Here is a 72,089-nt window from a genome sequence, read left to right on the forward strand (position 1 = left end):
ACTTCCTCTCTAGCAGATACCATGAAGGTTGGGCGGTTGCCTACGTTAAGTAATCCAAAATCTGTACTACTTAAGTATTCCATCAAACTGGAGCCCTCAAATTAATGTCTTAGCTGCCCCAGATGATATGGCCGGGGTTCTGCTAAACCGAACTAAGCGCCAAAAACTTTATTCCGAGATAATTAAGTTTAAAGTTCAACCACTCACAAATAAACAACAGCTAAGATTATTTGAAACTTTTCCACACACATGTAACTTACAAGCCTTTATTAATCATCAGAGACGAAGAATACATGTAAATTATTTGAAATCATTGCTATAATTAAGGTACCGCGGGGCAAGTGAGAATCCGGGGCAAGTGAGACCTACAGCTATAATTTTTTTAATTTTTTATTTTTAAGGCAAACATTCTTCATAGAAAACATAGGTATCACACCAACGGATACTTTGAATTCAAAAATTGTTATTGTTCTCACCATAAAGAGACCATATATGTTATTGTTGTTCATATGCAATTTTCAATTCACTAAGTGAGATTAACGTACTCTACTACATTCGTCGTTTAAAAATAGAATAACAAATAAAGTAAAACTTTTTCAGTTTCAGGATAATATTTGGAGTGCTTGCAAATTATTTTAAGCGAAAAAGCTGTAATTTATTTTCATTTATTACCTTTTGTTAACTGCTCTCACTTACCCCAGTGCATTTGAGCATCTGGGGCAAGTGAGACCTATGAGAGTAAACAAACACAATTTCATAGTTTGATCTCGCTTTCTTCAGCATAAGTCGAAATTCACACAAAAGTGAAGTAAAAATCGGCGCCTTATGTAATCAATCGTTGAATTATACTTAATTACTTCTATTCTGATGATGAAGCTATTGTTTAAAATGGTGAAGTCTTTGATAGAACATTTTTTTCGAAATTATCTATTTTTCATATTTTAGTTCAAGCAAATTCTATTAATTTTTCGTTTTTCGCTGCATAATGAGTTTTTCTGAATGATAAGGAACCGGCCATAAAGTATCAAAAAATTGGAAAACGACTTATTCGGAGTTTACGATTTAAAAATCTTTATTTAATGATCGTAATATTATGTAAGGGAAAACATAACATCTGTAAATGTTGAAAAACCTTTTGGCGAGACTCATCAACTACGTAATATGAAAAGTAAGTTTGGAAATCTTTTGGCATTTAACCTTAGGGCGCTTTTTGTATAAATAAAATCAATTTGTTTTGCACGAGCTGCTAGAGTTAAATAATTTTTTTTAGTAATTCGTTATTATATGTGTTACGTAATTCATGCACGATACCATAAAACTTTTCCAACATAAATCGCTAAACATAGTTATTCGCATAACATATTTAAAATTTATGCTACCTTACATATATGCAGCAACTATATTAAAGCATTACTACAAGAAATCCATATAGGTCCCACTTGCCCCGTGATACGGTGTAAATAAAGATCTGTTCCACTTTTTAGAATATGCATAATATACAGAATTTAAAATTTTGAAACAGTTTTAATGCCCTTTACTATGAAGAAATATACCAACAATGTCTTTTAGAACCATTGGAATTATAAAATTATTTATGTTTAGAATTTTTTGGCTTGACAAAACCAAACTAGCATTTTTTTAGGTCCCACTTGCCCCGGGGTACCTTACAATTAATTTTTCAGTACTTCACACTCAGTTCACTCTGGCTGAACAAAAACATTGGAATATGGTTTATAGTTCAGTGTGGCTGACTGTGTTTCTTTGTTTCATAGAAAACCATTCGGATTGTGAAAAAAAAACTCGATTTTTCATCGTCCATGAAATTGAAATCGATATCACTCACAATTGTTTGCATGAATCAGAGAGGACGCGTTTATTATGGTAGCATGAAGGTCTTAAAATAGTTTGAAATATGAACAGCGGAAGCCCTCCCAGCTCAGCCCTTCCCACCTATGTATTTTTTTATAGGCGGTGCATGTGCAGGCACAGAGCAAGAGTGATTTTGTAAAATGATGTCTTTGCATGCCCTGAGGTCCTGAGATGTGAAAATGGAGCAATTTGTGTACATCAAATTTATACTGGTCGAAGAAAACCATGAAAATGATCTGCCAAAGTGCACTAAGTGCAAAAAAGTTTTCAAAAATATGAAAGAGATTCGAACTTGGATCATCTGAGTGATAAGTGGCAGCATTTTGAAACAAGTGTTTATTTTTATGTAAGTTTATGTCATACTGATCAACTTTGCCGAAGACACCATCTTTCTAAGTTATCAGGATTCTGAGCTATGAGATTTCTAAAATTTGCATGTTCACTAGCGCCGCCTAGTGGCAGAATTGCGAAACAAGTGTTTATTTTTATGTAAGTTTATGTCATACTGATCAACTTTGCCGAAGACACCATCTTCCTAAGTTATCGGGATTCTGAGATATGAGGTTTTGAAAATTTACTTGCTCATTAGCGCCGCCCAGTGGAGGAATTTCGAACTTCGCCACTCATCGTCAGTAAGTTATTGGCGTACCCAACAACTTTGCCGAAGACACTATCCTTCCAAATTATCAGGGTCTTGAGCTGTCGCATATCGTAACGTTTGCTTGACAACCTTATATGGTTCCTGTAGTGCAATTTAATGCAATCAAATTGTTGATGGTCCCTCTAGCGGCCAAATTGCCAACTAATCATATGAACCAAAGTTCTAAATGGTAGATCTTATCAAGCCCTAAAACTTTGCCAAAGAAAGTATTGCGTTAACTCTTAACACACCCGAGATAATAGGCCACACCCCCAAAATGCCGAAATCCCATAAGCTCTTAGTCTCCTATAACGCTCACCCCTGTCTAGTAGGAGTTCGTTTAACCGTTATGTGTCCGACAAACTTTTTGCTTTTTTCTACACCGTGCTTTTTAAATGGGCGCTGGGTACCCGGGTACCCTGTCGGCCACATAAGGGTTAATAGGAGTCCGTTTAATAGGAATTCGTTTAGTAAGAGACTCGACTGTATCTTTATTTAGTGATTTGGTTTGTACCACTATTCGGAGGATTGCCGAGAGATCAAGAACCTGTATTGCAGGGAACCACTCTTGATGATCGGGCTATGTTAGCAGGCGAGAAAAAATTGACGCATGCTGGTATCCCCAAGCTGGACTGCGATCGGGGTTTGAGTTTCGGGAAGACAGGATTGCCCAAAGTTGATAACTCGCTAACTCATGATTTAATGGAAATAATGTATGTATTCCGAGAGAAAATCACAAAGCGTTTCTTGTTTTTCTAATGTATCCGTTATTTTGTGTTCAATATAAGCAGATTCAGTGGCACACCTCTTCTGCCTCTTCTCAAAAATGGGTAGGAAATGACATGCAAATATTGTTTTCATTTTTTTTATGTAAAACTGATTGGCCTAATAACGGCTTTTGTGATGACAAAAGACATTTATGGAATACTAGCTGAACCCGGCAAACTTTGTCTTGCCTACTGCGTTTTTTTGACGTTTCAATTCTCTATCCAAGCCCAAGTCTCCGTTCAAAATGTATGAAAACCCGATTTTCAAAAACTCTCATTTTTTTCATGTTTTTTGGCTCATAAACCTTCCTTGAGTGAAAACTAACAGAACAAAACTTAGACGACCTAAATCGAACCATCCGTTCGCAAGTTATGCGTGGTCCCACGTATGCCACTACATTTTTATATATATAGATAGATTTTGTCTAAGCAGTTATAAACCAACAGTAAGTAGCATCAACAGGCTAGTTTTATAAGGGTATAGATTGCATTGTGCGATTAATATTTAAAGCTATTCGATATTTAGCTTTATTTTTCTACTTGACAAGGTTTTGAAATTGTCATTGCGTAGTAAAACGGAGAACAACTGTTTTGCATTGATAAATGTGTTCTGTAAACAAATCAGCACATCAATTGTAATTATAAAACCATTATAAATTGCAGCGAAAGCTAAAGGGCTGTTGAATTGTTACTTGGGAAGCTTTACGAGAGTTTCACAGAAGTTTCAGAGGCGATTCAAGGTGTTAAAATGCATTTCGGGGCGTTTCAGATGTGTTACAACGCGTTTCGAAGCGTTTCAGGGGGTTTCAGAGGCGTTCGAGAGGTTTCGCAGGCTCTCAGGTAAGCTTAATGGATTTTCAGGGAGTTTCAGAGGCGAGTCAAGGCGTTAGAATGCGTCAAATATTATCCGGCAGCATTGAAAAGTTGAGATTATAAAACTTCAGAGCTAAATAATCAAGCACTACTTTCCATTTTGAATTTGAAGTAATCAGAATTTAGGATAAATTCACAGCTGTAAAGGTGTGGGTATCCAGCATGCTGAGGGTGACAGGGCAGTTCGGTTTCTGGTGGGTTCAGAGACTCTTCTTTAGAGATTTTATCTATACTTCCTTGGACATAGAGTATCTTCATGTTTGCCACACGATAAACACTTGCAAAATGTTGATTCGCAGAAGAAGCTCTCAGTTAATAACTATGAAAGTGCTCATAAAAGGTAAGTAGTAGTAGTAGAAGAAGAAGACAATCTCCGCTGATGATGAGCTGAAACACGTCTAGAAGTTAAATCAATTCACTTTTATACACGATGCTCCTGTGTTCCTGCACTTAAGCCTGCTTATGTACCGCTGCACTACTCAAACCCCTTGAATGGGTGAGCTTAGCTTCAAAATTTCAGAAGTAGGATCTTAAACCTTACTGCCTCCAGAGAATTTAATGATAATCAGAGCCTTTTTGAAGATGGCAGCTTGAATGCTGCTCCAGAAGTATCTCGCTTAGGCAGGCACCTTCTTTCACTACAGTATCCCGCATCGTTGCACTTGCCATCTCTTTAGCAGATGACATCATGAAAACTAAGCACATTCTGACTGATGGAACAAGCTTCTCCAACATTATTAACATCAGGGTCTGGGGCTCTTACATAGACTTTAACTACTGGGTACTTGGCGATGACCTACCAAAAACTTATTTTTCATCAACAGTAATGTACGACGCCGTTGGCCGCCGTTATACGACTTTGAGTAACTGAACCAGCTAGATTTCATCGTTGCATACGCGCAGCTTGCATACGGCAGTATTTCCCGAAAATAGTGCAGGTCGATGAAGCTTCTTTTGTGTACTGGTGGAGTACAGTCAAAGCAATCATCAACGGAATCAAAAGAGCGATTGAATCGACGAGGACAATATGTAGAGGTATTTTAGAAGAGAAGCACGCTGTACGGGCGGTCATGCTGTAGCATAGGACCCGACAGAACGTGGATCGTAGGCCCGCCTGCGTTAAAACGCCGCCTAGAAAAAGCGGATGACGAGGATACGAAACTTCTGCGCTGTTTTCAAGAAAAATTGATTTTCTAGCAGAACCTTAACGCTTTCGCAACAGCTTCGTGTCAAAAGCCTGAATATGCAGTGATAATGTCGGGCAATGTCATGAAATACAGATGTAGTCAATAACTTGTATTTAACAGAAGTTGGAGTTGTGCACTGTTTATATTTTTACGTAGCAATCGAAGAAATAGCTACATGAACTTTCATGACTTTGCTATTTCCCCCACAGTATCTACAAAGTATCTACAGTATCTACAAAATGATCGGGACAGGCAAAATTTTCCCTTCTTAAACAAAATTCAAACAACTGTAACTTTTCGAAAAGTTCATTCAATATTCTTAAATTTCCACTGTAAGTTGATCAACTAGTTGTGTATCAGTGGACAAATTTTGGAAAATATCGGACTATTCAACACGAGGTTATAAAGATTCTAGAAAAAGGTATAATTATCCGATGGCCAACTTTGAGCTGTTATATCTCCGGATTCAATGAACCGAATGAATTTTAGACAATTTATGACTTATATAATGATCTTTGAAAAACTTTTGACTTAACTTAAAATTCTCAATACGGAAGAAAATTATAACGATTACATTATTTAAAAAAAAACAAATTTTCTTAAATTTCAGCATCGTTTAAAATTCAAGATGCTAGTTATAGTTCATTTAAATTCCCTCTAATTGTCTTGAATACAGATATGTTTTGAAAGAAATTTACCCCGTCGGCGGAAATTCATTGAAAAAGTAATGGGATGCATAATAAAAATAGATAAAAATAGACCAATTAACTAAAAAATCATAAAATTAATAAAATCGCTATAACTTTTTCTATTGTTAATAATTTCAAGTTGAGTCAATCGTTTTTTAGAGCTTATAATATAAGTCATAAAAATGGACAAACTTTCATTGCATTCGGTCCATTGAATCCGGAGATATAACAGCTCTAAGTTGGCTGTCGGATAACTCTACCTTTTTCTAAAATGCTTATAACTTCTTGCAGAATAGCCCGATATTTTCCAAATTTTGTCCACTAATACAAACCTAGTTGATCAACTTACAGTGAAAATTTGAGAATATTTGATGCACTTTTCGAAAAGTAACAGCTAATTGGACATTTTTTGAAAAGCGAAAATTTTGCCTGTCCCGATCATTTTGTCTATCCCCTGTATGTCCCACAATGTTTTACGATATCCTAATACATCCAAACGGTGACTTCGTCCACATCAATTCTACATCGCATTTAAGGATGAGAGTCTTTTGCAAACATGAGGTGATTGAAAGGTGGGAGCAACATTTCAATGTATGTATACCTAAATGGCACGGAGAACGTAGAAATGCTGTGAATAACAGGTCCCATCGTTCATCGACTTCAAAACATACGACGTAGGTAAACAGAATCGAGAAAGCAGAGCTATGGAAGTCACAGAAGAGAACAGCTTTCCTTACAAGCTTACTATTCTGTTCAAATCAAACTGCAGGATAAATTATCCAGTCTATTCGAATCCTGGCAAATGAGAAAGATAGGTGGATCAGGTAGAACGTGATCTTTCGAGCAGAAGTCGTGTACGAAGATGGAGAGTACCTGCCACAAACAGAGTTTTGTAGCGAGATATTGTTGATTATGTGTTGTCATAAATATGTTGTAAGATACAGTAAAATACAGAATTTCAGATAAACAAGATATCATGCTTCTCTAACATTTCGGATTGAGGAACTTATACGTCAAATCGTCTTGAAAAATTTATTGTTTGATAGGGCTAATATCCTATACACATTTCTACATTGTATTGAAAATATACAACGACTAACTTCTTAGGACTAATTGAAAAATCTAAAGTCTATACTTTTAAGGAAAATATTTTTACCACTACACATAAAACTTAATCTTGACTAATAGAACTTTCATCTATTAAATGAAAAAAAAATGGGAAACCTATTAACATAAATTACTACTGGCTATTGAGCTAACAAAATTGTACACCTTAGATTACACCGTCATGAACATGTAAAAACTTATCAACTAGTTCAATATTTGGATGATCATCATTTCAGCTGATTTTATTTACTTCCGCTCCGCTGCCTCCCCTAACTAAAACACTAAATAACAAATTTCGATCACGAACAAAGATCCCGAAAAGAGGTGGTGGCCGTTCCAAACGAACGAAATTGGAATTGTGGACAGAAAAATAGTACGACTTAATAAGCAGCCAGACACGGATTGGCGGGTACGTTAAAGTGAGAAAAAAAACATAGTACAGTCTTACAGAAAATAAAAAAAAGCAAGCATTTGACACAGTGTACAAGATTACAAAAGTGCTTTCGATTGTCGTCGGTTGTCGCGTTTACAAAATATAGCGTCTTTGGTTCGGTAGCTGTTAAATGAATAGGAAAAAGTGTGCGAACTTCTCCATCCATTGACTAAGTGCACGCCCCGGAAGGTTCTTCCGAACTGATATGATACTTCTTAGGATAGGAATGTTAGTTTAGTGCGGTTCGTTTCTACAGTGCGCGTGTGTGTGTTTTAGAGGGGTGAAGAACCTTCCAGTGCAGTCTTCTACATTCTCGGTAACAAAAGCGCCTCTCGTTTCCCCATCAGGGGAACACTCCTTCGGAAGGTGTTCCCGGATTAATTTTTTCTCGTATTTCTATCATACAAACAAGACTAGACATTATGTAAATATGTACGCGAAATTCGGGACCAGAAACTAGGATTTCCAATAAATTAAAAATATTTACAAACGTTTGTGGAATTTGGTGTTTGAAGCTTCGCTTTTTTTTCGGAGTCGAGCCAAAATTGATTTTCTTTCCAGGGCTGGGAAGAAATCGATTAGCTTTGGTTTGTCTAGATCAGAATAATTAACTAACTAAACCTAAGGATGCGTGATTAACTTAACCAGTACGTCTACAACTCGGTTGACCAGTACGACTACAATGTACAAATTAGCTTAGGTAGATGCGAATTTCTTTTAATACGATGTGATGCGTTTTTTATTGTTTGGATTGGAGTGCCCTTCGGTCTCGCTTCGGCGTTGCGAACAAGGTTAGTTGAGAGAAGAAAGAACAAAGCGAAGGCCGAATAAAGCCGAAACGTCATCTGACGCGTGTTCCCGAAAAGCGAGACACGCAGTAGGCGAGTGCGAAGAAGAAGCGCCCAAATAGAGCAACATCTGTTGTTGTCAGAATTTATATCTCTTTTTGTCTGCTTGTTCCAAACAAAAAATCGTCATTAGGACCAGGGTTTGTGGATCGGACTGAGTGTGTTTCGTAAAAGGTAGGTTTAGGTGTATGAAAGTAAACTAAATCGGCGTCATCGGCGGGAGCTGAGCCCAGCCGGGGCTGAATCAAGAGCAACTGCTGCTAACTTCCATTTTAATGTCCGCGTGGTGATTGTGATTGCGATGATGAGCACCGGCAGCAGCGTGGTGGTGGTGGTTTTGATTGTGGTGGAAGCCTGCTGCGGCAGCCGCCGCTACAGCCGCTGCGGCAACGGCTGCCATAGCCGCCGATTGATGGCTCGGAGGCGTACTGCGATGCAGATCGGGACTGGAGGGGCTACCACCACCAGCACCCAGCATGGAAATATTCGGCGATTTGTAGTCGTCGCTTGTCGGAAGGGTGCTGCCATTCGGAGATGGTCCGCTTCCAACTATTTCGCCGTGCTGACCCTCACGATGACGACGCAGATCCACTTTCCGCTGGAAGGCCTTATCGCACAGCCCGCATGAAAAAGGTTTGTAACCGGAGTGCTTGCGCATGTGTGTGATGAGATTGGAACTTTGGCTGAACGCTTTGAGGCAGACGACACATTTGTGCGGTTTTTCACCTGGAATGAGGGCAAATATGGAAGAAATTCAGTTAGTGAAATGTGAAAACGTGTTGGCGCTGAACTGTCAATCTGTCATTCTGTCAATCTGTCACCTGTCAACTGTGGTGAGAATCTGAACTAGTTTTTGAAAAAGTTCTAGAATTCCAAATTTCATCAGAAATTACTACACAACCCACCGTAGATAAACTTCGTGTGCGGTAAACCTCAGCCGCACCGAAGACAAGCGCCAGTTCGAGTTTACAACAAACCATTCGGGTTCAGTTAATCCACTGCGGCACGCCGCACTGGTGGAACAATTCCAACTCAGAAACCAGTGGTAGTCCCGTTGTTTGCTGTTGTTACCGCTAACCATTTAACAGCCGATATCCTTATTTGGCACAATCGAATCCCTTTGTATCACCGACGGAGCCGCGGTCCCAGCACAACGCAACGACTACAACGATCCGATCCTGCTGACACAGATATAAATTTCAAACACCGGAGCTTAGTGCGCCACTGCGAAGGCAGCCACCACAACGACAGAGCTCTTGGGGGAGTTTTGTTCCTCATGGTGAGACACCTGAGAATTGTTTTTCATGGGGGAAATTTTGTTTGGGGTTCACAGAGGGGAAGGGTTCGCAGGTAAATTTATTAATCTGAGATAAGCTCTGCCGCTCTCCTCGAATGGGCATGAGCAATGAAAGTGAAACCAACGGGCGGTTCTTGGATTCAGCGGTTTTGGGAACGTTGCTTTTCTAAGTGAATACATAATATAAACAGAAACCTTTTTTTTCTGGCGTAACGACTCAACAGGGACAGAGCCCACTTCTCAGCTTACTGTTCGATTAGCACTACCACAGTTATCAACTGTGAGCTTTTGCCGATAGAGCATGTTTGCATCGTAAATATTCAAAGCAAGAACAAGGGCGTAAATAATCAAGCAAGAACAAGGGCGTGAAGCACAAGGACTGGGCTGACTACCCAACTAACAATTGCAAGTCACAAACAAGCAAGCTTGCTGAATTGTTGCTTGATAATGGTAATGATAGCTGAACTTATGCTCTACACATTACTGTTTAAACGATTTTTCAATTGAAAAAGTAGTCAATGTTCGACTTTCCTCATCGTTATTGACAATGATATATTAAAACACTTTTCAAAAGTTTAAAAAGAAATTTATTCGACCAGCATTGATTACTTTACAAAAAAGTTTAACAAAACATTTGTCTGCATCTTATTAAACTGATGTATCGATAAGCATATTTTACTGTATAATGTACTTTTCACTTGTCGAATAAACGCCTTCAACCCTTCATAGTTTGACTCGGAACTTTGTTCGGATAATGGGATAAATCATGGCTAAAACTGTTTGGACAGTCAAGATATTGAAGGAACAATATTTTAAACTAATCGCATAACATAAAATAGAATAGAATTACGTAGCGCAACATTGAGTGCCAAAAGACGTAATCAACGTGAAAATGAGGCATTTATTTATTATTATTAGTCTGTAACAAGATATCTTGTACCTTGAGTATTATATTTTTATATTCCGCAGCAGATCGATGATGTAAAATGCGCTTGGATCGATGCATTTGACATTTCAGTGCTGGCGTGTTTACTGAGTATTGTTCCCACAGTCATCTAGATAACCAAACAGCATTCAGAAGTGGACACATTTTAAGTATCCCTAAACATTCTTATGCACTACTTGTTGAACATAATATCAAAATTCCATGACAGAAACATAAATAAAAATAATTGCTTAACGGATCTTCGGCTGAGTATAAGTAGATAACCTGAACAGATTTTGTGAATGCACCATTTCGAAGACCACTGCACTCCATATTGCCATACATTTATAAAGATTGATATTTGATAATAAATAAAAACATATTCATTTCGCAATTAGTACGTCTAGAAACAATATCTTCAATAAGAACCAACACTTTTTGGCCGGATTCGATACAAGTTTTCTCACCGTGCGATAAAAAAACTGACAGCAAAATCAGAATGGAAAACACGTGTTTTCGGCTGAACAACTGTTAAAGTATAAGTCGTTGTTCAGTTGATTACCACGTGCTGTGCTAATTCACCACTGCTAAACACAAGTTCAGGAGTGATCATTATTGAGTCATGGGAAGATTATATTTTGCTTTGGGTGCTGCATCTTACCATCTCTAGGATGGCGCAGAGAGGAAGGCATGCGGCTGGCAATCGCCAGGTCTCGAGTTCTATTCCGGATTTAGATAATTTTATATGTAATTCTTATTTCATAATAGGTGTTCTTAACATGAGAGCGAATAATTACTCTCGTGAGAGTTCAACATTTTTGAATTTGATTTATTTTCAGTCATGTTTGCCAAAGCTGAATAAAAGCTTTCCTGTATACTTGTAAAATGTTTTTAAAAACAAACAATTAAGTTGGTGCACAACATGATGCTTTATAACTTCTCCAAATTTGTGTGAACAAGACCCGAACATAGGTTGTACGTGAAAATAATTCAAATGTTATTCAACATTATGCTGAATTAATTCGTCATAATGGTGCCTGTTAAATGAGTGATTGTTAGTTGGGATCAGAGATGCCAGATGATTTTCTGTATCACTGGTTCAAAAATCTGTATCCCATACAGATTTTGGATGAAAAATCTGTATCCCATACAAATGGAAAATCTGTATTTCATATAAACACTATCTGTACCGATGTTCAAAAATCTGTATAATACAGATAAATCAAACCCAATCCGCAAGTTGCAATGCATCAAGTATAATTAGTTATCTCTTTCTGAGAATCAGTAATCTGAGTGGAAAATCACAATGTCATAATTCTTTATCACGCAACGGATCACTCAACCCCTGAGATAACGCATTTATCAAAGGACTTCAGCAGACACGCAACAACAGCAAACGACGAACCCAGTATCTTTAATCATTGTACAGCATCCAGCAAATCTCGCTTTAGGGTAATCCTTTGGGGTCGAACGACTCCTAGCAATCTCTCCCTAATAATTGGAATTCGGTTGAAATTTTTTGACACTACTCGATAATGTTTTGTATTCTGTTGCGAATTTGACCCAAAACAAATAAAAAGAACTGTATTACCCATATTAAAAAAACGGCTTTTTTGCACAACGATACTAAGCGCATTTGTGCTTTTCAGTTAATAGAAGAATATAATGAACTTTTGTGTTCCGGATACTAGAATACACATGTCTAAAGTCATTCCTTGGGGGGTGCATATTGCCCCGAACTCCCCTAAATTACGCACATATCATGCGAGTGCAACTTCGCACCACCAAAGGCGTTTACTGCTTCCGGACAATTACAAATCCATAAAAATTCCTGGACGTCGTCGTCCTTCTGGACTGGAAGCACAATCACTGCTTAATGGTCCCCGATGCCAGACACCTCCCAGGAAAAGAAATTATAATCGTATTAAAAATATGCTATCACTCTGATTTGCCACGGTGTCGGTGCTGGCTTGCCTGCGTGCGGGATTCAACACGTGAAGCACGGTAGTCAGGCAACACTTTACCTGGTGCGTCACATTCATGACGCTTGGGGGACCGATGCAACAACCTCTTGCGCTGAGACTGCATCAAGAGTGCGTCAGCCAGTGCGATTAACGTAGGAATTTTCGCCAATGAAGTTTTCATCTCACGTACCAAGCTCATATCCCGGCCCGGCATCATCATCATCATCATTGCGTCAATATTTGCGCGCAACGCTCCATCCAGCAGCGCGAAGCGAGGATGGCTTAAGCAAGACGACGTGGGACCTCAGCTAGTCGAACCAGAGCGTCTATTGACTCAAGTGTACGATTGAACCAATTGCTGCTACTGAGATGTACTAAGTACGGTTCATCAGTTTACCCGTAAACAATCGGTTCCTTTGTAGTCCCTCGGGTCGGGTCGCAGTAGGCTGATCAAATCCAGACAAATATTTTACCTCATCGAGAGCGGTGCAAACGTGGGTGCAAAGCAATCCAAGACGTCGTCGTCGACTTCGTTGATGACGTGACGGTCTGTTCAAATCTTCGTATGTATTTCCAAAAAATGGAAATGGATCACTTTGATCGATCCGACTACTTCGACCTTGTTGTATTATTGCCTGCTTCCCCCCTCGACAAGCGTGAATGAAGCAAAATGCTATCATCATAAATAATTAAGTGCTTAATTGAATCGCTCGATTACAGTACTAGCTTGGGAAGTAAATCAGCCCTTTTCCAACAACGACAACGTTTTGGTTTGTGATTGTTATTGTCACTTGACGTGCACGGTACATCAGCGGTCGCAATCTTCTGCGGGGTTGAACGAACAACGACACAAAACTGTAGAAATTGACCGAAGCAGAGGGGGAGAAACGATGCGACACTATCCGCGATTAGGGTGGTTGAAGGAATCCTTGACACGCAAATCTAGAATAAACATCAAATCAACGGTGATGGTGCTGGTCTAATTGTCTCTTTTTTTGGCCATTAAGAAATGAGGTAATAAATTTCACCGTATTTTTGACGGCCAACTCTTTCAATTTTGAAATAATTGGTTTGTCATAGGATTAAAGCAATGCGATTTTTTCGAGTCTACTCGAAAGAGCACTTTTTTCTGAGCATACCTCCATCAGAGATCAGAACTCAGAAAGTTCTTCAGGGGTTCATTCAAGAGTTTGTTCAAACGTTTCTTTAGAGGCTCTGAGAAACCTCTATATTCTCGCGATATTTCAAGGATTCCTCACGTTCATTGATTCCTCCAGGAATTTCTTCCTGAATTCCCCCAGGAATTCCGTTAGCAATTCATCCAGGATTTTCTTCATGGTTTCCTGCAGGAATTTCTTTAGGGATTCCACTAAGATTTTTTCCTGGTATTCTTCCAGAAATTTCTTCAGAGATTTCTCCACAAGTTCCTTCAGGGATTCGTCCATTAGTTTATTAAAGAATTCATTAAGAGACTTCTTCTATATTTTTTGAGGCATTTCTCTTGAAGTTTCTTGAGGAATTACTCTTGGAATTCCTTCAGCAATTCCTCCAGGAACTGCTTGTTGGATTCCTGCAGGTATTTCTTCAAGGATTTTTCCATGAATTCTTTGATTTTTTTTCTGAAATAATCCCCCTGAATAATCCAGGAACTCTTTCAGGAATTTATACAGAAACTCTTCAGAGGTTCCTGCAGAAGTTTTGCTTAGAATTCTTTGTGGGATTTTCCCCGGAATTCATTGAGGAATTTGCGGAATTTTAATGGAAATATTAAAGAATTTCTCTTGGAATTGCAAGAGACTCCTTCAGAAAATTGTCCAGAAACTCCTTAAGGAAATTCTCCAAGAACTTTTTCACGGATTTCTAAAGGAATTATTCATGGATTTTTCCAGGACTTGCTCCAGAGATATTTCCAGGAACTTTTCAGCGCTTCCTCCAGGGATTCCTGCATGGGTTTCTTCTTGATTTTTGCGGGATTTTTTTTTTCTGGTATTCTTTGAAGGATTTCTTCCATAACTCTAAAGGCACTCCTTCAGTGATTTATCAAGAATTTTTTCGGGAATTCTTCTGGGATTCCTCTTCGAATTTCTTTTTGAATTCGTCTTGATATTTCTTCAAGATTTTTTTCCCAAATTACCTCAAGGATTTCTCCAGAAACTCCTTCAGAAATTTCTACAGGAACTCCTTTCGGGACGCCTCCTTCAACTGTTCTTGGGATTCCTCCAGGAATTTCTTGATGGATTTTACCAGGAATTCTTTCAAGAATTTCTCTTGGAATTCTAAGGAGTTTTTCGCTTGTAGTTCTTTGAAGGATTTGTTTTAATTTTTCAGGGATTCTTCCAGGAACCCCTTCAGGGATTTCTCCAAGAGTTTATTCAAGGATTCTAACAGGAAGTGATACAGGAATTTCTTTTTGAAATCTTTCACGGATCGTTTTCCATAAGATTCCTTCCGACTTTCCTTTACTGATTCCTCCAAGAATTGCTTTAGATATTACTCTAGGAACTTTTTCACGGGTTTCTCCAAAAACTGCTACAGAGATTTCTTCAGCAACTCCTTCAGGATCTCCTTCAGAGATTTCCCCAGGAATTTATTCAGAGATTTCTCTAAGAACTCCTTCAGAGATTTCTCCAGGAATTTATTTTGAGATTCCTTCAACATTTTTCAGGAATAAACAGAGAAATTTCTTCAGGGATTCACCCAACAAGTTCCTCCGGGATTTCTTTATGGGTTCATTCACAAATTCCTTCAGGGATTCCTTAGAAAGCTCCGACTGGGGTTCTCTTCTACAGTCCCTTCAGAAACTCCTCCAGAAAATAAGGAAATCAGGGATTTATTCAGAAAGTTTTTCAGAAATATTGGCGGTTCAGTATTTCTCGAGATATTTCTCCAATGATTTCACCTTGAATTCCTCGATTTATTTCTTCTGGAGTTTCTTGGGTGTTTCTTCAGAAACTTCTCCAAGGACTGCTCCAAAAACTCCTTCAAGGATTTCTTCAAGGATTCTTTCTGAAATTCATCGGAGATTCCTTCTGGAAATTCTCAGGGTTTTCTCTTAAATTAACTAGAAACATTTCTCAAGGCATTCCTTCAAAGAATCCCCCAGGAACTCCTTTAGGGATTTCACTTGGAATTTCTTAAGGAATTTTCTTCCCCAGAAACTAATCCAGGGAAACTGCTCCAGGACAGCCCTCGGGATTTTTTCCAGAAACTACTTAAGGAATTGTTTTTCTCAAATTCTTTTTGTTTGTGGATTTTAACTTATTGTTAATGATGCGATTCGCTTTCGACAACGAATACGTTTTTAGCCTACTTCGCTTTATCAAACCAACCTCCCGTACGAATAGCACACGAACTGACTCGACGCTGATCAGCATTGTTGTCTGCTCCTTTTCGCCGTTAAGCTGTTGCGCTCCAGCCAAGCCTGTCTTTTCATCGCTTTCGATGCTTTTCGATCAGCTTATCGCGAAGCACCGTAGGCTGGAAACGTTATTAGTGTGGTGTCGGTACATGCGAATGTTGCATCTGTGTGCGTGTCGAGCGTTCGTGCCGTAGCTTCCAAAACTAACCCATTCGGTGTTGTTAGGCTCTTCGGGTGAGCATGTGGTGGTACTGACAGATGTGTGCAAAATCGTTTGTGAGTTATATCATGTCCGTTTTGCCACCTCTTTGCCTCTTTTCATCGCTGAGCAGTGTACAGTTCAATCGCAAGCGATAAAAATACAATTGATAAGTTGAGGTGAAAAGTGAGTGATAATCAAAACAATAGATGCGCGGGTGTTCAGTGTTCAGCATTGTGTTGTTTTTTGCTGAGTATTGTGTTGTTCTTTACAGAGAAGAACATTAATCAAGACAACTAGATGATCGGCATTGAAACACAAAAACCCCACAACAATTGGTGAGATCTTTCCAATATTATTTATTGATAAATAATTCTACTTCAGTATATTTGCTTTATAACTGCATATAAGTTGAAAATTCGCTATTTTCAACATCCTTTCATCTATTGGAAGATGCTTCAGTTCTGGGCTCTTTCTAAGTTGATGAAGGGATTTATAAATGCTTGCAAGGACTTGGCCAGGTGTGTGGAGCTGAGTGAATCTATGACATTGTAGGTAGTAGCGACATCAGCAATGTCAATGGAAATATTCAACTTTGCAACTCCATCCAAGATTTGTGCAAGTATTCATGCTATGCTATGCTATGCTAATTGATAAGTTGAGGTGAAAAGTTACATCATTGCTTACATTAATGAACCCTTCTAGGAATTTCTTCTGGAATTACTGGAGAGATGTTTCCAGGAGCTTCTTCATGAACTTCTTCAGGGACTCAGTCAGAATTGCCATCTCGGGTTCCTATAGGCACCTTTTTAAGGATTCCTCCAGGAATTACTTCTTGAAAATCATCAGCAATTTCCTTAGATATTCAATCAGTAGTTCCTTTATGTAGGTATTCCTGTAGTCAAAGATTTCTCCTGTAGTTCATTCAAGGTTTCCTCTATATGTTTCTTCAGGGATTCATACGGGATTACCTTCAGGGAAGTTTCTCTTGAAATGGCTGGAGAGATTACTCTCATAATTAGAGATTTTTACTGAAACTTTTTAAAAGACTCCTCCGGGAACTCGCTCAGAAATTCTTCAAGAAACTCATTCCAGGAACTCTTTCAGGGATTTCTTCAGGAATTCTTTCGGTGGTTGCTCAGGAAGTTCATCCGGCGATTTCACCTGCATTTTTCCGTGATTTTTCTAGAAGTTTCATCCGGGATTCCCCCTTGAGTTCCTCCTAAAGTTCCTTAAGTGATTCCTCTAGGGGTTTTCCCAGGCTTTTTATGAATAATGCTGGGTTGGAAACGATTTCAAGTGATTAGGGAGCGTCTATAAATTACGGTGCTTTTAAGAGGGGGAGAGCCTGGGATTGTTTGACGAGCCATGTATGAGGTATGGGAAAATATGGTACGAGGAGGGAGGGGGAGTTAAAGCTGGCCAAAAATGCTACGTCAGTTATGGACGCTTCCTTAAAGGTTAGTCCCAACCAGTTATATGAACTTTGCTGAAGACAATAACATTCTGACAAACTAGAGTCATGAAATCATGATCAGATCAGAAATCTATTTGAGAGTCATTAGTCTTAGGAACGACTTTGCTGAAAGCATAAACTTTCTAGCGGTCTAAAGCATGAGACAATCAATAAATAAAACATGTTAGAATACTCAATTCTAACATGACATTTCAGAAACTATAAAACTTGGTATTTTTCGGCTTTCATTCACAGAAAAGCGTTGATTATTTTAGATCATTGCCAAAGTTTCGATCCTGTGGTTGGGATCATCCAATGAAACAAGTGCGGTGCAGAGCAGAAAACGACATTCCACCGTGTGATCAACACGAATCGAAAACAAGTTGATTCACATCGAGCCCTGATGAAGATCCCAACCACAGGATCGAAACGTTGGCAATGATCTAAAATAATCAACGCTTTTCTGTGACTGAAAGCCGAAAAATACCAAGTTTTACGTAAACCCAGTCATACCCAGTAGAAACTATAAACCTTCCTAAAAACTTTGCTGAAAACAAAAATATTCTAGGTGATATGGATAAAACATGTGAAACTGATATATTTTATAAGCAGTGTCAGTCTTTAGACCCAGTGGTCAATGACCCACTGTGGTCATACATGTGATAATAAAAAAATGCGTCAAATTTAAAAACAATGTTTATGCGAAGAGTCGGGAAATTTCAATGATGGTATTAAACTCAAACCTCCATTTAGGTAGAATCCACTTAGGTAAGATCTCTATTAGGGTAACGTTACCTAAATGGGATACGATTATGTTCAGAGCAATTGATCGGCGTTAAGTCAGAGAGGACCATGTGTCTTTTACTTAATTTCTAGAAAAACGACTTTAAAGTTTGCAACTGTATTATATTTTGAGTTTTTCGACAAATGTTCTTGAATTTTTGCCATAAATCTCAATAATTATTCATCACAGCATCGCTCTGTATTGATCGCGAAAAAACGTAAAATGAAGCATGAAACCGAGAAAGTTCTAAGTAATTGATTGTACTTAGTCCACTCTGACTGAACGGTTTTTGGAAAATCTTCAACCAACTACAGTTCACACTCAAGTTTTTACATAGGGTGACGATGGGTATTATCGGCCGGTTTGTTCTCTTCGTCATGGGGGGTTTTTGTGGACCGAATTGCCTGAAATTTGGGCATATAACTCAGCTTGGTTGGGAAGGATTTGAGGCCAACTCTGAGCCCTACAGGGTTCAAAAAACCCCCCATGACGAAGAGAACAAAACTGCCGAGAATACGTAAGTTCCCCTATTTGATGAAAAAATAATGCACAAGTAGGACAACAGTTAATAGGAGTAGTGTATAATATGAGCAGGAAATTTGTAATTTTATATTTCTGTTATTACACTGTTGATTACCATTTTCAATTGTTATGTTAAGTCAGAGTGGACCAAGTACAAAAGTCCAATATCACATGAAGGGTAGTCAATTATTGAGCTATTTAAGAATTCTTAACTTGAACATTTAATAGCTAACAACTTTTGAATTGATTTTCATAGTTCTGTACGTTTTTGAAATATTGTAGTTACACAGTTCATAATAATTTATTCAGAGGATTGGCATTTATCAAAAATTCGTTCAGACAGAGTGAACCAAGTACACAATTCTTAAATAATAGGTAAAATCAATTTCTTCATGAAACGGGTATTGGTACATTTCAATATGATGCCCAACAGCTACTAAACAAACACATTTTGATTTAGAAAGGATTACGAAGAATAAGGTAATTTCAACTATTTAGGGACACATGGTCCACTCTGTCTGCACGCATGCCACAATATGCTTCAACACGATGACCTGTAAAATACGATATTGACCATAATAAAATAGAATTTCACGTGCTTTCTTGATCAATAATCATCAGAAAATGCGTTAGGGAGTCATACGATTTGGAAACGTATCACATTTTAATGATAAACTATTTTATTTATTGGATTTTAACCAATACACATTTTTTCAACTCTCTTGACATCAAGCATATGGTCCACTCTGACTGCACACTATTATCATTTTTTGCAGTTCAATCAAAAGAAAATTGTGCTATAACTCCCGTTAATTGCAACATTAAGAAAATTGGATGAATGTTCCTAGTAGCTTAAGTAATTCTTAATCAAATGCCCTAACAATCTAATTTTCGTCGATTTTGTTACTTGGTCCCCTCTGACTTAACGCCGACCAATTGGAGTACTAAAGATAAGGGATAAAGTTGACTTACAGGCAAAAAAGCAGAGTTAAAAGTGATTACGGCGTGTTTAAGGATCATAAGTTTATGAGTATCCAATAACTCCATCTGATCTACTAGCGTAATCAATGATCTATTGAAGTTTTATGATTATTAAAGACACTTTACCACTTATGTTGCATTCGTGTCTGGGATGCCAAGTGGATAGCTTATTTTTTGTTTGAGGACCTCCAAAACTCCCTTGAGTATAGGTCATCGAATCTACCAACGTATTTGGTTGTCTCTAATAAAGCTTCATGACTAAGGTACATACTGAAACAGCCTCAACTATGATCTATCAAGTGGTTAGTTCAATGATTCATCAAGGGTCCCCTTGATTAAAGATCATCGACTCCACGAGAGTTACTAGTTGTATCTATTAGGATTATGAATAAGGTCATACTCACACAGCCTCTGACATCCATGTTCTATCAAATATTAAGTTCTAGGATTGTGTAGTAGTATCCGATAACTCCCTGGAATGTAGGTTATCCGATCAATACGTGTAATTAGTGATATATTGAAGCATTATGAATGAAATTTATGCCTACAAAACCTAATGCAGCTATATGCTGCCAAGTGGTGAGTTCGTTGTCTGTTGAAAGATTTCCAAAAGCTTCCTTAAATGTAGGTCATCGGTCGACTAAGGTGTTGCAATTCATCTACGAGCCTCTAAAGCCCCTGACACCCTCTGAAACGTCCTGATCTCCATGAAACGATTTGAAACGCTCCATGAAACCTCCGTTAAATTCACCTGTGAGTCACTGAATCCCTCTTCAGATCAGAAACCCCTTCCCTACGTCCTGTCCTGTGTCGAACCGAGAAGGGTATCTCTCCTTGGAATTCAGGACCTTTGCTCTGCCCGAGACTATGGTCCTCCTTAGCATTAAAGCGCCGGAAGCCTGAGGCACAATGGCGGTTTTTTGGCAGTTCATTATTTTCCATAATAAAATACCAATATTTCTCACGTTTCGTTATCATATTAAAATGTTTCGTAGTTTGAAAGGCATACTTTTTTGTAAGATTACATTTAAAACTACGACCTCAAATCTACAGTATTGACAGCAGTAGTTTTCCTGTAGATTGACACAAATGTTAGATAAACCGATCAAACATAATCTTTGCGTTTTGTTAAAGAGTGATAAATATATATATTTTTTTTTTGATGAGACATTTTGTAGATCAGTGATTAGTGATTACTTAGAAATCAACCTCGCTGACCGTATTCGGAGACACTAGCAAGAAAACTAGCAAACAAACTGTTCGATGGCTAAGTATGCGGTGTGCAAGAGTAAGTATCGATCTAATAAAACAATTCGCTCCCACTTGTAGCTAGTGGGCACAACCGCGAGTGTGTTGTGGATTGACATCTAAGCCGAAAGAGAGACGGGTTTGTTGAAAAGGAGTGTTCACGGACGGTGTGGCTTCGGAGTCAGTTTGGCTTTCTATTCCGCAGAATTGTTACTTGTTCTATGGCTTAGCTGGTTCAAGCGCCGGTCTAGCGAATACGGAGTCGTAGGTTCGAATCCCACCAGAAGGCGATTTTTTCTTTCACATATTTTATCTTTCAATTTGTCGTTTAGCAACATTTCGTGCCTTACAAGTATGTATTATTTGAAAGTATGTATTGTTTGGCGCAGAAATGAAAAGAAATCAAGGCGTGGGTACGATCAAACGGCAAGATATAAAATGGTGAGATCTTTCCAATTTATTCAATGTAATCTGTAATGAAGATTTGACTTTTATCTATCGGATGCTGGTTCAGGTAATCATGTATGGCATTGATGATAAGACTTATACAATAAAAAAAGAGATGGATATGCTTCCATACGCTGCGATGGAATGAACAAACTGGATATGTTTCTTCATACTACTATCACATACAAACAGACGTATCATTTGACGCAAATTTCGACTAAAATCATCTGTTTGACAACGCTATTATGATTTTTACTATGATATTCACCCCCAGAATGAGTAGAAGGAGAAGAAAAGGAAGCATAAGAAGAAGAAACTGCATTTGTTGTTGTAGAGTAGTTTTCCAAATTTCAAAATAATGAAAGAATGGCAAACGCTACACATTTATGCTGTGTAGCAAACACCGAGAATTCAAACCCAACACTCTCCTATCCACTCGATACAAATTGACCACGCGTCGTGCTTATCGTTGAAACAATATTGAACTCATTTAGCAACCACCCACCATCTACCCCATCCATTCAAATGTGGTCCCACTGCTAGTGGTGCCACGCTCCACGCCTCATGTATGCAAACACATAAAGATAGCGAACGACTCGCTCTCTCTCGTTGGCGCGTGCAATATGTGATACATAAACAGACATCAATTAAGTTAATTAAATCAAGATACAAACCACGGCTGTGACTGTAACGCGGCGGCGACCGCGACGACTGTGGCGGCTTAAGCCCACCTCGTCGTCTTTGTCGCTAAAGGCTTCAACCCATTAGTTAGAGGTATTGGAGCAGTGCAACAGAAGAGCGGGTCTGCAGCGCAGCGACCAGCATGTATGCAAACGAACACCAGCAATGAATGTGGAAAAAAATGCGATTATGAATGAGAGTGTTGGTTTCGGAGGAGAGGGAGGTAAAAGGTTGAAAAAACAAACAATTGAAACAAAAATAAGTAAAAAAAAAAGTTGCGATCCGATGAGATCCGAACCAACGACTAAGTTTTCGCTGGACTGGCGCTTCAACCCACTAAGCTACAGAATTATCCGAGATGTTTGGGAATAGAAAGTCCAAATTAATACGAATCCAAACCGTGATCATTCCTTATTTTGCAAAATGTTCTGGTCACAAGCACGAGTCCGTTGGGTGAGTACATAATGAATATTGCTATGAGTAGTTCTGTTCCGGTGGTGCATTTCGTATAATATCCCTTGGTAGTGCTGTAACTATCACAACCCGCTTATTGATAGAGCCACGTGCGTTATATTGTAGCAGACAACGGCGTCAACAGCGGTACCATTTTCAGATTTTCTCCGATTCCGGTGAAAACCAGTGTCGTCTCCCAACAACCAACAACATGTCACATACAGTTTTTACATAATACTGATTAGCACGTCATGCCCCAGCCAATCATCCATCCAACAACAACAGATGGGTAATTTACCGGTATGGTTGAACACATCCTTGCTTCTTCGGTTTGCGGTTCATAACCAGCAGCAGTAGCAGAAGTAGGTAGCTGGCAGCGAGAATGGTAATTCGATTTTAATTGTTTTGGTGAAATCATAAATTTATGAAGGTTTCTGGCTCCGGGGTTTTACTGTTGATGTCAACGAAGTCTAATGGAATTGGATTTTACGCCGCCCGATGAAGTGGGTTGAAGTTTTGATTGATTTTTTTTCCAGGTGATGAGCTGTTGCTGTCATATGTCACAAGATAGTGATGGCAACTTGACAGAATTATTGAAAACATGTTTGTACATTTTTCCAAATTTCTGACAATAATTCTGAAGTTCCAATTCAAGTAAGTCCCACAAAAAATAATCATAGAAAGCGATGTCAAATGGAAGACAATTTCTTTCGGGTTTTCATATAAGAAAACAGTGATGGCAGTTTTATTGGATAAAAGTAATTATTTGTCATTTATCTTAAAAATGTAAACCGCTTCCGTGGATGGGCCCAGAATTCATCGACATTGTCATACTTGGTTAACCCTCTAATACCCAATCCCGCCTTTAGACGGGGTATAGTTTGAGCATTTTTGTAATTTTTGTTTCGTGGAAAATCTTTTTTTTTTTTTATTTTTTTGGCTGATATTTAGGACTGTTCTGTATATCTCAAAATGGTTTTTGGTGTATTTTAAAATGTATTTACATTTTTTAAAAATCATTGAAAAATTGATGTTTTAGTCACCTTTTAGAAGTCATTGTTTATTTTGTATTGAATAGCTACAATTAACATATTTTAAATTTTTCCCAAATCATTCTATCCTTGTTTAATTGTTTAAGGGAATCGAATACACTCTAAAATTATTTTCCTTAAAATTACACGGAAAATAAAATTTTCTGTGAAAAACTTTTTAGATAATAATATTTCAACAATAATCATAAAATCTTAAAATGTTTTCATCTAAAAAAATCCGTTCCCCAAATTGGCTTCCAGGAAAAATATAAAAGTGTGGGGATGTTCAAAAATAAAAATTAGAAAAATCAAAAACTGAAATACACGAAATCGAGAATTAAAAAGAATCATCTTCCAAAACATGTTTCAATCGATTTTAGATGACGAAAAATGATATTTAGATCAAAATCAAAAATTTGGGTATTAGAGGGTTAAATAGTCAAAAACATACTAAAAAATTTATTTTTGTTCCACGATATGTTCTATGTTTAAATAATTGGAAAAATTAACCAACAAAAAGAAGCGCCCTCTTGGTCCAATTTGTTCGACAACAACGAAAAGCAAATGCCATTCCTGTTTGCGGTTTGCATGTCATCATGTTGTTCGTATTCATTACGACCGGAGAAGGCATTAATTTGGACGCCCGGATCATTCGTTACCGAGCTCAAGCGGGTGTTAAAATCGTTTTAGCTTTTTTGTTTCCTCTCTTTCGAAAAATTACTGCACACTTTGTCTTTGCTCTTCCCTAGCTACCGACTGGGACAACTAAAACTAATAAAGCAATTTTAAGCCAGAAAGCTCGGAAATCTGACTCACTAAAAACCGCAGCAGCCGTGTTTAGAGAGAGAATCTGGCCCCGCAGATTAATGGGTTGCTAGCTAGGACCCAAACAGCAGGGGCGCCATCTGTTCACCCTCTCTCTCGCTCTTCGCTCCGAGTCGTCTCGTTTCGCTTTACCTCATCCTCGCTTCGCCTTGCCTCGAGTCAAGGATCTCCACCTCCTGTCCCCCTCAAAATCCGTACCCGAGGGCCACACTTCAGCAGATTTCAGTGTTTATCCTCCCCGCGTCTGTCCGAGCAGAACTGTTGTGCTGCTGCAGCTGAAAATCCCTGCCCAACAGCAGCAGAGGCACACGATCGGCAGCCGCAAAAAATGACGTTGGCTCGTGCTTTTCATTATTCATTCTTGGGTGCGCAAAAAAAGGGTAGACTGCAAAAATGAGGGCTCGCTGTAGGACGATGACGACGAGGACGACGACGACACCACACGGGGATCGTTGCGCGTTTTGCGGTTCTTAGCGAAACCAGCCAGCCAGTCAGCCAGCAAAAGTTCAAGAATCTGCTTGGAGCAGTGGACTGCAGGGCAAGGATGAGAGCTACAAGCGTTCAGCAGCAGCAGCGTGGCAGATGCTGCTCATCTGGCTGCCGCAAACGGTGAGTCACGGAAGGGTCGGTAGGGGATTATTGTTCTGGTGGGTTGTGGATGAGTATTGGACTCGTATAGTTGGATCTGAACTTCAGGATTTAATATAGACTTCGGTTCAGGAATTGGACTTAGATTTCAATTTGTACTTGTAGTTGGACTTGGATTTGGACTTAAATTTGGCCTTGGATTTTAACTTGGATTTGGACCTTAATTTGGACTTGGATTGGTACTTGGATTTGGGTTTGGTCTTTCATTTGACTTGAATTTGTACTTGACACTTGGTGTTGGACTTGGATTTGGAAATGCATTTTGACTTGCATTTGGACTTGAATTCCGACTTGGAATTGGACTTGGATTTTGATTAGAATTTAAACCTTAATTTGGAAATGGATTTGCACTTGGATTTAGACTTGGATTTGGACTTGGATTTGAACTTGAATTTGGACTTGGGTTTGGACTTGGATTCGGACTTGGATTCGAATTTGGATTTGGACTTGGACTTGGATTTGGACTTGGATTTGGACTTGGATTTGGACTTGGATTTGGACTTGAATTTGGACTTGGATTTGGACTTGGATTTGGACTTGGATTTGGATTTGAACTTGGATTTGGACTTGGATTTGGACTTGGACTTGGATTTTGACTTGGATTTGGATTTTTAATTGGACTTGGATTTGAATTTGGATTTGGACTTGGATTTGGACTTGAATTTGGACTTGGGTTTGGACTTTAATTCGGACTTGGATTTGGACTTTTAATTGGACTTGGATTTGAATTTGGATTTGGACTTGGATTTCGACTTGTAATTGGCCTTGGATTTGGACTTGGATTCGAATTTGGATTTGAACTTGGATTTGGACTTGAATTTGGACTTGGATTCAAACTTGGCTTTGGACTTTAATTTGGACTTCAATTTGGACTTTAATTTGGACTTGGATTTGGTCTTGTATTTGGTCTTGGATTTGGACTTGGATTTGGACTTGGATTTGGATTTGGATTTGGACTTGGATTTGGATTTGGATTTGAATTTGGATTTGAATTTGGATTTGGACTTGTAATTGGCCGTGGATTTGGGCTTGGACTCGAATTTGGATTTCGACTTGGGTTTGGACTTGGATTTGGACTTGGATTTGGACTTAGATTTGGACTTGTATTTGGACTTGGATTTGGACTTGGATTCAAACTTGGCTTTGGACTTTAATTTGGACTTGGATTTGGTCTTGTATTTGGTCTTGGAATTGGACTTGGATTTGGACTTGGATTTAGACTTGGATTTGGACTTGGTTTGGACTTGGATTTGTACTGGAAACTTGATGCTGGTTTTGAATTTGGCCTTTTATTCGGACATGAATTTGGAGTTCAACTTGGGCGTGGATTTCGATATGAATTTACACTTGAAATTAAAGTTTGATGTAGACTTAGATTAGATTTGGACGATTTGGACGTAGATTTTGACTTGGATTTGGACTTGGATGTGGACATTAATTTTGACTTGGATTTTCATTTAGACTTGGATTTGGACTTGAATTTTGACTTGGATTTGGATTTGGACTTGAATTTGGACAGGGATTTGAACTTTGATTTGATCATGGTTTGGAACATGAATTTGGACTTGAAATTGGACTTGAATTTGAACTTCGATTTAGACTTTCATTTGGACTTGAATTTGAACTTGGATCTGGTCATGGATTTGGACATGAATTTGGAGTTTGTATTTCCAATTACTTGGATTTGAACTTGTATTTGGACTTGGATTTTGACATAACTTTGGACTTGGATTTGAACTTGAATTTGGTCCACCAGCAACCATATTGCCTTATACAAAAATCTCAGAATTCTCTGAGAAAAACTTGCATGCAATGTATCAGAAATTCCTCATTAGATTTCATCAAAAAATCTTCCAAAGCATCCTTCAGACACTCCTCAAATGATTACTTTTCATAACCTTCCAAGGATTTTTGCAGAAATTCTTTCTTGGACTTATTTAGAAAATTCTCCAGGGAATTCCTTAGAAACACCTCTACAGTGGCGTGCAGGTAGTTGTCTCAAAGATTTGTCACATAAATTGATCTAAGGATTCCTCCTGAAATTTATGCAAGGTGTCCAATAGAAAATCTTTTATGGAATATTTCAGAAATTTATCCATGGATTTCTTCACAAGTTCCTTTTTACGGTTTCTATCGGGAATTCCTCTAGAGATTCCTTGAGCAATATTAGAAAATTTTCCATATTTTTTTCGGTAATTCCTCCATGGATTTCTTTTGAAAATTCTTCATGGATCTTTTAACAAATTCTTATTCAGAAATACCCCTAAGAACACTTTCCAAAATTCTTACGAAGAGTTCTTTACAAAATCTTTTATAGGTTTTTTATTAATCTTCCAAAGTTTCCTTTAAAAATTCATCCAGTTTTTTTTGGAAAACCCTTAAGGATTGTTTCGAGATTTGATTGAAAAAGTCCAGAAATTCCTGATAAAAGTCCTTTAAAGATTATTTTTGAAAACTTTCTGGAAATTCCTCTAGCAGCACCGCCTTGGAAGACGAACGGGCGGCGGATTTGTTAGTGTTTTGTGTTTTTTTTTGTCAATTTCTGTGTGGCAATTTTCGAAATTTGAATATGTTTGTAATTTGTTTTTTTTTCTTTCATATGTTTGTAATAGTTTCTGATGATGACCGAAAAAATATAAAAATAGGTTGAAACGTTCAATGCTTTTTTAAATGACATTCAACATCACCGGGAAAAACCAATTAAAACCAACAAATGAAGTAAACGGTGATCAAAACCAAAGAAAGAAATATTCTTGGAGGCGAACCAGCTCTCAAGCTGAAAACCTCTTAAATAAAGATAAAAAAAAGAGAAATATTCTTCCAGAGATTTCTTGAGATTTGATTTTTAAAAAATCCAGACATTCCTATAAAAAGTTTTAGAAAATCTTATAGAGATTCGTCCAGGAATTTCTCCAAAACCTCTATTATGAAACATTCCATTTGTTTCCGAAATTGATCTAAGGATCTAAAGCAATTTCAGAAAATTGTCCATAGATTTTTTCCACAATTCCTTCATGGATTTCTTTTGAACATTCTTCATGGATTTTTAATCAATTTTTCAGAAATTACTCTAAGAATGCTTTCCAAAATTCTTCCAGAGATTTTTTTTGGAAATTCTGCCAAAATCTCCTTTAAAAATTCATTCAGAAAATTTTTGGAAAATCCTCAAGGGATGTCTCGAGAGATTGTTTTAGAAAACTTTTTAGAGATTTCTCCAGGAGTTTTTTTCAAAAACTCCATTATGCAATATTCCACCGATTTGTTTCAGAAATCGCTCCATGGATTTCTTCAAAAATTCCTCCATAGGATCTTTCAGACAATTCCACTCATATTCTATCGGAAAATCTTTCACGGATTCCTTCTAAAGTTTCTGCAGCGATTCTTTCAGAAATTCCTCCACGTATTTCTTTAGAAAACATCCCAAAGATTTGTTTGGAATTTCTGCTGAAGTTTCAGTTAGATATTAATCCAGAAATTTTCTACAGAAATCCTCCAGATTATTACATGGATTACTTCTGAAATTCGTCCATGGAATGGTTTACAGAATTCCCCAGGGATTTCTCAATATATTCCCCCAAAGCGGCTTGCAGTATTTCTGTGATTTCTGCAGAGATTAATACAAAGACTCCTTCACTTATCCAGGGAGTCCAACAGAAAATCTTCCATGAAGTCCTGAGGAATTTCCTACTTGAAGTCTTTTAAAAAACATTTCACGGATTCCTTTAGAAATTCCTTCATAAAACCTTTAAAATTTTATTAGATTTTTTCCAGGGGGTTGTAATTTTTTTTTCAATTATTTAATCTAAGGTTCTTTCAAAAAGTTTTCCAAGGATTCCTACAGAAATTTCTACAGGAATTCCTCCGGAAAATCTTCAAGAGATTCATTCAGAAAATCCACCAGCGATTCCTCTAGAACTTTCTCCGGGAATTCTTCCAAATAATTTCTCCACGAATTCACTCGAAAAATCTTCTAAAGATTCCACCGTGAATATCTCGAAAAATTCCTTAAAAAGTCATCCAAGTATTTCTGCTGAAATTGCTCCATGGATTCCTTTAGTCAATCATCCAATAATGCCTTAAGCAATGTCCTCAAAGCGGCAAGCAACAAGTTTTCCTCTTCCACGAATTCCTTGAGAAATTCGTCCTAGGATTTTTTTTTTCGTAGAATCTTCTATTATTTTTTTCAGAAATTTCCAAAAGGACTTCTTTCAGAAAATTGTCCATGTATTTTTGCACAAATTTCTCCAGGGTTTTTTCTCAAAAATTCTAACAATTGAATACTTGAGAAATATCTAAAAAAATAAATTAAGGAAATCTTTCACGGATTTCTTCCGAAATTTCTCCATGGATTTTTTGTAAAAGTGGTTCAGCGATTCATCAAGAAAATTCCTTAACCTCTAATTTCTCCAAGAATTACTTCCAAAATTACGCCAAGTTTTCTTTAGTCAGTCTTTTAGAGAATCTTTCACAGATTCTTTCAGAAATTAATACATGAAATCTTTCAAGGACAGTTTTAGAAAAAAAATTCCGGCGTTTCCTTTAGGTCTATTTCGGAATTTCTCTTTAGAAATTCCTGTCTGACTTTTAGATAATCTTCTAAGAATTTCTTCAAAAAAATCTACAAGTGATCTTTCGTGGATTTCTAAAGAAATTCCTACTGAGTTTTTTTTAAGAAATCCAAAATATTTTAGGAATTCCTACAAGTTGATAACAAATCATTGAAAGTTCCCGTAGAAATGCCTCCGCCGAATTTTTCGGTAAAATTCCTATGGAAATTTATCTACAGACCCTTATTGTATTTTTGAAAAGATTCCTGTGTGAATTTCTACAGAGCTTCCTGTAAAAGTTAATACAAGTTTCGCTTCAAAATTTCCTCCGGGGTTTCCCCGAAATTTCTTCCAGAATTTTCTCCAAATATTCCAAGTACTTCAGAAATTGTTTAAAAGTTTTATTATGAGGCTTCTACAAAAAAATCTAAAAAACTTTCATTAGATTTTTCTAGGATTACCATTAGTGTTTTCTCAAGGCAGTTTATCCAGGTATTCCTCCAGTAACTTCATCAGGAGTAGAATGGGGTAATGCTTTTGAGTATTCTTTGATTTATTTTTTGAAAATATTTTAGTTAAAGTCACTGTCGTTTTCATTTTTTTTTAATTTCTCCAAGTTCCAAAATTTCCCTTAGGTTTGTCCAAAGATTTTTCCTAAAAGTCAGCTATGATTTCTCCTGCAGTAGCTACAACGTTTACTGTAAGAACTTTTTGAAGAATCCTCTAAAGCTTACTTGAGAACTTCGAAAATTCTTCGAAGAATCCTCCAGAGTTGTAGTTCCACTGTGGACGTAAATTTAGAAATTACTTCGCGAATTTATTTGGAGATTCATTAAAAAAAATGATCTAAAATTTCCATTTTCTATGGAGGTGATTTCAAGAATTTCTTCAAAATTTTGAGAGGATTACCCCAACATTGAAATTCATCCAGAAATACCTCCCTGAATTACTTCGAGGAAATCACAAGATTTCCAAAAGTCCTTCAGAGGTTTTTTTAGGAAAATTCCTTGAAAAATTATTTTTCCAGAGGTTGATCAGAGGATTCTTCCAGAAACGTCTACGAGAATTGATAAAAAAAAACTATTGCAGGGATTCTTTCGAAATGTCTTCTTTAGAAATGCTTCCTTGAGTCCTTTCGAGATACCCTCCAGATATTGCTCTAACAAATCCTTCAGAAGTTTATCCGAGGATTTATCCAGATATTGTTCCTAAAAGTGCCTCTAAAATTCTTCCCGAGATATCTTCGATGACTCCGCTAAAAATTCCTACGACGATTCCTCCAGAAATTTGTCCATGGTTTCTTACAATATATCATTCTAAAATCCCTTCTGGAATTTCTAAATGACTTTGTTGTGTTTTGCTCGATGATGTTTTAAACGCTCTTCTAAGCGTTTTTTTCATCAATTCATGAGTCGATTTTTTCGAAGTTTTATTTCTTTTTATTCTCAGCAAAAATTCTTCATAGTTTTCTCTCAGAATTATTCCAGGGGCTTAAACAAGAATTTACCACAGATTTGTCCGAAGATTTTTCAAAAAAAAATGCCTGCCAAGATTTCTCGTGCAATACTTAAATAGTCTCAAAATTTCTTGGAGAAAATTTTCAAGAATTCTTCCAAAGGTTACTCTTCAGGCCTGAGAAATGTTTTGGTACTTCAGTATTTTTCTAACGATCACTCCACCATACCATCACTTCACAAATTCCTGCAAAGATTCCTTCAAAAATTATTTCAAGGATTCCTCTAGAACGTTCACTGTGGTCATAAGTTTAGAAATTTCTCCACGGATTCATTCAGGGGTTATTCTAAAAAATCCACTGAAATTTCCATCATTATTTTCTGCGGAGGTAATTTCAGGATTTTCTTCAAAATTTCGCAAGAATTTCCTTAGAAATTTATCCAGAAAATCCTTCCTGAATTGCTCCGAGGAATGCACAAGATTTCCAGAAGTTCTTCAGAATTATTAAAGAACATTTCTCGAAAAATTGCTTTTTCGTAAATTGATCTGAGGATTATTCAAGAAACTTCTCCGAGAATTCATAAACTAACTTTTGCAAGGATTCCTTTAAAATTTCTCCTTGAGAAATGCTTCCTTAAGTACTTTCACAGAAATTTCCTCCAGAAGTTCCTCCTGGGATTGATCCAGATGTTGTCCCGAGAACTTCCTCTAAAATTCGTCCCAAAATATCTCCAATAACTGCACAAGGAGTTCTTATAACGATTCTTCCAGAAATTTGTCCAAGATTCGATGCAACATATTATTCTAAAATACCTTCTAGAATGTCTAAAAGGACTTTCTTATGTTTTTCTTAATAATATTTCAAACGTTCTTTAGAGAATTTATCCAGGAATTCATCAGCTGATTCTTCGGAAAAGTTCTTTTCTAAAAGTTCCTCCTAAAATTTCTCCAATAATTCTTTGATATTGTTTGCAAATTTCATATTGTTGTCAAAAATTTGACCACTTTTCGATAAGTGACAATTTTATCTGTCCCAATAATTTTGTCTATTCCCAGTATGTCCAATAATAGTGTCAAAATCGTGTCACTCCGTCGCAGTTGGGTGGATTAATCCTCCCCTATGAAAAACGTTAAATAATAAAATTACAATACTCACCGGTGTGGATGTACGTGTGCTTCTTCATGTCGGATTTTTGGTGGAACCGCTTGCCGCAGTACTGGCACGGATAGGGTCGGGTGTCACTGTGGATCAGCAGATGAGTCGATAGCGTGCTGGACCGTTTGAACGTTTTGCCGCATTGTTTACACTGAAAGAAGCAGAAGGAAGAAGAAGGAGGAGGGGGTGATTAGCGCAATGAGGTCTAAAATTAAAATGATTAAATTTACATTTTTTTCTCGGAGTTTTTTTTTTCTCTGAACAGTAGCGCAACCGAGGTACATCGGTCGTCATGGTTTGTCGGGAACCGCACGTTTAACACATGCAGCAGGATGGTGATGGTGCCAAACGGTGGTGGCTCAGAGATGGTACGAAATCTGATCATTTTTGAATTTTGTATCATGAGCCGATAAACGGCGCAGATAAAAGATCGTTATGGGGTTCGTGACGGTGAGATGCGGTTTTGTGGTCGGTGGTTCGAGTCGAGTCAGTGTACTTGAAGTGGTGCCTTCGGAATTCGAAGAATATCGAAATTGGCATTATTTGGACACGTAAAAATGATGAAAACGGAGATTTTTCACTGGAAGACTTCATCAAGTTGCAACAAGCGACGAACCTCAGTTGTTTGAATTCATTGTGGTCGAGGTTTTGTACAACATGTGTTTCAATCAGTTATTGTATTTGTTACACAAAAGAGTGAAAACTGGAGGTACTTTGGACAAAACTACGTTTCTGAGGAAACTTTAAACTACGTTCAATCCACAACAATTTCACCTAATCTGAACTCATATATCCCCTTAATACTCCCCCAATAAATGGATAACTGATAGCGACACCAACCCATTCTATTTATCTAATGAAATAGTCTCAGTCCAGCCAGCCAACACTCAAATAAACCACCCTTCGAAAGCCAACAAGATCGAGAGACAGATACACCTGGTCCGAAAATAAATTACGCCACTTTCGGCACGACACTTTTCCTGTGCACTGCTGGCCTGGCTTGGCTTGGCACAGTGCGGCATCGCACCACACCACCGACCACTTCCATTCCGACACGAAATGGTGATTGTAATTTACAGATAATCGCACGCGACGACGAGGAGGACGACGGCGATGACCACACTTTAATCGCGCGCGCGCTCGCTCGCGGGTTCCGTCCGCCGAGAGCCACTCGGATCAAGTCGGGTAAGAACGCAAGCAAGGGAAAGGGGAGAAAAGTTCTCGCTGATCACTTTTTCCATGTAAATAATTAATAATTGTTGCAAGCGCTTCCGTCTCCCTGGGAGAGGTGGCGGCGAATGCCGGCCCCGGTAAGAAATGGTTCGTTGGAATGCAGTAGTATGATAACATTTATGGTATCTTATGATGCAATTCAAGCAAAATTTAAATGCATTGTATTATTACATAATAATAAAAATATGAAAATTAGCCAGTTGAGCTCGTTCGTTTTATTTTCAAAATCATTTTCTTATATTACAGCTCATATTTGGAATAAACTATATGTGTTATGGTATATAACTGTAACACATATTGTAAATATAAAGTTAATAATTAATAAAAATAGCGTATAACTTCAAAACGCTGATTTTCATGGAAATACTTAAGGATAATATATGCTATTAAGTATAGATTGCGAATCATTTCTCATTTGTAACAAAATGTAGTATACAATGTGCTCAATACTTATTTTTATCCGGGACGCAACGATTTATTAGGAGGACGTTCCTATATTTCTCGAACGGAAGATCGGGATACAAACTGTCACGATAGAGGTCGGTGCGGTGGTGGTAGGTACAAACAGAAAAGGATTGATTGCATTGACCCAGTTGATAGATTTGTTGTTGGCTGACTCTGTTGTTGGTGTCATGAAACTCGTACTGTCCTCCGCCGAACCCAATTGATGGTATTTATCACGCGAGACTAGTTGAAGCCGCCGCTAAAAGGGGGGGGAAGCGCGGTGTAATAAAATCAATTTTCAATCAATTTCGATGATTAATAATTTAGATTGAAGGGGATTGGGATTGGGAACGACATAAAAAATGAGACGACCACCGGTTAATGTGGCCGGTTATGAGGGGTGATTGAAGCGATAGTGGATGGTGATTGGTTTACATATCTAATTCAGGATAATGTCTAGAGACCTTGGTGAAGGAAGTAACAATGACACAGCATTGCATTAAACTTTAGATAGGAGCTTTAAACAGGGTCAGTAAACATCAAGCTTACGCACTAAAATTTACCAGAAACACCCTGATACCTCTCAGAAAACCACCATGAGATCTTCGTAGGCTTCCATAACATCTACTAAGGCCCCTTAAACCTTCTGAAATCAACTGAAATGCTTCAAAGCCCCTCAGAAAACTCACTGAGGCCCCCCGTAAAGTTCCAATTTCCGTTGAACTCTACTGAAGCCCCTTGAAACACCTTGAAAGCCCCTGAATTCTCCAAAATGCCGTAAAACTTATTAAAACACCTAAAAACTCTGAAAGGTCGAAGACTCCTCTAAAATTATACTGTACATTGAAAATGTTGGAAAATGCCTTGAAACCTTTCAGCGAACCCGCCTGAGTTCTCTTCAGAGTTGTTTTAGAATCTACTGGAGCACCTTTAAACACCCTGAAACCTCTCGAAACGCCTTTAAACCTATCAGAAAACACGACTGGGACTTTCGTTGGCTTCCCTTAAACTCTGCTTAAGCCTCCTGAAATGTATTTAAATTCCTTTGCTCGCTAAGAGCTCACCTGAAGACCCCAGAAACCCCTGAAACACACGAAAACTCTCTCAAAAATCTTGAAATGCCTCAGAGACGCCTTGAAGCTCTTATGAAACCCCGCTTAAGTTGCCCTGAAAGAGCCTGAAGTCACTTCCAAAAGACTCTTGATATCACCTGAAATTCTCTGAAACACCTTGAAATCTAGAGCCTTGTTTAGCTCTCCTGGAAGCCTCTGTAATCAACTAATACACCTGGAAACCCCACTTAAATTCTCATAAACGCATAGAAACTTCCCTAACATTCCCCCTGATACTCCATTATTGAAATCTTTTTCAAGCTACTCCAAAATCCCGCATGACATCAGCTTGAATTTTCTGAGCCGTCCGTGAGTTGCTAAATCCATTAGATAATTAAAAAAACCCAGATTAATCCACCTAGTGGTCATAGTGTCTTTCTCGTCGAATATGTACTCATGATCTTTCCGTCGACGCTATCAATCTTGCTAGAGTCAGTGATCAACCCCAAATTTCTGTGCTTTGGTAACGGACGAGAAGAAGGAAATTCTCATAACAGCTATCTGCGACTGAACATACTTCATGGGGATCGGTTCCCTTCTACATTTCACCACATCCAGAGGAATCCCTGGAAACGATTCCGGGACACTACTAGTTCTGGTGTTCGATTTAAATAGGTCGAAACTGCATAGGAATTGCAGCAAACAAACAACCTATTCAAATCGCCGGCCAGAGTTTTCCCAAGTACGATCTGAGATATTTTTCTCGTTCATCAGAATACCTAAAAAGCCATTTGTTGCGTCACGAATATTGGTTTGGTTCTCTTCTACATTTGGCCACTTTCGGCGAGACACCTGGAACCGATTTCGGAACACTATCAGTAGTGTCTGACGTGGGCTTAGCCTATTTGCTTGCTAACCATACAATTAGGTTATCGAAAAGGCCACGATTTGATGTGTCGCACGTGTGAGCTTGGTTCACTTTTATATTTGGCCACTTCCGGCGGGACACCCGGAACCGGGTCCAAAATACTACCGGTTCAGATATGGTCTGAAAACATTTTCCTGCTTATCATCCATCAGGCTATGGAAAAAGCGGCGATTTGATGTGTCGCATGCATGGGTTCGGTTCACTTTTATATTTGGCCACTTCCGGTGGGACACCCGAAACCGGTTCCGGAATGCTGCCGGTTCAGATAAGGTCTGATACTATTGTCCAGTTCACTGTTAATCAGGTTATAGAAAAAGCAGCGATTTGATATGTCGCATGCATGGATTCGATTCACTTTCATATTTGGTCACTTCCGGCGGGACACCCGGAACCGGTTCCGGAATGCTACTGGTTCAGATATAGTCTGCGACTATTTTCCTGCTTACCGTTAATCAGATAATCGAAAATGCCGTGATTTGATGGGTCGCATGCATGGGTTTGTTGCATTTTCATATCTGGCCGCGTCCTGGGGTCCGGTGCGGGAAACCTAAATGGTCATAACTCTGGAACGGCTAGACCGATCTGAACCATTTCCAATAGGAAACAATGGGACAATATACCCTGTCGAATGAACCATCGGTCATTGAATTCGGTTCATATTTACTAGGTATCTAAAAATGAGGTGACCTTTTTGTACACATACACACACACACACATACATACATACGCACAGACATCATCTCAACTCGTCCAGCTGAGTCGATTGGTATATAAGACTTGAGGAGGAATTTCGGAAATTTTAAAAGGAGAAGTCTCAGAAGTCCTTGAAGACTCTTGAAGAAACCGTGAAAGGAAGGAGTGAATTTCGAAAATAAAAAACTTCGGGAGGTATACCGGAATCACGGTTGAAACTCCCAGAAGAAAAAAATCTTTGAAGGAATTCTTGGATAAATCCCAGAATCAATTCCTGGTCAATCTTGGAAAATCTTGGTGGAATCACAGAAAAGGAACTCTAGGAGGAATCCGTAGAGGAACTCCTCAAAGAATCTTCGAGCGAGCTTCTGGAGAAAGATTGCAAGAAATGCCTCGAGAAATCTCAGATAGAACTGCTTGAAAAATCACAGAAGAAACGTTTGAAAAATTCCTAGAAGGAAGTTCAAGACGAATTCTCAAAAAAAGGGAATCCTTAAAGGAACTTTTTGACGAACCAAAGAAGAAACTTCTTGAGCATTCACAGAATTATTTCCTGTAGAAAAAACTGCTGGTGTAATTTCAGCAGGAACTCCTGGTGGGACCCACGAGGGAACCTCCGGAGGAATCGTAGAGAGAACTTTTAGATTTATCTCTGAAGGCACTTCTAGAGAAATTCCTGTAGGAGCTCCTGAATGAATCTCCGAATGAATTTTCGAAAGATCAGAAGGAATTTATGGAGGATTTCAGGAGGAACTTCGTGTATGATTATAATCTAAACATGATTATCGGCTTACCGAGTTCAAAAATGCTTCGTTTTTATCAAATTTGTGGCCATTTTAAAATCGATTTCCATACGCAGTTAGAGAATGGATAAGAGTGTCTCTTGAATCTTGGTGGCAATTTTTCAATTCAAATTTCCAGAAACCATTTTTTTTTTTAATTTCCTTTAAAAATGTTTTTTGAAAAGCTGGTAAGCATTTTTCACCAGGAAAAAAATCAGAAGACAGAAGATACTTTGATGTGTATGAAACCTAACTTTGGAAATATTGCTCCGTTATTAAATAAAAACCCAAAAAATGAGGAAATGCTTCCACTTTCACCTTAAGTTTTGAGTGTGAATATAAATTTCAGAAAAATTAGGAAATTCACCGGAAATGTGCAACAGACACTTTTCCTGAAGTTCTCTATGAATTTCGTTAGCACCCACTTAATACTTATTCTAAACAAGATTCTGACCTAAAATTAAAATGAAAAACAAAGGTCAAATTTATATTTTTTTTTTTTGTTACTTGGCCAAATTTATGAAAAAAAGCTTTTTTTATGTTCTTTGATGCCTTATTTAATTCTTTTTTATCAAAAAAGTATATCTATGCCAACATGTAATCGGCCACAAATTGTTCTTGACCTACCCTCAATAATTTCTTGGACTTTCTGAAACTTAATAATTCAGTAGACGAGGTTATCCTTTTTTTTAGAAATTCGGTAAAAAAAACTTTATGTAGGGTTTATTTTTTTGAGAAATTTCTGCAGTCGTTCCACATACTCCCAGCAATTTATCCAGGCATTCATAAATGATATTCTCTACAGATATCCTTCAACAATTTATCCTAAACATACATTGGGAGGGCTTTTTTCCTTCAGAGACTTATCATTCTAATATCTAATATATGGCAAACGTTTTCAACAGCTACAGGCTCCCAGGCTTTTTAGAAATTAAATTAAAAAAAAAACATAATTTTACCAATTGGTGTAGTTCCATGTATCTATAAGGCTGTGTAGAACATAACGATTTTCTAAAAAAAAATCATTAAGAGGCGTCGCCAGATTAGTTTTTGAAATACGAAAATTTTTAAGAAAAATTCTCAAAGAAATATGTTTTCAACTTCTGATTTGTTTTTCAAAATTTGTATATTATTCTATGGACCACTAGGCAATTTTTAAAAGTAATGTTTTTTTTTAATATTATGTTTAAATACTTAAAAATTTCCTAGCGGTACTTCTAATTTTTTTTTAGAAAATCGAAATGTTCGACAAATTACAAGTTCATTTTTTTTATTACAGGGCACCTTGAGTTTTGCCAAATGTAGTTTGCCAGATAAATTTGTTATTTTTTTTAAATTGATTTGATTTAATAATTCTGACTATTATCTGATTTGGTAACTGTGCACTTTTTTCAAGAATTTTGTAAGATACATATCTATATTTTCTACAGAAAATCATACGAAAAAAATAAACAGGCATTCACAACAAAAGCTCTCATTGTACATTCTACAATTTCATATGAAGGGTGTTGAAAGATGTCTAGAAAAAAATATTGAATTATTGCAAAAAGCCGTCAGGAATTTTGCACGAACGAAGGCCATATATGCTACTTCAATGCTTTTTCGCGTCCAACTAAAAATATGATATCCATCACGCTACCAGGTCCATGCTTTCATCAAATGCTCATCTTGAATCAACTTGGCTGAAGTAGAGCTTTTCAAGAATTTTTGAAAAATGATCGAATGAAACCCAATTTATTTAAGGCTCTTTGAAATTGGACCGATTTTTTTTTTATTCGCTTATTACTACACTAGTTTAAAGCATTTTAAAATCTATTTTTGGAAAAAAAACGATAAATCTAAAACAAAAAAAAAGAAATTTTTGATTGAAAAAAAAAAAAAAAGATGAATGGTTAATCTACTTGGCAAATTTTGAGACTGGAAGCCAGTTTTCAATAGAGAAAAGAATTAAAAATCGAAGGGTAAGGGTTTTTTCGGTGTATATCGAGGAAAGAACAGAAACGAACTAAAAAGGATCTAAAAACGAACTGGAATGGAACGGGAAATGAGCTCGAATAAACTAAATGAGCTGAAAAGCAACTGAAAAAGAACTGGAGATAAACTAGAAAAGAACCGAAAACGAACTGGTATGGTACGGACAAAAATGAAACTGAAAGGAACCGGCTAATAAGTGACAAAGACCTGGAAACGATCTGTAATTAAACTAAAAAGGAACGAACTGTAAATTAATCAGAAAGCAACTGAAAACGAACAGGAAGGGAACTGGAAACGAACGAGAAAGCAACTGGAAAGGAACTGGAAAGGAACTGGAAAGGAACTGGAAAGGAACTGGAAAGGAACTGGAAAGGAACTGGAAAGGAACTGGAAAGGAACTGGAAAGGAACTGGAAAGGAACTGGAAAGGAACTGGAAAGGAACTGGAAAGGAACTGGAAAGGAACTGGAAAGGAACTGGAAAGGAACTGGAAAGGAACTGGAAAGGAACTGGAAAGGAACTGGAAAGGAACTGGAAAGGAACTGGAAAGGAACTGGAAAGGAACTGGAAAGGAACTGGAAAGGAACTGGAAAGGAACTGGAAAGGAACTGGAAAGGAACTGGAAAGGAACTGGAAAGGAACTGGAAAGGAACTGGAAAGGAACTGGAAAGGAACTGGAAAGGAACTGGAAAGGAACTGGAAAGGAACTGGAAAGGAACTGGAAAGGAACTGGAAAGGAACTGGAAAGGAACTGGAAAGGAACTGGAAAGGAACTGGAAAGGAACTGGAAAGGAACTGGAAAGGAACTGGAAAGGAACTGGAAAGGAACTGGAAAGGAACTGGAAAGGAACTGGAAAGGAACTGGAAAGGAACTGGAAAGGAACTGGAAAGGAACTGGAAAGGAACTGGAAAGGAACTGGAAAGGAACTGGAAAGGAACTGGAAAGGAACTGGAAAGGAACTGGAAAGGAACTGGAAAGGAACTGGAAAGGAACTGGAAAGGAACTGGAAAGGAACTGGAAAGGAACTGGAAAGGAACTGGAAAGGAACTGGAAAGGAACTGGAAAGGAACTGGAAAGGAACTGGAAAGGAACTGGAAAGGAACTGGAAAGGAACTGGAAAGGAACTGGAAAGGAACTGGAAAGGAACTGGAAAGGAACTGGAAAGGAACTGGAAAGGAACTGGAAAGGAACTGGAAAGGAACTGGAAAGGAACTGGAAAGGAACTGGAAAGGAACTGGAAAGGAACTGGAAAGGAACTGGAAAGGAACTGGAAAGGAACTGGAAAGGAACTGGAAAGGAACTGGAAAGGAACTGGAAAGGAACTGGAAAGGAACTGGAAAGGAACTGGAAAGGAACTGGAAAGGAACTGGAAAGGAACTGGATAGGAACTGGAAAGAAACTGGAAAGGAACTTAAAAGAAAAATAAAATGGAATGTGTTAAAACAGAGAAAAAAGACACAACCGAACCCAAAACAAAGATCCCAACAATTACCTTAAAGCTGCAAAACATCCATAAATCAACCCTAGACCCTAGACTTAAAACATAAATCACTTCTGCTTTCACTGATTCGCCTCCTCGCTCAGAGATATTCCAACAACAACAGCAACAATGCCATCCATCATTTTCTCAAGGTATGTAATTGAATTAGACGCGACCATAACACTAAAGTGCTACATCGCAATAAAACAAATTGCCCACAATCACGTCAGGTTAAGCCTTGGTTCGCCCTCCCGGACTCAATCAAGAAAAAATTCATGATTCGCGCATAATTAATGCATGACCGGACTGTATGCTCGACTCCCAACTTACGCTTTCGGTGAACTAGAGCGAGAACAAATTGTAAATCAATACCCAACGCATCCGCCTCCGCCGCTGGGTCTTCTGACCAGCATAGCAGCAGTGTCGTGCTCGTGGTGGTGATCATGGGTCATCCTCATCCAATATTCATGAGGATATAGGAGCCGTCGCCACCGACCACTCAAAGTACTGTTTGACCGCCGCGGCGGTTTGCGGCCAACTTCCTGTTCCAGTTACGCGCGCACCGCCCAAAACTGTTTCCCCCACGAAAGAAACCGAAAAAAAACGCCGAAACTCTAACAAGAACGTGATTCTTTTGGGACCGGCTGGACATTAGCATAATACATCGTCGTTGCGTATGAAGGTAGGTAGGATGTTGAGACTTTTCTTTTCTTTTCTAAAAAATGCGGGTTCGTCGCTTGACTTTGCGCCATTGAAAACGGGGTGACACACTTGGGCAAACAGTTGGTACTTGGTCAGAGAAGAAGTCATTGTATTCTCTCCGCCGCTTTGGACCAAACCATAGTCATATTCGTCCCAAGCTCAGAGCGACCTGATGGCGATGATGAAGGTGATGATGATGATGATGATGATGAAGACGAAGATGACGACGGTAAACACCTCATTAACTGATTCGTGTCGGATTGTTTTCAGTTCATTTGTCACAGAGTTGTCCGGGAAATGTGAGAGAGTCTCTGTCTGTCTGTTTACAGCAGAACGCGAACGTTACACGTTTCACAGGAAGAGAATCGGCTGCATTCAGGTCGTTGTCATAGTCTTCGTGGACGGATTTGTCATGTCGCAGTCGGTCTATCGGTCGGATGGCCACTTGCGCAAATATTGGATCTCACAATCGGAGTTTGGCTATTCGAGATGAATCTGTTTGTACCAATGTGGTAGATAGTTTTGCTATCATTGGAGACTTACCTGGTACAGTCGAGCGGGTTTCTTCTCCTCCGGATGACCAGGCTCCCGTTTGAACACGTATCCTTCACTGTGACCGGTCGAATCCGGTCGCGCGATTTCATTCTTCACCCGTACTTCACCGCTTTCTTCACTGAACACAGTCACGTTATTGTTCTTCACACCTTCGCGGTTGTTGTTCAGATTACTACCCCCATTGTCATTGTTCACCACAAACACATCCGTACGGTTCTGGCGCAGGATTTCCAGATTCTTCTGTTGCTGCTGTAAATGCGTAAAGTATCCCTTGCTGATCTTGCTGTAGTTGAAGTAGTTTCGATCGCCGCCCTTCCCACTCATTCCACTAGCGACCGCTGCGGCGGCGCCACTGTTCAACAGAAGGTTGTTGTACTCGGTCAGAATACGGGCCTTCTGGTTCTCCATGTACTGCTGGTGCTGGTGATCCCGCCGTAGATCCCTCGATTCATCGATCTGTAGCTCCCCACTGGAGGAATCATCATCGCCATCGTCATTCTCGATGTCGATATTGCTTTGGCTGTCGTCTATTGTTTCCTTCTCGCACATGCTCGCCGGAGACCAGATGTGGATGGAATGGGCTAGCGAGGCGGCTGCAGCTGCGGCCGCACTGGCAACTGTCGCTGACGTAGACCTCGAGTTCGGTGTCGACGAAGACGGCTTCATCGAGAGGTTCAAGGGCATGTCTTCGTCTGGGGAAACGGAAACGAGGTTAGTTGAGGTTACGCAGAGATTCTCGATCAACTTACCGATCACTTCTTCCTTTTCCGGAGTCAGGGTGTAGTCTCGCGAGTTGGTCAAGTTCGGCGAGATCGGTGTTATGGGCTGTTGAGGCAGCAGGAACTGTGGCCATAGGAACGCTGCTCCCGAGTAGAACAGGGGGTTGTACAATAGTGGCAAATCTGAACGTGTAGAGAAAAATTTGAAAATTTCCCGCTAGGGGCGCTACTGTCACATTGAGAAACCTACCTCTAGCGCTCCACTTTTGTCCGAGCACGGAGCTGAAAGCGGATGCCCGTTGCATTAGATTCGTGGCCGAGGCAGAGTTCAGCTCCGTAGTTTGGCTGTTCAGAGCCGGTGGCGACGGCGGAGGCGATAAGTGCGCCATCTGTAATTACAAAAACAGCACAAAAACAAACTTTGTAGAAACTCGGAATTCAAATCAATCTCATCAATTATGGAACAGATATCTTCTCAAGTGGACAGCGTCATCAGTTGAAAGTCAACTGCAACGGCAGTTGCAACCCTCGCCGTCCGAATGGGAATTTCAAATCCATACACATACCGTATCCGCTCGAATCCATCTGTGCAAATTATGAATAATTTAGCTCGAGAGCTGCGGACCAAATCATTCAAACACAACTAGGTTACCTAAACTGAAGTAAACGACGAAAAGAGTTGGAGCCTCTTCATCGAATCGAATCGTTACCACTCGAATAGATAATTACTATTTTCCTAGCACAAATCAAACAAAGCACGGCTTGACAGCTCTGTCATTTTCTGTGCCCCACTAGCCCCAGACAGTAGAATCAACCACCCTTCGATGAGAATCAGATCCTTGTAATTATAAAAAATGCACTGTTGACGTTGATGACAGTGCACTTCTACAGAAAACAGTAAAGGATGTATTCTGTGATCTACGAAATTCACATTGTATAAATTTACCACAGGGCATATTTGTTTTGCCAACCGTCATTCCCACGCTTTCTTTTTATTGATTTTTCAATATGATTTTGCAGATCCACAATTCTACAATCGAGAATTGATTTCAACCCTTTGGATGAAGCAACGTGGCACTTTTTAGTGCAAACAAATCCTCCGATTTCCATTTGCTGGTAAGTACATAATGGCACCCGATTGGAATCAGTTCTCTACTACCGATATTGATTTTCCCTTTCTTAACAAAGTAGCATTTAAATGTCATGTGATAATTACAGCTTATGGCTCGTCATTGAGTGCCGCTCCTTTTTCTTGATGAGCCCTCCACAAAGGATTTAACTTCTTTGTTCGAATGTATATCCGTTTTTGTTATCCTTGAAATCGTACTGAACTTGTTGATTCAATCGTTGTTACTCTCAGTATTATCAGTATGTATAATCAATTTAATCAAAATTTACCGCTTGGCTATTTCCCTTTATATGAACAGGCTCGTTCACCGAGAAGCCACCGATTTTTCCTAATAGAGACAATCGGGTTTTCATATCCTTCATATCACACCCTCCACTCAGGCACATCGCCACAAAATCACCGTTCAGAAAATTCAACATTCCCGTCAACCATTCAATCCCACATTCCCACAATCACTTCCCTGCACGCTACCAGTTTTACGAGCTCTATGCCACTTCACAGTCCCGGAAAAGCCTGCTATCATTCACTTCCGATTCTCTTCCGGCAACATAAAACTTGTGTCAGCGGAGGAACAAAACAATTCAATTCGAAACTCCCCCTTATACATTTCAACAACAACGGAACAGCCATGGGTGGATCACCCGCACTCACCACCCATAGGTAAATGTGGGTTTCCTGAGCATGAGTGTAGCCAGCATTGTGTGAACAGCAAATATACAGCAAACACTCATTCCTCCTGTTCCGAGGTTGTTCCATCACCGTCGTCGCGGTGCGAGCTTCATAATTGATAACCATTAACAAATTAGACGATAGTATCGTTCTGACCGACGGAGACCGTGGAACCCCTGGAGGGTGGGCTGGTGTAGGAGAAAGGGGTGAACACACTTGTGTGGAAAGCCTTTTTTTCTGGGAATTGTTTGGATTTATTTCGAAGTATTAAAGCCACTTTATCATCTCTGTCAGGGTACAGAAGGAGGAGATTTGGATTGCGAAAAGGAACAAACCATGTGCATGAGAGGAATGGAGTTCAGTTCTGTGCCTTCAGGAAACGGGAATGGTCAAGTGACTCCGTAGCTTGGAGGAAAGAAGCGCCCGTCTAGCGAATCGGGAGTGGTGGATTCAATTCCAACCGGAGCACGTGGATGTCTTTTCATAATTCAAATCTCACAGCACAGTGTGCATAACTGTCGAAGCTATCAAAAGTTGTAATTTCCACTTGGCTTGGTAAGCCTAAGCCAAAAACCGAGAAATTGACAACAACTTCCAGGTTTGTTTTGAGTGGGAAACTTTCAATAAAAAAAAAAGTTCAATTTTCACAAGTTAAACATTATGATTCGTACCATAGGTACTCGTGAAGTTGAAAAAAACTAATCAGGCCAAACATTTCAATAGGTCCTATCTGCATTTGAAAGGCTCTCTTTGTTCACTTTCTCTTTCAAATATTGCAATGTAATGGTACACTTTTCAATTACTTTTGCAGTACAAATCAAAAGACGATTGTTTTGACCATCGTTCAATGCAAGGAGACAATATCATAATACAAACAAACAGCTGAGATATTAACGAAAGAGAGGGAAATCAAAGAGAGCCTCTCTTCTGCAGATAGGACTTTTAGACATGTTCGGCCTGTAATATTCTTCTTCAAAAATATATAACCCGAAATGGGTTTGTTGAATTGAAATGATGTCTTCGAAAAAGTTTGAGGATAATTTAAGAATTACTGTTAGAAAAAGAAACACTGAAAGAAATATTCATGGTGGGTCTATGTAAGACGTCATATAATTACAACTTTGCAATAAAACCATATTCTTCGACTTTTCTCGTATTTTTTTGCTTGTTTTGAAAATAAATGAAAATTAAAAATATGAGAAGAAATAGTTAGAAGCATTTGACCATCCTGGGTTACTTGGCAAATTTTGGGGCTAGAGAACAGGCTTTTTACAAAAAATAATTTAAAAAATGGAAGGGTAAGGTTTTTGGAAAATTGAAATTATATGACAACTAACATAGATCCGCGATGAACATTTTTCTCAGTGTATTTTGTTTTTCTAGCAGTCCTTCTTATATCCTCAATAAGTTTTGAAAACATCATTTCAATTCAAGAAAAAGAAAAATATGAGTTTTTCATGCGTCCTTTTTAAAAGTAAAGTGAGAAAAATGGATATGTGGTGATGCAAAAAAGTAAATGATTCACGAAATCTAGGGCATGGAAAAATTCAAACATATCGAATCAAAAATGAAATGTGTTATCCTGCAATTCTGTACACGTCTAGATACTGTCTGAATATCACCGTGTACGAAAAAAAAAGAATCAACTTACTGACGCAGAAAATGCCCAAAACATGACCCTCTGCCTAAATGTTTAATTTCTGAATCAAAATTCTTTCAGCACAGCAATTAATGAAAATCTTTTGAATCGAGCCTTGTATATAGTCATACCATTCTATATTGTCACATAATTGATTTCATTTTTACTTTTTTTTTAATATTTATCTTACAATCGATTCGCGTTTTTTTTTGTTATTGAGTTTTGCATCATCTTCTGTGGTATGCGAGACTCTCATGGTGTAAAACTTTTACCATTTTTTTAAAAACCATATTTATTTAAAAATTTCACTCAAAAATGGTTTCCTTAAAACTGAAAAATATTTTCCACCTGAAAAAAAATCAGGAGATACCTTGACCCTTCCGCTAACTGTGTACGAAAACCGATTTAAAAAAAAAGCTTCGTTATTTAATAAAGAATCAAAAACCAAAAAGTGAGGAAATGCTTCCAGTTTCGCCATAAGACTGAAAACTTGAAATCTGTTTTTTAATATGCTCAGCTCAAAATCGTCCAAATGGTCACTTACACCCCTTTGCATTGGGCCCCTCAATTGTTGTGGTAATGGGAGTTCAGCATTGAAATTGAAACAAGTTTGTATTTAAGTTTTATCCATAAACCTATTTTAACCGTTATGTGGCCGACAGGGGACCCGGGTACCGTAAACCGGGATCAAATTGATCTTCGGGTCGAAATTGATCAGACGTTTTTCAGTTAGGTTGAGCATATTTTACATAGTTTCTTTTTATGTATTGTGCTGTTGGAAACAGATACTTTGCGATATTTGCATCAAAACTATTTAGAGTATACTTTATCCAATGAAAAAACGTCTGATCAATTTCAACCCGGAGATCAATTTGACCCCGTTTTACGGTACCCAGCCCCCATTTAAAAAGCACGGTGTAGAAAAAAGCAAAAATTTTGTCGGACACATAACGGTTAAGCAATTATTTTCCTTTTTTTATGTTTTTTTTTTTTTAATTTTTTTTAACTAAGCTATTCTATTGTTGTGGATCCCATAAGTATCCAATGTGATGCGTAACAATAGGAAGCAAAGTTCAATTTTGCCTCCATAATAGGAACAGTGTACCTTTTCTTGGTGCATGTGATTTCTAATCGGAGACTAAGATAAATGGTAGTTTTTTTTTACTTTATCAAGTAAATGGAGTTAAACAACTACTGACTCGAAACGATTTTTTTTATTAAAAGATAGGATAATTTTAATGAAATTGACTTACTAATATTTCCCCCATAATAAGCACATTTATCCTATCCAGGGAAATAAAAATATTGACCATGAATTTTGAGAAAGCATTTGAATATATAGAGTTTCTAATAATTTGTGTAACAATGTTTTGAAAGTTTGGCCATTTTCATTCCATCTCATTTTCTCTTTTGTCACTTTGGTCATTGACTCGTCAAAGGAGGGGGATGATAAATAATAACTGTATTTGATGAAAAATCACCCAAACAATTAGGCAAAATCGTCAAACTCATCGGGTTTGTTAAGAAATTTTCTCGACGACTCTAATTTCACTTTAAATTTTTTAGATTATTTCAATAAATTATTTATTTGTATCGCCCCTCAAAATGTCGAATTCCTACAAAAAATTTCCGAGGTGACATTAGAGAAAATCGAAATTTGTGTCAGTCTTATTTGTGTACAAATCACTGGGCATCAAAACTTATTTCCTACGACAGAATTATGCGGAATTAGAATGCAGTTTTAAGTAGGCATATGACAGAATTTCAGGCAAAACATGCTCTTATGGCTCAAGTAACCAGCATTCAATCATCAGCAATCATCAATTATTCAAAAGCAGTTTTCTTGCTTAAAATCATTGAAAATCGTTTCACTGTTACCCGGATGGTAACAAGAGTGCAGCGATAAAATTTTACTAACATTGGTTGAGATGTCAGCGAGAAAACTGATTTTGAGTTTTTGCCGATCAATGATGGTTTGTTTCCTCTTAAATAACAAAAAGATATTGTTTGTGCATTTTCCGTTTTTTTAAGTACCGTCGTGCGGGGCTTCTTTTTACACAGAAAAAAAATGTAATTAAAATTAAGCGAGAAATCATGCACATAAAGGGAATGCTAGAGTTAGTGCACTTTTACATGAGATATAATGTAAAATTACATCACCATCGTGTAAATTTCCGCCAACCATCGCGTAAACTATCATGGACTCCAACCGGTTACGCGACTATTAGCGGAAATTTACACGATCGGAACGTAATTTTACATGATATCTCATGTAAATATGCACTAACTCTAGCATTCCCTTTATGTGCATGATTTCTCGCTGAATTTTACATGAATATTTTTTTCTGTGTACACTTTTTCGTGGTTTTTCAGCTTTATGACACTAGAACTCCCAGAGTAGTGAATGGATTTCCACAACTTTTACTTATAATAATCGTGAGTATGTATGTAGGATGTATGCAAAATTTGAAAGTCCATCAATTAACAAAAAAGTTGTTCATACACCAATCGGACACATCTCATACAGAACCGGATGGGGGCTACTTTGAACATTTTTATCTATAACAAAACTACACTTCAAATTCCAGGGTTATTTAGAAAACTACTTTGTACCAATACTGTAGTATACTATATCAGACATGATTTCAATAATTACACAGCGTAACAAAAAATTACTTTTTGTCTGTCTCAAGAGCAAACTTATGTGTCTCCGAAGGATTTTGGGCCGCTGAATCCGAATCCGAGCTCAGATTTGCTCTAACACGTCACAATTTTGAACTATACCTCAATTTATAGGGCAAAATATGCGATTTTGGGCTTTTTTGACAGCAAGTCATTAAGAAAGGAAATATTTTTTTTAAGCAATCAAAAGGTTAATTGGTCAATTAACATCTAAATTAACGACTCATGCTAAATATTTCGTTTTACCTAATCAAATTTGATAGTTTTAAGCGATTTATGTTAGGTGCGATGTTTCCCATACAAGTCACCCACCAAAAGTTGCATGCAAGTTTTCATACTAACATAAAATGCTTAAATCTATCAAATTTGATTAGGTAAAACGAAATATTTTGCATGAGTCGTTAATTTAGATGTTAATTGACCAATTAACCTTTTGATTGCTTGCAATTAATATTTCCTTGCTTAATGGCTTGCTTTTAAAAAAGCCCAAAATCGCATATTTTGCACTCTAAATTGAGGTATAGCTCAAAATTGTGACGTGATGGAGCAAATCTGAGCCCGGATTCGGATTCAGCGGCCCAAAATCCTTCGGAGACACATAAGTTTGCTCTTGAGACAAAAAAAATGTTGCGCTGTGTGTTATTTGCGTTTTTCGATGGTTCCGTTGTACTTTTGGTATTATGAGCAGCGTGATATTGCTATATAGATAGCCTTAAAAAAGGGGCCATCAATCCTTTATTTAGGTGAAACGGTCATTTATTATGTATAACGATACAAATATTCGATTGTATATGCTGAGTTGATACATTTTGAATAAGGCTGACACAAATTTCGATTTTCTCTTATGTCACCGCCCCCTCGGAAAATTTTGGTCGAAATTCAACATTTTGAAGGGGGGCACCAATAAATTATTCAAGAAATTTTAAAATTTTAAGGTGAAATTGGAGTTGCATAGAAAATTTCGTAACAAATCCGATGAGTTTATAGATTTTGCCGAATTGTTTGGGTATTTCTTCATCAAATACATTTATTATTTATTGTCCTCCCCCTTAGCGAGCCAACGAGTATTGTGACAAAAGAAGAAAATTAGATTTGTTCCGGCCTAAATTGATCAACCCTTTGAAATTTATAAACTGTAGAAACAATGCTTACAGACCAAATGGTCTGATACGTTATGTATATTTCATTGCTTTATTCGATGTTTTTTCACGTCCTTAAAAGAAAAAAACGGTCTGTTTGAAAAATTATTTCAACCAAATGGAGGAAATCTATTGCTTCATAATAGCCCCAAAGACATCAAACAGATTTGAACCATATTTTGAATTAAAAAAATCCATATTCAAAAGTGTCCAAAGTAGCCCGCATGTCAAAAGTAGCCCCGCACGACGGTAATCGAAAAAATAGTGAACTTTTTTCAAAACATGGAATTTGGAGGAAGCCGTAAAGATATTGCAGTAGATCTTCAGAGTACTTTACTGCAAGTAGTCTAAAAAACTCATTGTAGTACAGTACTGTACAAAAAATGAAAAATTGTTACATTCATGAACACCATTTCATCAAATCTGTGATGCAGGACAATTTTCTTTAAAGTTGTCTAACAGTAAAGCTGCTGATATCATAATCATGATTCTGTCCATCGGGTGAGCAAAAGGCATACGTGGTTCAAAACTATCAGAGCACCATGGCACCAATTTGAAAAATAAGTTCTTTCTCACATTTGTTTAAAGTCGTTCTACTAAATAAAAGTCTCTCAAATTTCCATTAAAAGCTGTTAAAAATTAAAAAAAGTGATTGGTTTAACCAGGATATTTTAATCCTTTTATATATTTTATTTCCCGTAGGAGTGAACTCAGACCCATTCAGTTCTCAGTAAAATTATTTTAAATTCTTCGGAAATCCTATCAATAATTGTGATTGGAAAATCTCAGTTTATTTTTTATATTTATTTTTTTTTTCAATCCATCTCAATTAGTTACTTCCTAATGTTTAAGTGTTTTTTTTTCCGGGAGTCATCCAAGAAACTTTCGACGGCCCACCGATCCACCACCGAAGGTAATTTAAAAAAGTTCTATGCTGATGAACTTTTTAAAAACTACCGCTGGAATTGAGAAGTAAAAAAAATAAGAAGACGAAAAAAGCCTCAATTAGGAAAAAAAATACATTAACTTCAAAAATGGATGAAATAATGCAACAAAAAATAAACACACGATCAATCTACAGTATAGTAGATAGTTTAGAGTCTGATAGTATTGAAATGAGCAAAATCATCATCCCGCCCCTGCTAGCCAATGGTCTTTCAGATTCCCCTCTGAGACTGGCGCCCTGTGCAGGAATCTACGTAGTTAACTACGCGCCACAGCTTTGATAACTATACATACAACATTTCACCTTAAAGTATACTAATTGATAATTGATCATTTGTTTGCAATGATTATTTCTAATAAATTAATCATAACAAAGTCTAAGTTTGGCATTTAACCTCATAGTGGTGTAGTTTTACGAATTAAAATCATCCTAACTAACACCTATTCATGAAATAGACTAGAAAAGCATCTTAGAACCACCATAAAATCAAAATGAAAGGTATAAGGTTTTATCACAGACAAACAGACGTAACACCTTGAACGATTTTCATGGAAATCCATCGCCCAGTTCACACTACCATCATCTGGTGGAAAAGTTGCATGAATCATTGTGTTGTGCAATATCGTCAACAGAGGCGCTAGTGTGAAACGTCAAACGCATAGGAATACGATGCGCGCACCTCTGGTTGTGAAAGCCACAAATATGAAAATTTAAAATGAACGTTAAAAGCGTGATCGATGGAAATTTCGCAAGTGTTACGTCTGTTTGTCTGTGGTTTTATGGTAGTTTTCAAAACCTCTACAAGACTAATTGGTCATCAAAATTTTACCTTAGATATTTCTGCAGTTATTGGCTACATTGACTACAGATATCTGATATCCATACACTTTTAAGCGTTTATCGTGGTACGCAATGTCCTTCGTGGGTATCGTTAGCTCATAGTATATCTTTATTTACATAGTTCTACTTTTCGAATTCTGCAAATGACTCGTTATGAAATAGGTTTAATAATTTCTGGAATTTTGAGTCGCTTGTCGAAGTCTATAGTTCTGTTGATGCAATTGCCTTAGCTCTAACAAGATCCTGGTCAAACTGACACATCTATACATATAAAAATGAGTTTGAATTCACGTTGAGGCAACAAAACTCACGAACGGATGAACCATCTTCTTCTTCTTCATGGCTCTACGTCCCCACTGGGACTTGGCTTGCCTCTCTTCAACTTAGTGTTCTTTGAGCACTTTCATAGTTATTAATTAAAGGGCTTCCTTTGCCTGCCATTGCATGAATTTGTATATGAACGGGAATCGAACCCGCCGTCTCCGGATTGGCGAACCATAGCCTTAACCACTAGGCTAACTGGAGACCCATCAGCATGATTGTTGCAAGGTTCGGCCTATCTTCAGGGTGATTATGTTTATATGTAGAAAAACTTACAGAAATTAACCACTAAAGTAGAAAAATGGGAAAATACTAAAGTATGTATGCGCTGGGAGAATGTCAAAACGATCGCAATAAAATCAATCTTCTAGAGTGTGGTGCAAAATGAGCTCAACAATTGTCAAACACAAAGTGACAGCACAACGTTTCCTATAAAGTTTTAAAAATTGTGAGTTCAAGTTGTATGTTGCAAATTTGTCATTTTTAATTTAATTATTCAACTGAATTTAATGAATTCAATGAATGAATGAAAGTATAGGCAAACATTGACATTCTACGCATAATTGTCCCATGTACATAGGGATTCCCATTTGTCATAAGCCAATCAAGCGTAGAAAAGCAGAAAATGTAATAATACATTCAACATTTTTCATAAAAAATATATAACATTGTGGAAATACGAGCTGGTGGCTCGTCTTTTTTTTATCTGGATTGAAAATGTGTCACTAGCTGGAAAAGTTTGAGAGCTCCTGTCTAACAGTGTTATTGTGATACAAACTGTTGAACTCGATAGTACGAGAAATTCCTGGGGTGTTCACATATCTTGCCTTTAGAACTCTGACAAAAATTTTGAGATTCTGGGCTCATTTTCAAGGGAATCTTCTTTAGAAGCTCTACAAAAATGGATTACTGTAAACTTACTGTGTTGGCTTTTCCAAAAAGGAAATCATCAATTCGATTTTTCTCGTCAGAGATCCATATCTTGACTAGATATCCCAAGTAACAATCATGCCTTGAAGGTTTATTCATGTTTTATCCTGGTTTTATACGAGCATGTCAAAAAGCTAGTTGTTCTAAACTAGTTTTATGTGGTAGTTATTTACTTTGAACCTTTTGCGTTCCATAAAACTATCATATAACTTCTGCTATAAACATCTTCAGTTAAGGACTTGCAAGTAGACATGAATTGGTTTTATCGCTTGTTATATACCATTTCAATAAAACTTGCATTTGCGGTTGTTGTCGGAGAGATTTTTTTTGTAAACAAATACACAAAACTGTGAGGCAATGCATAAAACCAACAAAAGATTTCGTGGACGTAACATAAACCAAAAAAATGCTGTGATAAAACCGCTAGTTCTATCATGAGCTCGGTTATGACTACCTCAGGAAGGTTAGCCCTATTGGAGGAATCATCAGGAACACAGAGTTTTATCAGAAAAATATGTCGCCCAGCCGGGATAATTTATGTAAGTACTCAATTTTATGATTACACGAACAGCTTAAGATCAAATTAAACCATATAACACGTTTTCGTCATTGTATTTTGTCAGAAAAATTACATTATGTCTTTTAAACTCCGCTGTGTTGAAAAAACCTTTTTTTGCAATTTGGCATTATAAAATTCATATAATACTTGCCGTTTCAATATCCTAACGGCCTACTTTTCCGTACTATCCAAACAAATGCATTATGGTTCATAATGCATCTCATTTGGGTAGCATTATGATTCATAATGCATTTGTTTGATTGACAACCTGTGTTACCACAGTAAGAGCTTGAAAAACTGTGACGGTAATAGCACGGCTTGCTTGATTCAGATTTCGTGATGGAGCACATGGTCGTTCCCATTCAACCACCGAGAAGCACAATGATACTGATGGAAATGATCATATTCTAGTGAACAATTTTGGTCATTGCAAAAAATGTTGTATGCAACTCGTTGCAAAACTCGATTTTTACAGCACTCTTCGTATTTATCCAACTCGGCAAGCCTCGTTGGATAAATGTACGACTCGTGCTGTAAAAATCATCATTTTGCAACTCGTTGCATAAATAACTATTTTGCACCCAATTCCACCGAGTAAATTAAATACATTTAACTTCTAAATTATGCATAGTTTGTATGGCGCACTTAGTTTTTGTCATGATCACAGTCACATTCACCACAAATTTTCCGTGGCATGTCTCCTGACACGTATTAAATAGGAAAACAAATCTGAATTCCATATCTGCATCTTTCCAATTGATGGCTGGATAAACAACCAAGCATAATTTATTCTGACGATCGAACATTGAGAGTGAAAAATAATCAAAACAATTATTTGACAAGTCAGAAGATGGTTTTATTTAGAAGATTGATAAAACTATGATACAACCCGAAATCCTAAGCCGGTTTGCATACGAAGTCCTGTAGACCCTAATAAGACTGGGCCAACTAGCCAGAACGTGGGCTTATTGAGGCATACAAGAACTCGAGAGCATTTTCAAGTCGGCATCAATGGTTTTATGTTTAGGATTTTTGAATCGCTAAAAAACTTTGATAAAATTAAAATTGTTACTTGGGATGTTCACATTTTAGAAAATGTCTCGAATCCCAACGGTCTTAACTTCTGGTCAAATTGTCAGCTTGATTGATAAAGATTTCGATGTGCTTCAAGTCGATTTGGTAGTTTCAACCTAGGAGCCCTGGACGAACACGACAGTAAACAATTGTGTAGATCCGTCAATCCGTTCTCTAACCATACAAAGGCATACAAAAACTATTCCACTTCTATTTATATAATTTGGTCAACCATTTCCACCATCTGATATAATGGAAATCTGCATTCGTAGCAATAATCTGTTGTGTTGAGATGCTCCAAATTCTAACTTCCTATTGCATCTCTTTGTGAGTCAAAAATGACCCTAATTTCGAAAATCGGGCATCGATCCTACAGTCTTCAACAAAATTCGCAAAAAGTCCAACGATACAAACCGCACGAGCCTTGCAAATTTTTTCCAACATCAGCAGATCAGCAAAAGCAATATCAATCCATCAATTACCATCTTTGCACAAACCTTGTTGGCCCCAAAACATATCTCAAATCCTGACAGGACCTCTCATCACATGTAACAGCTTATCTCCCGAGAGATGAATCAATCTTGTGAAAAATAAAGGAAAAATCTCAACTCTCATACCTCCGGCCCTCGCAGACAACCGGTCACCCGGTGACAAGTTAACACGCCACATTGTGGCTCCATTCAGCAAAGCACCATCCCTCGATCCTCCCCCGTTTCACCCAGCATTCCACCAAGCAAACAAAACCAATCACTTCACTCAATTAGTCCGCTACGCTTCCACGCGACACCGACTGCCGGGCAGCAGCCCGAATCGTTCCGGTTAACTCAATCTCAATTTATGGGGGCCCGGACGACCGTGCTTATAACGAAACGAAACAACTCCGACCACGACGACGATGACGATGACCTGATCGATCGATCTCAATCCGCCGCCGTCTTCGTCGTCGTAGCCAGTCGAATGCATCGGAATCAGCACGAAAGAAAGCAATCCCAAAACATAAACCAAAAAAAAATATGTTTTGAAAATCCAGCACCAGCAGCAGACGCCAGATCCGGCGTTGCGACTTTTTGCCTGATTTTTTTGGATTGCTTCGGACACCAAGAGACGACGACGGCGGCGACTTGTGCTTGCTAGGGCGAGAGCGAGAGGTTTTGCTCTTATGCTAAACAGGGCAGGTGTTTTTCGATGCGGCGCGTTTTTTCCCTCAGCCGGCCAGGTGACTCGATCAACCGTCGATCAGCCTGCCGATTTTATAATTTCATAGCTCTTCCAGTCAGAAACCCATCGAGGAAGCAATTCCGGAGGTACCGGCATAGCTTTACACACGTCTACGCAGCAGCGATCTCTCCTGCGGAGACCTCGAAACCTTGATCCTCACCTTGCCCTGTGTACGATGCTGGTGACGTCCGGTCCTCCTGGAACTGCTCGATGACGGGAAGCCGGTGATGGTGGTCAAGGTTGATCACAAATTCTACGGGTGTCCTTCCTGCTGTTCAAAAAGCTACGAACGTTTCACTGTGGTACCGGTCTTTCGCTGTATTCCTTGTTTTAACGATCACTTCACAGCACCCACTCCTCACACGATAACTTCCTCCAAAATCCTTCTAACCAACAGTTACAGCCTCGATCCAGTTTCACCAAAATATCACTTCCAAATCCAAAACCGAAACGCACCTTACGCCGAGATTCGTTACGGGCACCGAGATCGTCTTCGCAAAACACCTGTCGCGCGATTACTTCTCCGCAGCACCACCGATCGTCGTCAGATTTCTTCGAATCCTAAACCGACAATCCCGATCTTCATCTTCTCTCTTTCCCCGTGCACCAGAAACACACAACAGGACGAAATCCTCAGCCGATCGGTCCAACAAAATCGGCACCACACGATAATAAAACAAAAAAAAAGTTTCAAGATTTCTTCGATCACCGCCGAGAACCATGAAAAAGAACGTCCGCTCGATTGGGTGCTTCGCACCTGACTGATCCCAACGGCGGTGTCGATCGTCGCCAGCAAGGGTTTTTCTTTCGCCGTACGTACGAGTATGGACCATGTGGTTGTTGAGAGTGTATGCGATGCGCGCGCGCTCCCCAATCACCATAACCCAAACTCAAAATCCAACCTGGCGATGGCACAGCACAGGTAAAAGGTATATAGAGATTTCCCTCCGATCCGAGTGCTGGCTTGCTTGCAAGAAGGAGATTCATTCTGGGATGAAGAGAATCAAAAAGAGTGAGAAACAATGCAAGGAGATACAGAGAGAGAGCGCGAAAGAAGGCACGCGAGTTCAATGAATGGACGCAAGGCTTTTCGTTTATGCTGAGAATTTGAACCCGCGCGCGCGGCGAACCGCGGACGCGGTTTCCAAGGGAAAGGTAAAAATCGTGAAATGAGAGTGAACCCTCTTCGTGGTCGGTTGTAGAGAAGGACAATCGAAGGTATGGGAAATACATAGTAGGATTGTAGCTATAGGTGTCGGGGCAAGAAGATGGAGGGTGCGTATTATACGATTTATCTAAATGTGGCATTTGGTGATTTTTCGATAATCATGGTAATCGTGGGATATCGTGTCAGTTGGAGTTAATAATAAATTGAAAGTTCTTGTCTTGCTTGAAATTCGATTAAAATACATTGCTTTAAAAAAACGTTTTGTCAAAACATAAAATTCAGGCATATTTATCGTCTACCTTCTGATCAAAATCTCTAGTTTCAACAATTTTTTTTGAGTATTTGTAACTGAAGTTACAGGTGCAACTAGTGCTCTTTCGCTGTATTACGAATAAGGTTTGTACTTAATCCACTGAAACGCCTTGAAGCCACTTGGACAACCTACACGAAACCCCCGTATGCTTCCCTTAGGCTCTACTGAAGTCTACAAACCCCCTGAAGTCTACTTGAAGGCATTTAAACCTTTGAAGCCCCGGTAGACTTCTCTCAAAACTTACTAATGCCTCTGAAACCAACCTAAACCTCTCGAAATGACATTAGTTGTATGAATATTGCGTAACTCACCGGAACAATCCGTTCCCAGCCATCTTAGCAAACTACAGTAGAATCACTTGACATGATACGGGACCTCGCGATGCAGGCAGCTTGCTCCGCTAAGTTCCATTTCTCAATAAGATACTTGCTATCATCAACGATTGCTAGGGGAAGGACACCAAAGGGGAATGTCACCTAATCTTTGTTCACACCCCACAACTTGCTTCAAAACATCTAATTGTAGTTGTGAAATAGAAAACACACACTTTCGTCTCACTGTGAGAACTGTAAATCATAGGTACTCCGATACTGAATCGAACCGAGATATATAAATCAGAACCTTATAGTCAGTACACTGCACAAGACGTATATTTATCATCATCCGGAAAACAGTATTTTTCTCGTTCATAACACTCATAAGCCCTCCGGAGACTTCCTTTAACACTACTGAAGTCTCCTGAAATCTCCCGAAACCAAATGCATCAAGGGCGGACGGGACGGTCGGGGAAATATCCGCCATTGCTCTGTTGCTACTAAGATGGTAATCTCAGATTCTACTTCATATTTTGCAACAAAAACCTATCACTGTGTGTGCTCACTTGGAGTGCATATGCTGATTGTTTTTCAGCATCTTCAGTGCGATAGAACTCGAGATTACCATCTTCAAAATCGCGAGGCAAATTGTTAGAAAGAGAGGCAAGATAGGAAAAATAACACGGCGTCCCGTTTCACCTTAACCATCTAGTAAACGCCCATGAGACCCCCGTAATCTAGACTAGCCTAGTCTACACTTACAAAGCCATCACTTGGAAGAATCCTGGAACACGATAAAAACGACTACTTTTATCATTTTTTGTCATCAAAGATGCGTTTCATCTATTGAAGCGGCCAGACCTGCCGTGCAGTGTCATTACATACAGATAAACAAAACCATAAAACGGCGACATTTCGTCAGCCGATCCGTATAGTATGTATTGTAGATATCCAGCAGAAACGTTGGGAGTGGCACGGCTAAGAAAGTTAATGTCACTCCGTTGAAGCTCTTCATCCTGGAATGGGAAATAGGGATTTAAGCCTTATATCCTGCCTTTTTTCATGAGTTGGGGTATAGTTTTAGGATTAAACGCCCTTGTTCGATCTCTGAAATGAAAAGAAAAAAACAATATGACAATCCCTTCTCCGGATGTATGAAATAACCCAAATGTCGTGTACGAACGTAGTGGAACCCAATCCTGCATAAAAACTATACCCCAACCCATGAAATTACCGGGGCCCGGGGCGTAGTGGTCACACGTTCGCTTCCTGAGCGGATGGTCATGTTTTCGATCCCAGCCCCGAGACACTTGCATTTTTTTGTCAGTTACTCTTCCCCCCGAGAGCGGCTGACACCTGACCCTCTTCTGAGCCTATAGCTCTAACGGAACCGGAAACTTAGGTATTGGCAAACGGCAATTCATAATGGACGACCCTCAATCGGACTGGAAAAGAAACAACAGCTAACATCAAAATCATCATGTTCATCATTCTAGTAAGTGGAGGTACCTGCATACGCACGTTATTTTCATTCGTTCTGTTCTGAACGGCTAAAAGTGCAAATTTGATTGCTCATAAACACCGAAATTGAATGTACTTAGGCCGGAACAAATCTAATTTTCTTCTTTTGTCACAATACTCGTTGGCTCGCTAAGGGGGAGGACAATAAATAATAAATGTATTTGATGAAGAAATACCCAAACAATTCGGCAAAATCTATAAACTCATCGGATTTGTTACGAAATTTTCTATGCAACTCCAATTTCACCTTAAAATTTTAAAATTTCTTGAATAATTTATTGGTGCCCCCCTTCAAAATGTTGAATTTCGACCAAAATTTTCCGAGGGGGCGGTGACATAAGAGAAAATCGAAATTTGTGTCAGCCTTATAAATAAGTGACTAGACTAACTCATCATAGCGAATTTGTATTACATTCATCAGTGATAATAGTAAATTTACGATTAATTTGGTCATATCAACTCCATTCCATTACAATGGATAAAAAATGCAAAAAAGTGCTCACTCGTTGTCAACGTTGATAATGACCTGTATACGGTGTGTGAAGGGAATTGCGCCAAATATTTCCACGCTGCCTGTGTCGGTATCACCGAAGACGATCTGTGTGCGTTATCCGGCAATATTATTTGGATGTGCGATGCCTGTATGGCGCTATTCTGTAGGATGAGAGAGAGAATGCATACCGATGCGAGTATGAACACGGAATCATCCCACGAATCCTCCCTGTCGGTTGAAGATCGACTTAACGATGTGAAATGCGCAGTAGGTACAAGAAATCGCTGATATGTTTTCAAAAGTTATTCCGAAGCCTAATGTAGCTGCTCCGATTTGCCAATCTACGCCTGTATCTTCCCCCAAATCTCACGACGGACCAAGCGATGTGGTCGCTGGTGGACGAGTACCTGCACGCTAACGCCGCTCAGCACTAAAGTGCATAATTTCCAGACTACACCAAAAATGTGTAACCCTTGCACATTTACAAAATCAGCTCCAGTGTCCGCAATATTGTTAAAATCGCAAAAATTTTTGTATGCCAATCTAGCTAGGATTACTAGTGACCTTGGAAAACAAAAAAAAAATCAACATTTCGCATCTAGAAGAGTGTACGAGCTGTTTTTTGAGAATGTGTAACTGCTGCACATTTTTGTGTGGTCTGGAAATTATGCACTTATGAGTAGGTCTTACACATTTCAGTGCTGAGCAGTTTTAGCGTGTGTACCTGACCTATCGCAGTGCAAGCACCGACGAACCGATGTGACAGCTAGAACAAACAAATTCAAATTTGTTGTCCACGACGCCATGATGCAAAATAGCCGAACACTGTCGCCACCTCTATAACGGTTCGCGTTGGTTTGCTAGCTTGATCCCAAACCCCCGTGTGTTCATATAGGAAGAGGTTCGCGTCTGCGCTGATTTGACAGAAGGGTTCGCTCGCTTTGCTGGTCGACCGTTAAATTGAGGGGGGACAGTTTTGAAACACCACTGTCACGTCGGTTCGTCGGTGGTGCAAATTATAGATAGTAGAGTAAACATAGATCCGTGTTGATGAATCCGTTGTATCCAAACGAACTGTCAAAATCTGTATCCAAACGAGCATGACGTCACGATTTGGACAACATCAATGGAGCGCATGACGTCATATTCAACCATCGCACTCTTGAAAATTACTACTTACACGCTTGAAACATTTTAGTCAGTGGTGTCCGCGGATCTATGTTTACTCTACTATCTATAGTGCAAATGCCTGACTGTGAAACTTTTTCGTTGTACCTAAGTAATGTCGATACACGCTAACGCCGCTCAGCACTAAAGTGCATATTTTCCAGACTACACCAAAAATGTGTAACCCTTGCACAATTACAAAAACAGCTCCAGTGTCCGCAAAATCGTTAAATTCGCAAAAAAAATGTGTACGCCAATCTAGCTAGGTTTACTAGAGACCTTGGAAAACAAAAAAAATCAACATTTGTCATCTAGACGAGTTTACGCGCTGTTTTTTGAGAATGTGTAACTGGCACTCATTTTTGTGTGGTCTGGAAATTATGCACTTATGAGTAGGTCTTACACATTTCAGTGCTGAGCAGTTTTAGCGTGTAGTAGTGCCACAGAAAATGATATCAGTGTGTTAATATCACGTTCTCTAAATGTTCCTTTATCGTGCTGTAATGATGTAGTAAAGCTTGTGCCCAAAAACAAAAATGTATCTGTATTATAAAATGTGTCGTCTAAAGCTGTATTGAGAACGGATTTGAAACCTTTAGCATTGAGCGCATCTACGTGGCCTTAACGAATTAGATATCGCGAATTTGTAAATCGGATGAATGAAACTTGGAAGCCCTAAAGAACTGAATTTGTCAAATGATGTTTAATGGATTAAGTGTTTCTACGTCAATTTGAATGACCTTGAGGTGAATGTTTTTTATATTCGCGTTGATTGTATCGATTGTAATGTAATGTATGGAATTATTATTTACCGTAGTGTATATGTTTTGTTGTATTTTAGCTTAAAGAGGTTCAGTAAGACCATTATAGGTCAGTTGGGCATACCGAAATAAACAAATAAACAAATCGAAAGTGAAAGAATACAAGAAGGCGCAGCACAAAAGTGTAAGTGCAGCTGCCAATGAGACATTTTACGAAGTGACGACAACAATGTTGATGATGATATTGATTTTCACGGATTATTAGACGCTACCTCCTGTCAAAATTCATTCATAATATCGGCTCGTAAAACGGACTATTGGAATCGCTCTTGTAGTGCCCTAGTGGACAAAAGAGCTATAAATTAGGTTAAGTGGTCAAAAATTTAAAAAAAAATAAAAAAAAACATGAGATCATCCCACCCAATTGAGATGAATCTGAAATCCTTTTGAACCCATCGTTTTATAGAAGCTCCGAAGCCTGGAACCTCCTCCTCAAACCCTTCTCTGTAACCCCCTTCGAAATCCCCTGACATTCTCCTGAAGCCCTCTTAATTATTTGGGGCCTGATTTTTTTCCAAGCGTTAGTATACCGTTTCGTAGATGTAATTCTATAATTTTGATATCCGAAAACATACATACATACATTTACATATTTGCTCAACGTCACATTTAAGACAAGACATAATCATCAATAGTACGCTACAATACTCGGTTTGTGGCTGCCGTTCTCTATCTTCGGTCGCGACCAATGCTCGCCAGGTCACGCTCCACCTGGTCCGCCCATCGTACTCTCTGCGCTCCACGCCTTCTTGTGCGAGCTTTACAGGGTTGTTATCCGGCATTCTTGCAACATACACTGTCCACTAGACATGTTTACATTTAAGGAAATGTCTCGAATCCCACTGGTCAAGTAAATATCATAATTCTCATGCCAAAATGAACTTCTGGTCAAACTTTCAGCTAGATTGATAAAGATTTCGATGTGCTTCAAGTCGATTTGGTAATTTTAGGCTTTTCTACACTTTAAAAAATCATAACTTTCGAACGAAAAAACATACAGTTAGGATTACAGCTCGAAATCAAAGCTTGTTATGTCCCACAAAAGTCGTCCATACATACTTGTACAATTCTTGCAAGTTATGTCAGTAATAAATTGAGTTTTGTTCTAAGTGGTACCGAAAAATCTGTTATCTTGTAGTCGAAATGGCCTGGGAAGCATGGAATGATGAAATTTTGGGAGTTGAAATACCCAGGAGATAGTCATGTCATATCTCTCAAGACGAACCCCGTTCGAGATAATTCAGCAGCTTTTTGAAATAAATTATTAAAAATGCTGGAAGCCGTGCCACACGTATCCTTCCGGCATTGGCCGTAAAGTTCAGCGAGCTCGTGGTTCATCCTTCTCCGCCACACACCGTTCTCCTGCACACCGCCGAAGATCGTCCTTAGCACGCGTCGCTCGAAAACTCCGAGTGCTTGCAGGTCCTCCTCGAGCATGGTCCATGTCTCGTGCCCGTAGAGAATCACCGGTCTTATTAGCGTTTTGTACATGGTGCATTTGCTGCGTGGGTGAATCTTTTTCGACCGCAGTTTCTTCTGGAGCCCGTAGTAGGCCCGACTTCCGCTGATGGTTCGCCTCCGAATTTCACGGCTCACGTTGTTGTCAGCCGTCAGTAAGGATCCGAGCTAGACGAATTCCTCCACCACCTCGAAAGTATCCCCGTCTATCGTAACATTACTACCCAGACGGATCCGGTCGTGTTCGGTTCCACCTACCAGCATGTACTTTGTTTTTGAGGCATTCATCACCAGTCCTCTGCTGCTTCGCGTTTCAGGCGGGTGTACAGCTCTACCACCGTTCCAAATGTTCTGGCGATAATGTCCATGTCGTCCGCAAAGCACACAAATTGATCGGATTTTGTGAAAATCGTTCCCCGGGTTTTGAGCCCGGCTCCTCGCATCACACCTTCCAGAGCGATGTTGAAGAGCAGGCATGAGCGTCCGTCACTTTGTCGCAGTCTCCGGCGAGATTCGAATGAATTGGATAGTTCACTCGAAACCCTTACGCAGTTTTGCACACCGTCCATCGTTGCTTTAATCAGTCTAGTCAGCTTCCCAGGAAAGCCGTTTTCGTCCATGATTCTCCATAGCTCTGCGTGGTCGATACTGTCGTATGCCGCCTTGAAGTCGATGAACAGGTGATGCGTTGGGACCTGGTATTCACGGATCTGGAGGATTTGCCGTACGGTAAAGATCTGGTCCGTTGTCGACCGGCCGTCGATGAAGCCGGCTTGATAACTTCCCACGAATTTATTTGTTTTAGGTGACAGACGACGGAAGATGATCTGGGATAGCACTTTGTAGGCAGCATTCAAAATAGTGATGGCCCTGAAGTTCTCACATTCCAAATGGTCGCCTTTCTTGTGAATGGGGCAGATTACCCTTCCTTCCACTCCTCCGGTAGCTGTTCGCGGTTTCCCAGATCCTGACTTTCAGCCGATGCAGACAGGTGACCAACTTTTCTGGGCCCATCTTGATGAGTTCAACTGCGATACCATCCTTACCAGCTGCTTTGTTGGTTTTGAGCTGGTGAATGGCATCCTTGACGAAGCACGAAGCCGTTGGAGGATGCATTGAGATTCTGATAGAGCTACCTTGTTTCTTGGAAACGGCTTCCATTTCTTCGCACTCCGCTTCTTCCAGGCGGCGCTTTTTCCCCCGAAAGAGACGGGTCTGCTGTTTCCGTTTCTGTTTGTAACGTTCCACGTTCTCTCGAGTCCCTTGCTTCAGCATTACCGCCCGCGCTGCATTCTTCTCCTCCAAGATCGTTCTGTACTCTTCGTCGAACCAGTCATTTCGTCGATTCCGTTCCACGTACCCGATAGTGCTCTCGGCTGCGTCGTTGATAACTGCTTTCACGGTACTCCAGCAGTCCTCTAGAGGGGCCTTATCGAGCTCACCCTCGTCTGGCAACGCGGCCTCGAGATTCTGCGCATATGCTGAGGCGACATCCGGTTGTTTTAGTCGCTCTAAAAAAGGGCGCAGTTTGAACATCACTAGGTAGTGGTCGGAGTCGATGTTGGCGCCACAATAAGTCCTGACGTCGTTAATGTCGGAGAAGTGCTGTCCGTCAATCAGAACGTAATCGATTTGCGATTCCGTTTGCTGTGGTGATCTCCAAGTGTAACGATACGGGAGGCTGTGCTGAAAGAAGGTGCTATGAATGGCCGTTCTTGGAGGCGGCGAAATCGATGAGGCGTAGGCCATTTTCGTTCGTCAGCTGGTGGGCGCTGAACTTTCCAATCGTCGGTCTGAATTCCTCCTCCTGGCCTACCTGAGCGTTTAGATCCCCTATGATGATTTTGACGTAGCCTTTACCACGCCGGTTACCGAAAGTATCGTTTGTTTCTTCTTCTTAATGTTTCGTAATGATTGAAAAGTTCAGCCTTATGCCTTCAATTTCAGTTAGATACCGGAACAGATGCTCTATGGTATGAGCCACTCCACCTTGGTGAAGATATGCTTGGGACACCATGGGACCATTTGGCAGCTATATACTAAACTACCAATCAGCTAAACTAAATGCCTTACCCAACAAAGAATTGCGCGTTATTTTACTAAAAAAAATCTTTACCATAGGTTATTATATGAATTATGTCATAAGTGCTTCCAGAGGCTCTGCAAATTTACAATCGATCTCAGATTTTAGTCAAGATCAAGGGGGTGATCAAGGGGGTTATGTTTAAACAATCCTACACATCATACACAAATTTCAAGAGTTTCAATCAACTATCTTAGAAGAATCAAAAGGGTGATGAAAATCGTAAAGATTGTCTAGTAGAACGCAGTAAATGGATATTCCCTTGACAATGCTCATCCTTATTATCTCAACTGTGTACTTGGCGCGTGCGCGCCAGTTTTTGTAACATCCGACACCATCACGCACTCCGATTCCCATGACCATAATCGACATCCAACATATTGCAACCTATTGCACTGCTAAGTGCTAGGCACGCGTCCTCCTTTCGAGTTCCTTCATTATCCCATTATTTTCCCCGTTTCGGGGCGATGTAACGAAGGTAGAAGGCACACTATTACATTAAAGTCACCCATACAATCCATGTGGTTGCCGACCCGTGTCAACCATCTTCGCCCAATATGTGGCATAGCATAGCAAGCAGAGCAGGGACTCATGCTTCCTGTCCTGACATTATTCGTGAAGGTAATTTCGTGGTAATGGTGTTTCGTTGTAAGTAAGCCAGCCAGCGGCGCATGAAACTCGAGGCACGTGACTTTCCGTTACAAATTGCACCCTTGCGTTTTGGTGCGCAATGCGCGGGGAGTTTACGGCTTGACTCTCATTATTCGACCACCGGTTCAGAAACCATCTCGGTGAATGTTTGAAGGGGATGATTTTTTTTTTCAGTTATGCTTCGGTGGATCTCTCCCTCAATTGATGTGGCACTTTTTGGATAGATGATTTGAAAGGGTGTCGTTTTTTTTTCAAGCACGTAAGAGAATCCAGACTTAGGAATCATGGTTGGGCCGGGGTTGAATCCGGACGAGTTTGGTGAAGAGGGTGCAAAGCATGTGTTGATGGTGACTAGTTTTTGATTGCTGTTCAGAGAAGCCATTTTGATTTTGGTATAGGGGGAATTAAATTTACCATAATGTTGGGAATGCTTGTGAGAGAGAAGCCATGTCACTGAAATTTGCAGTATTTTTGGAGAATAATATTCAGTAGAAGAATTCATAAAAAGTCGCTCAATTTCATGAAACATAACACAAACTTTGAGCATTCTGACAGTGCTATTTCTCATTGAATTTCTTGTCAAACTTCAGATCAGATTTGACGAATCTACGGAGAAACTTCTAAAACCCACAGAAAGAGCTCTTTGTTGTATTTTACTCTTTATAAAAAAATGTATACAAAATTTAAAAAAGGAAACGAAAAAAGTTTTTCGAAATCTTTTTAGGAATTCAAATAAAAGTTATTTCATTACCCCTTAGAAAAAAAAAAATCAGGACGCATATTTAGACAACACATAAATTAGAAGTTGCACAATCTTATTATAGCAATTCTCGAAAAGCATGTCTTGTTGCGGATCTGTAGGAATGATCACTTATTGCCTCATATTGTAGAGATTGGAACACAATAACGACTAAAAAATGTGAAGGATATTTTTTCAGATGAGCTAGATCATCCAAACTATTCTTGAGTGCTTCGACAGATTACTGACCGACTAGATGTGTGATAAATTATTTCAGTGCTGTCACGGTAAAATCAGAGCTAGTAAGTCAAGGTTTCCAGTCAAGGTTTCAGCGCCCCTTCACTGGTACATTCCCATGGATGAATTCCTCTAGGAAGCTCTGAAGGAACCACTTGATCAGTTCCTGAAGGAACTGCTGGAACAACTACTAAACGAATCCATAAAACAGCTTTTGAAGAAATCTCTGCTGAAATTTCTGAAGTAATTTGAGGAATATTGAAGAAGTTTCTAAAGATATTATCTTTAGAATATATTAGATATTATTGTAGAAAAATTTCTGAAGGAATCCTTGGATGGCGCAATTGAGAAAGAAGAATGTCTAAAAAGAATATCCAAAGAAATGTGAAGAAATTTTGGAAATTTCCTTGAAAATCTCTTGTGGAATTTCTTAAGAAATCCTTGGAAAAAAACTTTGGAAAGCTTCTGAGATTTTTTTAAGAGTCATTATTATTATTAGTTTATTAAAGACACTTCACAAAGAGTTATGAATTTCTTATTTCTAATGTGTCCGTAAATAATTTTCATTAAAGAAAATCCTCCATTTTTGAGAAAATTTATGGAACGTTTTCTGGATAAATGCTTTGAAAAATTTCTGAAGGAATCTCTATGCAAACAAATCTGAACAAATTTGAAGATGAATTTCTGGAACAATCTATGGAAGATTTTTGAAAGAAATTCTTGAAACATTTTCTAAAGGAATCCATGCAACATTTTTAGAAGCTACCCGTGCAAGACTTTCTTATGGAGTTCTTGGAGGAATTTCGTGCGAAAATTCATTAAGTCTAGAAGAATCCCTAGGAGATTTGCTGAAAGAATTTCCGACTGAATTTGTTTAGGATTTCCTGGGTGATTTTTTAAAATAAATCTTCGGGAAGTTTCCAAAGGAGTCCCTAAAAGAATTTCTATAAGAATCTCTGCGAGATTGTTAGCAGGAGCTCGTGAAAGATTTTCCAAATGAATCCTTGGATGGATTTCGGCAAGTGTCCATGAAAGAATTATCAAAAAATCTGTTGAAGTTTTTTTTTAATAATCCTTGAAGAAACTTGTAAAAAACCTGAGGAATCCAGATTTTCAGAAGATATTTCTGAAAAAGTTATTAGTCGAATCTAGAATAAAAACCATCAGAGATGTTCTGAAAATGTTTTGAAGGAACCCCAGTCAACCAGTGATCGTGTAAAATGTTGCATGAGACGATAAAGTGGAGGCGGTATGCGTACATTTTACATGCGCCTAAATGGACGCATATAGTCTCCACTTTATCATCTTATGCAACATCTTAAAGGATCATTGGTTTCTGGGACCCCTGGGGCAGTTTCTACAAGAATCCTTGCAGAAAATTCTCAAATGGATCTCACTTTTTTTTAACAATCCTTGGAGGAATTTCTAAAGAAATTCCAGGAAAACTTTCTAACAGAAGTTCAGATTTTCAAAAAAAAATACTTGTAGCAATTTCTAAAGAATTTCCAAGCAAAAGTTTAGGAATAAATTCTTGGAAGATCGTTTGAGAGAATATTCCAAAGAAATTTCCGAATGATTTTTGCGACAAAAACCAGAGTAAATCACTGATGGATTTTCTAAAGAAACCCCTGGAGGAATTCCTGCAGAAACTCATACTCCACTTTCTTAAACAACTCTTTGTGAAACTTCTGGATTTCTGGAGAAATTAGAAGTTGCTGTGGGAATTTCTGGTGAAATCCTTGGAAGAATTGCCAAAGTAACCGCAACACAAATTTATGAAGGAACTTTTGAATCATTTTCAAAAAAACAGCATTGGAATAGTTTCTGAAAGTCTTTAATAAAACTTCAGAATCTCTGGAGAAGTTTCTGAATAAATTCTCTGAGGAATTTTTGCTCAAATTCATGGATTTTTTTTTGGAAAAAATGGAGTAATATCAGTAGTAAATCATGCAAGATACTTTGAAAGAATTATTTATGGAATTTGCAGAATAGCAGGAATTTCTTAACAAATCCCTGAAGAAAACTTTTAAATGAATCCACGGAAGATTTTTTGAAAGAATCCGCGAGGGAATTTCTGGCCGAATACTCGGCAATTTCCTAATGATGTTATAAGAAAGATTTTTAAGATGAATTTAATTTATTTTATTATCAGTTATTATCTATAGAAATCCAAAAGATCTCCAAACGAATGCCAAGAGAAATTTCTGAATAAGCATCTAGAGGAAATTCTGAAGTAATCCCTGGGTGAATTTGTCAAACAATCTATGAAATGATTTGTGAAAAACCGTGGAGAAATTGGTAAAGCAATTCATGCCCGATTTCGTGTTGGAAGTTAGGTAGCGTTGAACGCTCGGATAGCGTCGAACCATCAGGTACGTGAACAGCCGTCTAGTTTGATGGAAGGTGTCTTGCGTTCTTTTTATTTATTGTTAAGAAACGGTCTCCGATGGGGATAGCCTGGCTATAGCCTTCGTGGTCATGGTGGACTGGCCTCCAACATTTCGTAATAAAATTTTTTGTGACACTTCTGGAAGAACATATGCAAGATTTTCTTATAAAAGCTGTTACAAAATGATTTGATTTGGGAAGTTTTCTTAATTTTTGGTTTTTATTTCTGTGTATTTTAACTAATGCTAATTCTACACTTAGAGGAAGTTTTCTTCAGAGACCGTTGTAATAAAGTTGAAAACTCTGGGTTCACTTACTTTTATTTAACACCGCAATATTGCAACAAAAGGTGATCGAGCATATAGCGGTACAAACCTACCCTAATCGTACAGAGAGATCGTTCGGCAAATACAGCACAACCAGTAACCACGCTCTTACAAGTGCTTGTCACTTATCTCTAAATTTCCGAAGGAACTCCTGGAGGAAGTTCTGAAGCAGTTCTTAAGGGAACTCCAGGGTAAATACATCCTCGGAGGAAATGACAAATTATTATAAACAATATCTTTGAACCCCTATCCGTTACAAATGGTAGTGAAAAATTGATTTCAAATTCTCCCTAGCTCGTCGTAAACCTACTTTCAAAATCTATCCAAAACTATTCCAATGAACACGTGCATCAAAATAATGCCAACTCCAGTCCGCTATCATCGGTCTCATCTTTTCCAATTTCCCACCGAAACATTCAAGCAGGACATCAAACCCTCACCCCACTAGCTCTAGTCAATCAGCTTTAGGCGGTGGAAAGTGGTTGGATGATGGCGGCGGCACTCTCGGAAAAAAAGCCGTTGACTCCCAACGCCGCACCGTTTGAACCTGAGCTGAGGGTTTCCAAGCGCTGAACTTCCCCTCTCTCCATAGCCACATAGTCACCTATCTTCAAAACCCCACGTACCACTGCGCTGCCGTACCTTTGGTGGATGAGTATCGTAAGTTATGTACGCAGACGATGCCGGTGACGACGACGACAACGACCGGTGTTAGTCTGGCTACGATTCATAATAATATGCGGTACCCTCATCCGAGGGCGAAAAAAAACGAATTTAAACCAGAAAAGAAAAAAAAAACAACAACGACAACAACAAAACTTCACATCACACAAATCAGCTCATCCATCCTCGGTCCGAGCCGTTGAACCGCGTGCGTAGAATGAAATTAAAGTTGAGTTTTTTTTTTTATTACAAAATACGTTGAAGCACCAGCAGGCACCCCTGCTCGAATGAAGTCGTTGGCATCGCATTAATTTTTACCTTTTCCATGAACGTGAAGAATTTTTGCTATCAGTTCATTGAACAACAGACTGCTGCTATTAATCAGAATGTTCAGGGTTGGGTAAATGGATGGCATACCAATTCAGCATTGCTTAATCGATTGCCATCATATGTCAAGAGTTAGTTTGGTATTTTGGGAAACCTATAAACAATTTCGAAAGAAAAATTAGAAGTTCCGTAAGTCGTTTGCTTTATCCTTAATCTGATCAAATCTTTACCAACACCTATAAAAAAAAGGTGTAAAGTCTTGCAATTTAAGAATAGTATTGCTTTTTATTATTTTTTGAACAAAATATTATCATGTCCATGTTCTGTTTTATCAAAATGTTTTATTATGCTAATAATGTAAACTATGAAAAGTTTCATAAAATAAAAAGTTGCTATTTAGTAAAAATCAGAACTCTCGTTTGTTAGTTATTTCGACTTTGAAAAGCTCTATAATTCAGAATCAAACTTATCGAAATTTTAAATAAAATCCATAACAAGTTCTTTATAAGGTTTCATATGAGCTTCAATCCCACACAATCCTATCGATGGTTAAACCCGGTCTCCATTTTGCAATAAATCACAACCAATCACACGCCTGCCTACAACAGATGTAAATAGCTAGATAAATAAAGAGAGAATAACATTGCCCTCCGACTGGCATTCCAACACTCGGCACTTATTCAGTCCATCAATATACAAAGCCAGTTCCAACGGTCAAACCCGTATTTCATACGCTCTCTGTCATCCCCACTATAGCTGAATGGCAGAGTAATGAATGATTGGGTTATCTAGTTCATAGTCCATCACCCCCCAGAAGACTGATGTTCACTAGCCAAGGAAGGTGAACGTCGAATAAATAAGGAGAACTTATAAAGTACGTTGTTAATATCGAACGAATTTGAGAGAAATGTGAGCAACTCATCAATTGCTCCGCCCTCTTTTCGTTTCTATTCGTTCAGGTGAGAGCGTTACCTATGTACTGAGAGCGTGAACTGGATAAGCAAGAGAGTAAAAGAGACTGAACAATGCAGAGCACGAGATTTACTGCGGAGTGAGAGAGTGGAATGAACATCAACAAAAGCGTTCATTTCAGTTGTTCATGCTTATCAATCACGATAAATTAGCAATTTGAAAAGTAATTCACTAACGCGCACCCAAATTCTACCACAATCATGAACGAATATAACCGATGAAATTTAAACGGAGATCTTTGTACCAAAAAGGCAAAAAAGTTAACAGTCTATTAATTAGGAAACTTTCAGAAAATTCTAATTCTTACAATATAATAATAGCGTGGACCGAACTCACCAATTTATATGCAT

At 38.7% G+C, this 72,089-nt stretch overlaps 1 protein-coding gene across 1 annotated transcript; it reads right to left on the reverse strand.

Annotated features, from left to right (window-relative positions):
* Positions 1-7,051: 7,051 nt before the first annotated feature.
* On the reverse strand, positions 7,052-57,002 carry LOC109432339 (zinc finger protein sens). Its single transcript, XM_019708682.3, has 6 exons — positions 56,259-57,002; positions 43,203-43,341; positions 42,983-43,135; positions 42,222-42,925; positions 32,391-32,541; positions 7,052-9,139 (listed from the first exon to the last, which is right to left on the reverse strand). The coding sequence occupies exons 2-6, from the start codon at positions 43,339-43,341 to the stop codon at positions 8,658-8,660; spliced, it is 1,629 nt and encodes a 542-aa protein (XP_019564227.3). The 5' UTR covers positions 56,259-57,002; the 3' UTR covers positions 7,052-8,657.
* Positions 57,003-72,089: the final 15,087 nt, after the last annotated feature.

The sequence above is a fragment of the Aedes albopictus genome, chromosome 3 (assembly GCF_035046485.1).
Source record: "Aedes albopictus strain Foshan chromosome 3, AalbF5, whole genome shotgun sequence".
NCBI classification, from domain to species: domain Eukaryota; kingdom Metazoa; phylum Arthropoda; class Insecta; order Diptera; family Culicidae; genus Aedes; species Aedes albopictus.

Coding starts and splice junctions, on each gene's coding strand:
- LOC109432339 (XM_019708682.3), bottom strand. CDS start 43,341: ATGGCGCACTTATCGCCTCCGCCGTCGCCACCGGCTCTGAACAGCCAA. Junction 43,136..43,202: donor ACAAAAGTGGAGCGCTAGAG/GTAGGTTTCTCA, acceptor CTACACGTTCAG/ATTTGCCACTATTGTACAAC. Junction 42,926..42,982: donor GGAAAAGGAAGAAGTGATCG/GTAAGTTGATCG, acceptor CCGTTTCCCCAG/ACGAAGACATGCCCTTGAAC.